Source organism: Anomalospiza imberbis, chromosome 6 (assembly GCF_031753505.1).
Source record: "Anomalospiza imberbis isolate Cuckoo-Finch-1a 21T00152 chromosome 6, ASM3175350v1, whole genome shotgun sequence".
NCBI classification, from domain to species: Eukaryota; Metazoa; Chordata; class Aves; order Passeriformes; family Viduidae; genus Anomalospiza; species Anomalospiza imberbis.
Window position 1 is genome coordinate 17,205,498 of NC_089686.1, and position 72,089 is coordinate 17,277,586.

General features: G+C 42.1%; 2 long non-coding RNA genes across 5 annotated transcripts; both read left to right on the top strand.

The window, feature by feature from the left end:
• Positions 1-121: 121 nt before the first annotated feature.
• On the top strand, positions 122-17,620 carry LOC137475392 (uncharacterized). 3 transcript variants are annotated; one of them, XR_010999861.1, is made up of 7 exons: positions 122-1,951; positions 3,001-3,117; positions 7,984-8,120; positions 10,528-10,881; positions 12,082-12,224; positions 14,719-14,817; positions 16,101-17,620. It is a non-coding gene; the product is annotated as an uncharacterized lncRNA (long non-coding RNA). The 3 variants fall into 3 exon arrangements; XR_010999860.1 differs by lacking the exon at positions 122-1,951 and having other exon boundaries at positions 2,113-3,117; XR_010999862.1 differs by lacking the exons at positions 122-1,951; positions 14,719-14,817 and having other exon boundaries at positions 2,113-3,117.
• Positions 17,621-23,079: 5,459 nt separating this feature from the next.
• Positions 23,080-44,796, top strand: LOC137475393 (uncharacterized). Of its 2 annotated transcripts, XR_010999864.1 has the most exons (3): positions 23,080-23,251; positions 40,411-40,515; positions 42,833-44,796. It is a non-coding gene; the product is annotated as an uncharacterized lncRNA (long non-coding RNA). The 2 variants fall into 2 exon arrangements; XR_010999863.1 differs by lacking the exon at positions 42,833-44,796 and having other exon boundaries at positions 40,411-41,038.
• Positions 44,797-72,089: the final 27,293 nt, after the last annotated feature.

Genomic DNA, 72,089 nt, shown 5'->3' on the forward strand with positions numbered 1-72,089 from the left:
CTGGTTAGCAGGTTACGTTATTATCGGCAACATTTCCAAGAGTGTAAGGACATCAATGATGAAAGTGATATGGGCCGAGATAATATTTTTTTTTGTTTGATCACTGCCATCTTTGCCCCTGGGAGCCATAACTGTCTGAACCTCCAGAAGTGAAAAAAAATTGAGTTGCAGTATCTAAAGAGCCATTGCTCCCTAACAAATAGTTATTCATGTACCTTATGCAACAAGGGATGTTCAGGATTTACTTACCAGAATAATACTGTCTTTTCAAAGTTGGGTGCATTTGCTTTCTTACTACATAAACTTTTTCTTGTTTTCTGACACCTCATTTACTTAACAAACAGGATTTCCTTGTTAAAAGTATTCATTTAAAAATATTTACTTTCCAAGTAATCATCTGTGATCATCTGTTTAAATTATTTTCAAATGTATCCTTTATATGCTTAGCCAATTTCCATCATTTTATAGCAAATAGATTCTATAACCATAAAATGTTATCAAAGTATATTTGTTTTGTTCCCCTGGGGCTTCTGCAATTTCATATAGCTGTTGAAATCTAGTAATCTGTAATTTCCTTTTAAAGGATTTGGATGGTTTAGACTTTTTACCATGGTCTGTACAGACAGCAAAAAGGGAGACCTGTTTTAAACTGAAAGAGTGTAGGTTTAGTTTGGACAAATTGTTCGGAAAAGCTGTGAATTCTCCATCACTGGAAGCATTCAAGGTCAGGCTGGAGGGGACCTGATCTTGTGAAAGATGTCCCCGCTTATGACAGGGGGATGGACTAGATGACCTTTAAATGTTCTTCCCAACCAATCCCATTCTATGTTTCTATTATTTTATTTATTGAATGAACAATTCTAAAACTAGGGTCTTTGGGCAACATGATATTCCTGATGGCCTGGCAGTGTAATATACTGAAATATGGGAGGGTTTTCACTGAAAAAGAATTCAGACAAGTCAAATATCAAGATTGGCCACATATAAATATTTTTTTTTTTACTTTTTACTTTTTTCCCCCTGTCAAATAATATTTCATCCATTTATTCATTAATCAGAAGAATAAAAATAAATTAATATGTGCAGTACATCATAGAATAGGCAGTATTTCCCTATAAGGCTCCCAAAATAAAACTTTGTGTAAAGATAGTACATTAAGTTTGTGGCAGTGTTACTGTGTCTTCTATCTTTAATCAGCTGTGTGGGTGGTGGCTGACGAGTCAGAGTAACTAGCTGACACACGAAATGTCACAGTTCAAAGAAAAGCTTTGGCATGACTCTCATTTACTATAATATATCAGCTTTACACTTCTCTGGCAATGAAATGCCATCTTAAAATCAGGATGAATTACAACTGCATTCTCCATTCCTGCTTTGACTCCTTAACACTATTCTTTGGGAAGGCTGCCCAAACATAAAAAAAAGAGTCAGGCCTGTTTGTTTAACTTTTTGCATAGAGATTCCCAGTAACAATCTGAGAAGATACATTGTATCATTGTCTAAAAGAAATAGTAGTAACAACTGTGGGTTTTAATCATAGTTATTTAAGTATCCATATTTGAGCCTCTTATTTGCAAGAGGTAAAAAATTAGTGATGAATTTTAAAGAGCACAGCGGTTGCACACGCATTAACATTTTGTCTCAAAGCAGTGCAGTTCTGAAGAGAATCTCCTGATTTTCCCCACTTTCTGTGTTTTGGTTTGGTTTGCAGAGTCATTCTGGTGCATGCAAATCAAGATTAATTCTGGAGAAAAATCAACTAGAAGACCATTCTGGGCTGACATGAAACATGCAGAAATACCCAATGAAGACGTGAGTCTGAATAATGACTACTTTGCACCACCAGGAAGTTCTCCAAGCCTTCCTGCATATGTCAAGCAGTCCAGCTGACCATCAGCAGTAAGGCATCCCATTCTCCATGTCTGGTTTTACAACTGAGAGAAAAGCCAGTGTCACTGCCTTCAGTGTTCTCTTGGATTTGTTCATGTGGCTCAAGGCCTTTGGCAATCTGTTCCAGTGTCTCACCACTCTCACAGTAAAGAATTTCTTCCTAATATCTAATCTAAATCTACTTTCTTTCGATTTGAGACCATTTCCCCTTGTCCTTCACTACATTCTCTCATAAAAAATCCCTTTCCAGCTTTCTTGTAGGATCCCCTCAGGTTCTGGAAGGCAGCAATTAGGGGCCCCCAAAGCTTTCTCTTTTCCAGACTGAACAAACCTAATTCTCTCAGCCTTTCCTACTAAATTACTAGTTTAGCACTGAAGTATTTGCAAATGTAGAGGTACTCAGGGAGTCTGATGTTTAAAATTGCTTTGATATCCATGCTGTGGAGAACAACTTGGTCATAGTCAAATGATGTGTCTCACTGACACCAGGGAGGAGTATTTCTTTGTGTGCTCCAGTGAAGTTTGCATTTATTTATAAAATTCTTTTCAAGGCTCATTCTAATTTATATAATTTTAATTTACCATTGGCTTCACTATATGCTACAAGAAGTTGAATAATGTGGACAAAGATGGCTTACAAACTAGCTATGAAAATTAAGACACCTACCATGGTGCATCTTAGAATGAGTGGCTCTGTTAAAAGATCTGAGATATGTCTCCTGAGAAAAGCCTAGTAGCTGCAGAACATTCATGCTAGAAATGGAAAAAACTTTTAAATACTTAATCTTTCTTGGAGAAGAAAGCTGTGATAGATGTTAAATAATTGTGAAATATTCAGTGGCATATTGAAATGTAACAGATGCTATGGAATAATGTTATAGTCAAATATTGTACTACTTTTGTAAGTGTCATATATTTGTTAGCATTCCTATTTCTGGCTAAGGGCAATCTTGAGAGTTAGTAATATGAAATCTAGTGATAAAAGAGTACAAATAACAAGTCATTGGAAGTTTTGCTCACCCACTCTGTTGGGAAAGCAACATACAGACATATGTATCTATCTCAAAAGGCCTCAGAAGCTGAATTACATGACATTCTGACTTTTGACAGTACTGTCCTAGAAGAGGAAAGCCCAATTCCAATACTTACATCTTGTGCCAAAAGAAAGCAGCCCTGAGATAGGACCACAAGTATCCTAGATTTTTCAAGTCCTCATTTGGAAGACAGGTAAACCTGACCTAATAAACTAGCATATATATTAGGAACATCTTTTAAGATTTCTTTTTATTTCTGAGAAGGTCTTGGCCTGAGTCAATACATTTAATTAAATGTTTTGGGAGGGAAGGTGTTACTTGTTTTTTTCATAGTTAGCTTTGTGAAATGGACACTTTTTATTGGATATTTTAATAATACCCTGAAGTCAGACCTGCAAGGAAAATGACAGAACTGTACAAATGATGGAGACCAAAAAACCTTTCTGGACAGAGACAAAATTTCATCACGTGAAAGATCAAAAGCAGAGTCCTGAAATTTAAGATAAATGCAAGAAAATTGTAATTGTACAGACAGATCTAGGATCCACCTCTTCCAAAGTGCAGTCTAACAGCTGGTAGCAGTGGTGATGTAGCAATAGGGGTGTAGAAGAGTGATGCCTCCCTAAAATGCTCTGTGTGTCCAGCAGCCAGAGGTTCACATCTCCCCTCCATCATGTACTGTACTAAGGACATGATTGTGTTCTCAATCACACTTGCTCCTCTCTGTGTGGCTTTTTTTCAGTCTTTTTGAGATGATCAGACCTATGCTCACTACTGAGATTGTGGAAATAACTGTGGCTATATATAGCAGCATAATAATGTTTCCCATTTTATATTCTATAGCTTTCATATTAAGAATTTAAGATTCATTTGTGAAATGGATGTAGAGTTAATTCAGAAATGTTAGGAAACAGATTTCTCTTTATTTTATCCATGATCTTCATTCATAGATGATATATAATTGTGCTATCATAAAACAATACATACATATATATTATATGTATCATAAATAAGAAAAAAAATAGAAGTCAGACTATTTATAATATTTAAGCACCTAAGCAAATAGGAAGGGAGCTCTTTTAATCTGCAAAATGATTGAGGCATCTAAGTGCTAGCTTGTATTGAAATCTAATTGTACATCACTTTGAAAACCCTGCGGGAATTAGCCTGCAGTTTTAGGGCTATTTTAAAAAATAGATACCTTATATGAATAAATAGGAAAAGGAAGAATTTTGAAAGTCAGACACCTATCATAGAAAGCCTCAGTCATGCAGTTTCCCGAGAACATGAGGTAGATCCTCAGACTGGTATTTGACCACTGGTGGATTTATAGTTTATAGAGCACTATAATGCAGAATGCTGCCTAGAAACAAGGTTTGAGGTCTATGCTCTGCTGTGGTGATACAGCTGTGCTGCTCTGAATGGGAGGAGTCCTCCCAGCATCTGCTGAGAACCCTCTGCACTGCTATCCCCTGCTCCATCTGCCCTGTTAGGCAAGGGGTGCTCAGATCTCTATGCCTTGCCACAACCTGTGTGTGTTATGATCAGACAGAGTCAGCTTCATAGAGAGATTTGCTCTGTTCACAATGATCCATGAGAACAGCTGCAGATTTCTAAACTTAGCAAATCACCTAAATTTACTGGGCCTTAAGAAAAGTGAGTCATACAGATTTATTAAAAAATCATTTAATACTGAAACTCATTAGGCGCTTTGACAAAGACTAGTCAGAAATTAACATTGTTGCTATAATCATAATGTTTTGCTCCTAATTGTGAAAACTGTCATGATGTACAAGTTGGGATAATGTGTTTAAATTTAGATCAGGAAAAGACCAGTTTTTAGACATACAGAGTGGAAAGCTGTAAGTCAAGAGTGAGAAATCATGTTGGATCTCTACCTGAGAGCTCATCATGGCAAAAAGAACAGTAGAATCGCGAGAAAAAATACATTTGTAACTCTCTGATTTGTATGAGTTCTCCACTGCAGTGATTCATCATTGCAGTTCTTTGTTCTCTGTGGCAGCTCGCTACCTATAACATGGAACAAAAAAAATTTAGAAATGATGTACACAGGGCAAGAGACATAAAGAAATTGAGGCACCTTTGTCCTCCTGAAATAATATGAACTTCAGAAATGCCCTATGGGTCAGGTCTGTAGTCCATTAAGTTCAATAGCCTGCCTCCAACAGTGCTCAGGGGAAACACTATTTGGAAAGGGCACAGAAGCCATGGTGTTGTCTGCAGTTCAGTCCCCTCACACTTCTTCAGCACCCACAGACACCAGACTAAGAAAGCTGGAGGGCACTCTGCTAGTCTTAAAGACTTATAAGCCAAAACCCCCAAACATTTACTTTTACCAGAACTGCTAAACATAGGCTAAGCTAAACTTGAAATGGCTGGGACCCTTCCAATCATAGTTGAAAAAAGAAAAGATAGACTCTGTCATCAGAAAATGTAGAGTCAGAGACTTTCAAAGTATATTTATGATCTTTTATATAGATATATTGTTCAGTATTCTTTTACAGAATGCTTCTTTCTCCTAGGAAGCATATAAATGAGATTATATTTTAGCTGCTAATTAATAGTGTTCCACAGCCTTCTGACAACAGAGGAAATTCTTCAGTGTCAGCTTTGCTCTCTCTTGCACCTATTTTCTTTGAAATTACTTTTATCATGCTTTCAGCAAGACAATAGCTCTTAACAGGGGCCTTGGTATCAAAGATGGAAAGATTCAAAGATGGACTTGCACAGAGAAATCCTTCAGTTATATTTTACTTCAAAACTTCTATCTATTTGGGCTAAAAATGAGAAAATTATTTCTCTAAAAGATGTTCCCAATGTTGTTTGTGTATTGCATTAAATGTGTTCAAATGTGGTAAAAAATATTGAGCTGTCAATTATTTGCAGGTCTTCAATAATCTGCAAACTAACACAATCATTAAAAAGTAACATAATAATAATAAAAAAATCAAACAAAACAAAAATATACATCTATAAAACTGTTCAGGAAAGATTCTTCATAAATTTCTAAACGAAGGTATCCTGCATAGCTTTTATACTGTAATTTCAAAATCTGATGCCACTTAATGTGGGATCAAATCCCTCACAGAGGCAGTCATATCAGACCAACATTAATAGTTGAACTTGGTGATCTTAAAGGTCTTTTCCAAAGTAAATGCTCCTATGATTCTATTATTTATACAGCAGACTCATAATTCCAAGTTTGTTTAACAGGGTCTGATTTTTAAAAATGTGTTGATTGACATAAGGATAGTACCATCCTGTGATTTCTGACTGGGTATAGTAATCTCTCATGCATTATCTTCATTTCTTATTTATATTTGGTCCTTTTTATGTCATTCTTGCACTGTAAAGGGATGTTAGAATGAGTGTAAATGTGCTTTATACTCCATTTATATTCCTAAAGTGGTATAAAATGAAAAAATGAAGAACATAAGCAAGGTTATTTTAGGTAACTTTGTATGTGCTAAAGTTGTGGCCTTCTCTGTGAGAATGTACAGAGTATCTCAGATTCCAGGAACTATTACATCTTCCCAAGTGAATGGCAATAATTGAAGTACCTATCTTCCATCTCTCACTTTAGAGGCTTTCTTCACTCCCTCTGTTACACAGTCGTTATGGATGTGACATCCAGTTATTACATGAAAAAGTAGAGATTTCCAGGAGATAAAATCTCAATTAATATAAGGACCCTTTGAGCGTACATTGCTGGGAAGTCTAGGTAAAAATTCTTCTGAAGGAGAATCTGAAGCCAAGACAAATGTTCAACAGATTGCATTTCAGTGTTTTCCAGAGGTAGCCTGAGTCTTCATACTCTTACAATAATTACTTCTAAATAATTTCCACTTTCTTTTCTATTTACTTTTCAATTGCATGAATTTAATTTACATTATTTTAAATAAGATTTAGACATCTGTTGATAAAGTTGTTATATAAAAAGAGGAGGTTTAAACATGTCTTTAACAGTCCTGCGGATTGTATAGCAGAAATGCTGATAGAGACTTACTAAAGACAGAAATGCTGATAGAGACTTACTATTCTTCTGCTTTGAAGAATAGAACTGAAAAGGACCCAGAAACAAAAGTAGACCAAGCCTGTCAGTGTCACATCAGGCTGACCAGAGCATCTCAGGACAATTGAGAAACCTTGGAATATGACACTAGAAATGTATTTCAAGTATTGAGAGAGATATACAAACAAATTAATTTGTGGGTTTCATACAAAAGAAGTTATAGTAACATAAAACTATTTTGGGTTTTGACATGATTGTAACAATAATATTATTTGTGTCTGCTGATTTGTATTCCATTTCACCCAATGTAAATCCACCACTGGCAGGATTACATAGGCACCAGTGAAGGTAAATGTGAAATTCTTAAAATTATAAAACTTAGAGCCATGTCTCACTGAAGTTACATATAACATGTTTCTGAAGAACTTAGGGCTTGACTTGGGACAAAAAGATACACATGAGCTAATTTATATCAGTGAAAAGTAGCTGAAACTAAGAAGCTTTCAAATATCTGAGCTAATTATTCTCTTGCTTACTGTAGATGTCTCTATATTGTACTCCACAGCAGAGAAATACCCCTGCACATTTTTCAATATCCTATCCATAGCCAATGGAATCAGATGTGTCAGAGAAGATTTTATTTTATCAGCATAATCTTGAATGCTGATGATATGTATGAAAACAGTAATCTAGTTACATGTCAACTGTTGGAAGTTTTGTTGGAAGATTTACAACTACACAAAACGTCTTTTTACTTACAACTTACATTTCATTCAAAAATCATTTCTGCCCAATAAACAAGAAATACCATGATGCCATTTTGTAGTCACTTTTCAGAGCATAGCAGTTAATCTAACTCAACAGTTACATTCTTACTGTATATTAGAAAATACATGTGATGTTCAGTTACCTGCAATATAGGGCTAGGGTTATCTGTAACTTGGCATTTTTATGCCTTTTAAAGCTGTCATGCTGTAAACTGCATGCAATTCAGTAAAAAATCTGTTTTCTTTCCTTTAAATACAGTTGATCACTATTTCAGGAATATTTACCACATCAGCATCTGTCCTTGCACAGGATCCTAGTAGGCAAAGTACTCTGCAACCATGTCTAAGAGGGTCTCTGCCTCTCAGAATAGGGTACATAGTTCATCTTTCCTGCTGGTGAGATAAAATACTTACTCCACTGTTTTATGACTGATTTTACTTATCTCCAGCTATGCAAATGCCACATTTTTGCATGTTTTGCAAAACCTGTTAACGCCCCTTCCTGAATCAATCAACAGCAAACTTGAATATTTCACCTCTGTGAAATAGTCTCTGTTATTATCATAAAAATCACATGGGCAACAGTAGGCTGGCAATCTATGTTTGATGTTTCTCCTCCCTGCAGCAGATAATATATGTGCATAATTGCTCAAGTGCCATCTGGTTGCAACTTAAGATGTGTTGCTCATTGATAATGAAAGCACTGATTTGGTCCCCACACATAAAATGGAAGTCTGTTTAACCCAAGTATGCATGATTTTGTAGGACCCTGATATAAAAAAAGAGCAATGCCTTGTCAAAACCTTTTAAGAAGTGTGTATTTAATAATAGTTTTTCTAAATAGACTGAAAAATATGGCTGAAAGAGACCTGGTTGTTTTGGAATTGAAAAGTTTAATTGATGCTATGAGCATGGAGTAGAGTATGAAGCTCTCAGCCCATTTAATCACACTATAGGGCACCTACAGGCCTTCTCTAGCACAGAGGAAAGGAGAGGAAAGAGTGAGATTAAAAGGTGGTTGAGGCTCAGGCCAGAGTGCACTGCAGTAAATGGCAAAACTCTCTTTGACACCTGTGTGTATGGCACTGCCCTCATCTGCTTAAAACATGGGGTGGTGTCAGACCAAGTGGGGAAAAAACCCAGGAAGAAGTGACAACTGAGCAAAAATATTATTCAAATGCACGAAAGACTTGCAGATATGAGAAAAAACACATAATAATCCTTTTTTTCATGTCCATTGATAATGCAAAAAGTAATGGGATTAAACTGTGGCAAGTGAGATTTACTTTAAAGCAGGGGAAACTCTTTAATGAACAGGGAGTGACTGGCAGGGATCTCTTGCCTGAAGCAGTTGTCAAGTGCCCATTAACAGGGAGGCTCTAGAAGAGGCTGAACACATACCTGCCAAGATAAGCTTAGCCCATTCTGCCATGGGGCAGGGAGATGAAAGAATGACCTCTGAGATCCTTCCAACCCCTGCTGTGGTCCTCTGTATTCTGCATGGAGACTTCTCATCTCTCACGCCTTTGTAGCAACATTTGTGCATAACTTGTCATTTCAAGGAGCAATGCCCTTAAGTTCTTCCCTTTGACCAGTGTTTGAGATGAGAAAAAGGATTATGTATTTGGTTTTTTAAAATTTGCTTGTCTCTCTGATAATGTTCATTTTAAATGCAGATTGTTGCCATTTCAAATGTATGCACAAGTAATAAGGGAGGTGACTAGCAGGTTATTATTAATTTGCTGCTTTTATTTTTGGGAAATTAACATTCTGGCAAGAAATTTAATTGGACTTTTGTTAATTCTCACTGTGATGCTTTGGTTTTTCCTTTTGGGACTGGAGAGAAAAGCCAGCAGCTGGTGTTTGAGGATGCTAGGGACTTACACCATATTATGTCTAATATCTTTACTGTAAATAAACAAAATGAATAATTAAGTGAATAATGAGGTGTCCCAAATGAAGACTTCTCTGACGGTGTCTGTGAATGTTTGTACTCCTGTCATTTGTTCTCTGTTGGGCATCTTGGGCAGCACATTGCCCATGTGGATATTCACTATGTATTTTTTTCAAGCAGAACCCAGAAATAATATTAACAAAGGTTGTCAGATATGCAGAGATGCTTTTGCTCTTCAGAGCTCTATCTGTCTGTATGAAAGGGGCAAACATAAGAATAGGAGAAATTGTGTCATGGCCCCAAGGACACTGACAGGCCTGACTGCCCCTGCCTGGCTTCCCTCAGGGCCACCTCCACTCTGCTCACGGCTCGGGGCCCCATGGCAGCCCCCCAGGGCCATCAGCCCCTGCCCAGCAATGCCACAGCAGGGCTGGTCTCCAGCTGCTCACAGCCCTGCCAGCCGTGGGCACACCTCTGGACTCACATTCCCAGCTGGTGCCCAGCCTGAGCCCAGCCTTATCCCCAGGGACCTGCCCCATGCCCAGGGCTAGTGCAGTCCCTCGTGCCACCAGCCTGCCCTGCCATCCTGGGGCTGTCCCAGTGTCCCCAGCCTGCCCTGCCATCCTGGGGCTGTCCCAGTGTCCCCAGCCTGCCCTGCCATCCTGGGGCTGTCCCAGTGTCCCCAGCCTGCCCTGCCATCCTGGGGCTGTCCCCAGGGCCTCCAGCCTGCCCTGCAGTGAGCTCCCATGGCCCATAGGGAGCCACCAGAGCCTGATGTCTCACAGCTTCTGAGGTGGTTTTAGCTCAGACAAAATGCACACAAGCTACATTAGAGATATTGTATAGTCTGTCCTGATTAAAAAAAAAAAATCAATGAATTGTTGAGATATTTTACTGTTCTTGCTGCAGGGACAGACCTGGGATTTTGTTCACCTCCTGGATGCAGATGGTCTCCCCCACTGTGTCCCCCTGTCCTGCTTGGCCACCTGAGACAACAGCAGGCCTCCTCAGGGTTTGAAAGAGGCAAGTCCCCTCTTTGTATTTTCAGCACTCCTTGAGAGAACGCTGCCATGCTCTCATCAGCTCCTCCCAAAACTCCAAGGCTTGGCAGTTTGTTGAACTTGGATGTAATACTAGATGGAACTAAGAGACCACAGTCTTGTGAGGAGCAGCAAAGAGAGCTGGCATTGTTCAGCCTGGAGAAAAGAAGGCTCAGGGGAGACCTTATTCTGCTCTGTGACTATCTGAAAGGAGTTTATCCAGGTGGCTGTTGGGTTTTTCTCCCTGGTAACAAACAGCAGGATAATAAGAAATGCCCTCAACTTTTGCCAGGGGAGGTTAGATTGGATATTAGGAAAGCTTTCTTTATGGAAAGGGTGGTCAGGCACTGGAACATGATGTTCCAGGGAACATCCATGGAAGTGTTCAAAGGATGTGTACATGTGCTTTAATGGTGAAGATGCTCATAGGAGGGCAGTGCTGGACTCGGGGATCTTAGACGTCTTTTTCAGCCTTAATGATTCTGTGTTTCATGAGTCTATACTTGTTGGATGCAGATGGTATCTTCCATACATAACAATTTTGCAATGGATGGAAATGTTCAAATCACTGGTACATCAGTGGCACAAAGGACAACTTTTCTCATGGTCCAAGCAGCAGCTAAGGACAGAACAAGGGGTAGGAGCTACTGGCTTCATCCACAGACCTGCTTCAGCCATTGCTGAACAATTGCTTATTTTGTCTGTTCATTGCATTTATAAAATATAAATTGGAAGTAATCTGGTTTGGTGATTTCATTTGCTTTTACAAAAAAAAAAAAAAAGTGACAACACAAGTCTGTAAATGTGTGGTATCAGGCAAAATGAAGGTATGTTTGGGTTTTTTCCCCCTTGAATATTTTATTAACATTCCTGTGATTAGCTCTGAGCAAGCTGAGACCTGAATTTCTGCTGTTGTGCTGAGGCAACAGGAGACACCTCCCTCAGCCAAATTTCTAGTGAACTTTCTGAAGACAATGGGGCAAGAGCCACAGGATGCCACAGGGGGACACCAGCATCTCCTGACCATCCTTTAGACAAATTACTGGGGAAGCTTGACACTGAGGCAGCTGGATTCTGTGGAATTAGTATTATCTCAACATCAGCTTTCCACCTTGAATGCAGCTGTGTATAAATAGAATGCAAAGTGATTTTTTTAATATATGTGATATGATAATTAAAGTTAGCATTTTCTCCACACTTGCTATTCTGAACTGTAAAGGAAAGCTAAATGAATTGTCAAGGACACATAGTGGAAATTAATGATGGGGATAGAATTCAGAAGGGCTCTGGACATCTGGGCTCAGTGCTCTGCTGAACACAAGTAATTGGTTAAAATCTGTTAATATCACCTTAGGTGAGTGTCCTAAGCTTTCCCTGAAAGCTCTGCTGGCTGCTAGCTATGCTTTTGTGCCTTCATTTCCAGCCCAGGGCCAGACATGCTCTTTTCCATCTCCTTGGGAAGAAAGCTGAGTGGAATTGGCAGATGACTGCTGCAACTGTATCACCTCTTTGCTCTGTCCCTTGTAGCCTGTGCTCACTGCCAGTGGTCAAGTTAGCTGGTCACAGGTATGTAGTCCCTCAGCTTCCTATCATCTGCTTAGGGAGGAAACTTTAACACCTGTGCTAGAAAACATGTAAAATTGTAAGAAATATTGCCCCTGTAAGTGATGGAAAACTACAAAAATCTCACTCTGAACCACAAATGTAGAAAAACAAGTTAAAAGACACCAATGCTCTGCCACAACATCACTAAGATTTGATTAAATGACAGTTCTAAAAAAAAAAGGCAAAAAGGATTTTTATGTCTGTCTTCAAACACAATCTTGAATAACGACTCATATTCCCAGTATCATAGCATGAAACCCTAGACATTGCAACTACACAAAGTATAGCTTATCCAATGTTAAACCACCAGCAAGGACAAACTATTTTTAGAGTTGTCAGAAATTATTGCACCTGATCTTTATTGGTCTTCAGATTAAAAGAGGTTTTTCTTTAGAGAAGTTCACTTGAATTTTATGCTCATTTACTAAGCCTTATGTTACTATTCAATTTATTTTAAAGCAGATTCTTTGGGGAAAATTAGAAAGCTAATTTTAGTTGATTCTTTGGAGATTCAGGCTTAAATGAAGTGCCATAAAATTGACAGTCAGAGTGAAAAAATAGAATTGAATTCTATACTTGTACTACTCAATGGACACGGGCACCTTGCTCTTTGCTGCTGCTTCTGAGGGTTTCGATGCAGTATATTTTAGATAATTTAGACACACCTAAGCATGACACTTCACTGAAGTTTTGGTCGCTAAGGAACCGCAGAGTATTCCTTGTTCAAATGGTTTTTATCAGACAAATTTATGGCTGGCAAGTTCATAAAATTCATCATTCTCTCCAGGTTTTCAAAACTAATTTTATAAATTCCTAGTGGCATTAATCCTAATATTGAGGAAGTAATGGTACTTTAGCATTTAGTTGTGGACTTATCAGAGCAATGTTCCTTACCAACTACCTCCCCTTTTTCCATTTCGAAGTGCACCAGCTCACATTTGGCTAAGAATATTTTGAGTGTCCAACAGTTTTAACGCCTAATTTAAAGCATTCTGTGACAGATTTGAGGTTTCATTAGCAGATGTATGTTTTGAGTATTTTCAAAAACAACATAACTTTTTAGATTTCACTATCCCATATTACAGGGAATCTAAATTTGTTAACGCTTTCAGACAATTTAGGCCACCATGGTAATTTGTTATGAAATGAGTAAATATTGTTACAGGTTTTTGGTCAACAGGTCAAGCCTGTAGACAGAAACATTTTAAACATCTAGAGACATTTCTCTTTAGAAAAAAGAGACCATCTGCTTAACAGAATTTATGATTTTCTCTAACTGTTTGATGCATTTACAGCTTGGGAAATTCACAGAAATAATGGCTGAGGAGATGGTTGTTCAATTTCCTGTCACATAAATTACTGAGTAGATGTTCATTACTCCATCCCAGTGCTGTGCTTCCAACCTAATCAGAAGAAGAAGTGAGGATTTAAAAACACACGCTGTAGAAAACTCCAGTACACGCTATTATTTGCTCTGCACATATGGTCCCATATTAGAAATTACTGTTATTTTGTATGAGTAAATATGTGAATAAATATTTATACTGGAAAAAATATATATATTTTTTTCTTATAAACTTTATGTGAAAACAATTTCACTGAAAGAAGCCTTCATTCTCAGGATTATTTTCTGATATGCCACACTTTCCAAACAATATTAGTCAGCAGCAGACATGCTTATTTGCTTTAGTTCCCATTGTAAGTGGACACCTGAAGTCAGACACCGAAGTTGATATTTAAATGTGAAACTAAAACCCTCCAGTCTTTCACACATGCTAAGTTTTGCTAAAACCCTCAGCAATCTCAGTGGGAGCTGTGGCTGCTCAACATTTTGAAAATTTGGCAGTTTTAAGTGAGGTGCTTTGTGGAGGAGAGAAGTGTCTGTCTGCCTTGATCCAACTCAAATGCTCCTTGGAACCAGCTGGAAATGAGGGGGTTGTGATGCTTCCCTTGTTTGCTGCACTGCTGGGCTGATGGCAACCTACAGAGTGCTCTCCTCTGTGCCCCTGGCTTTCTGAAAGCAGAACTTGCTGTTCAGAAACTTTCAGGCACATGCTATTCAGAAACTTTCTTCTGCCCCTTTTTGCTTAAGACATTAAGCAGAATTTGCCAACATGCTGGCAGCCACAAGCATGTCAAGCTGTTTGGCTCTGGGAAGTGGCATGTGGTACGTTTTCTCATTTGTAGGACAGAATTTGACAGAGCTGATCTCTGGATCCCTGGAAATCCTTTAGCATCTGTCATGCTTACATAAAGAATAACATTTGCTCAAAGCCAGAGACCTGTCCTCAGTGTATCTCAATGGCTAAGAATCTGAAATTTCCCTCTATTGAAAATGGAATTGTTTCTGAATGCTGCATGCAATAATATAACAACATGACAGATAAAGAAAAAATAAGAAAAGTAAGTTTCCTCCAGTTGTCTCTGCTTTGTATTTCTGTTCTTACTCCATCAGAAGCCTGAGTCTTTCCTCTCTGTGTAGAGCAGCACTCTGGGAGCAAGCACTTACCCATGATGCAGCTCTGAGCCAGGCATGTCCCTCCCTTTCTTCCAAGTGAGTGTGTGAAAAGACATTGGCACTGACCAGGCCTTAAGTCTCTGTCTTATTTATATGTTATAATATTAAAATAAGCCAGGATAACCTTTTTTCCATAGATAAACATAACTTTCTGACACCAATTGAAGCACAAGGTTTGGAAACCTGCCTCCTTCCTGCTCCCATCTCCCTGCAGGGTACCTCCTTCCCTCAAGCCTGGCTTTTCCATCCTGTGGTTTTCAGTGGCTTCTTGGGCTGAGTAGCTCCATGAAACTCTTGCCCTTCCTTGAAGAAACCTGCTGCTCCCTGGGTCCCCACAACTTCAGGTCTGCTCCCACCTGCCAGCCTCCTGGTGTTTCCCAAGGCCTTCCCCATGGCCCCATCCAGTGATCCCAAGTGGAGGAGGCTCCCAGCAAGCTCTTCTACCAACTTGGATAAGGAAAGCAATGATCTGTTAAGAGTCCTGTTTTGATCCTGTAACTACAAGCTTTGTGTTTTCCCCATTGATCTCATTGGGGATTTTTTTCTTGGAGAAGGAGGTTGGCTGGCAGTTTTGGTTGTTACTAATGAAGTTTTGGTTGTTAATAATGATGTAAAATGTTCATTTTATGATATGTGTTAATTTGCTGAAGGTTAAAAAAGGCCTTTTAAGAACCCAGCAGATTTTGGGGGGGTTATTAAATCATATGGTGAAAGGATGAATCCATACCTGATTCTAAATAGCAAGTTGATTCCAGGTAAGGACTAGAGAAAGTATGCAAAGAAAAAGAAAGACAATTCTTACTTTTTAAGGAAAAAAAAACTGCATGAGAACAGGAAATCATTGCAAGCTATTTAAATAATTTAATTTTTTTTTTTCTAATTAGACTTTGATAATTGCAGTTAATTGTCTCTTTTTCATAACTCTGTCTGAGTCCCTTTGCTGAGCTGAGAGCTGTCCCTCAGACAGGGGGTCTTGTGTCTCATTTGTATTAAGATAAAAACTCATTGTTTTCTCAGGTTTATATCAGAGTTTAGTAATAATGATGACTCTCTTCTAATGATAGTTTTAAACAAACCTGATTTTATTTAAGTATTTATTAGGTCTTGTCACTAGAAATAACATAGTAAAACCAGATTTGATTTTTAGCTAAACCTTTGACAACATAAATCAAACAATAGATAAGTTTTCTCTTTGAGTTAAGCAACAGAAGATGCAATTTCCCTTCTTTTAGCAAGCACAATAATTTTCATTCAAAAACCTTTTGGAAATTCTTGTTCTTTTACAAGATTCTGACCTTTTTTAGTCTCATATCTTTTAGGGGCAATGTGAAAGAAGTAAAGGAGGACATTCAAGTGCAGGAAGCGAAAAAAGGATGAAACTCAGGGTTTTCTTTTTAGAAAAATTAAAATGGAAAACATCTAATGAATCTTTTTATGGGAAGCTGAGTAAGTAGACATTGTTTATTTCAAAAGTACCTATAAAAATAATATAAATGAAAATATTTGCCATCATTACCAGCTGCCCATAGGCAGTCTTACTGTAATTATTTTACTCTGTGTCTAATGCTGAAGTGTCACACCATGGAGATAAGTGCTTCAGAGGTGCCAATAGACAGGCTTTTGATATTAAATCACATAGTATTATCACACACTAATCAAAGTGAGAAATAGTAGAATGGCAAGGGAATTACCTTTATTTGAGAGCTGGGAGCACATGTCCATGGCAGAGCTGAGGGCAAAGCAGAGCATGTGCTGCACAGTCCATGTGTCCTTTCGACCTGTGCTGTCCATGAGCAAAGCAGAGAGCCTGGCTGAGGTGCTGCTGGCACCCAGGGTGCTACCCTGCAGCTGCAGTGCCCCACACCTCTGTGGGTGTATCAATAGCTCACATCCTGTGCAGACAGGGCACTTTTGCTCTCTGATGCTTTCCAGGTATAATTTCAATGGGACATCAATATCCAGTTCCAGTCACAGCTGCCTTTGCTCTGCTTTAATTATCTGATGATCATGGTAACTCCATTTATTTAATAATTTTTTCAAGCTATCGGAAAAGTAAAATCTAAAAGATATGTCCAAGAAATCAGAAAATGTACAACATAGACATTTTTATATAGCTGTATTTGTAAAACAACTCCAGAAAATTACCTATCACAACATTTACAAACAAATCTTAAACCAAATTAATTAATAACAAAAGACTTTACAAGCCTCACAGTAAATCTTGTTTTTCATTATACATAGGAAACATAAAAGCATTGTTATGCCAAGTAAACAAATTCCCATTTCCTCATCACATAACACCTCTGACTGGACCTGTCCCCCAGAATAGTCTGAAGTTATCTTTGTTTGTTGATCACATTAAATCCAGTACATCATTTTTTGACTTTTAAAATTAGCTTGATATTTTATTATTAGTGTTAGTAAGCAGAAAATATTATCAGTAGAGTTTACCTTAACAGTTACTTACATTGTCCCACATGATAATGAAGACATAAATTTTAAAATATCTATGCATAAGTGTATTCCAAGGAACAGAACATTTGTAGTTCTAGAATTCTGTTCCCTTTCTTAATGAAATATGTAGATGAACAAACTGATCTCCAAATAAGCCAAATCACTTCAATGATTTTACAGTAAAGGTAAGTTTCAGCTTCTTCTGATCTGATACAACCTCTAAAAGGCTGAGATGAAAGTCCACTCACTAGACTGAGGTAAGTGCTCTGAGGAATGCAAAACTCCAAAAACCGTACACATTTCTGTGACAAAATGCTACATACTTTGTATTTGCTACATTAATAATAATAACAATTATTAGATTGATTTTATTAGATATACAACTATTTTTAATCACCATTTTTAATATGCTTCATTCCAGAAGCACACAGAACTAAATGTAAGCTGTGCTTAGGCATGTTTGAAAACTTACCCTATAATTATAATACATGGAGGATGCAGGTGCCATCCCCCTTAAATTGCCTGGCCACTGCACCACATAATTGAGGGCAGAAATGGACCAGGATCCCTCTGCTTGTGTATGTCATCAAGGAATTATCTATGATGATTCTTTGCCCATTTATCATTTGGTAGAAGATTTTGCAATAATTTCTTCAGCTCTCATGCATGCCCACTCTACAGCCACATTTGCACTGTGTTTCTGTGGCATGTGTTGAAAACAATTATTAGCACATGCTGAAGACTATCAAATGAGATGTTTGCAGCTGTCATTTCCCAGGATTATCTTTTGCCTTCCATTTGGGCTGATTATGTCTGTTGTCAACACGCTGTTGGAGGATCATGTAACAAACAGGGGCCAAATGCAAGACTCTTCTCATCAGACAGCACTTAGGTGTAAGAAACCCAAGGGAGATAAATGCAGGGGACATAAAAAGAGAAAATAAGCACAGAGAAGGAATAACAGAGTTTTGTTCATAGCCGAGTGATGTTTCATAACTTTAGCATAATTTGGCTTTTTGATGAAGCTAATGCTTCATTCAATGCAATTTTATACTTAAATTACATACAAATTCAAAATTATCTTCTGACTACATCATCTGGTCTGACTCAGACATGACAAATACAATACAAGCAACTTCATGTCACTAAGGCACTTCATGTCACTAAGGAGCCTGCAGCTGGGGAAGCCTGAGGCATTGCCTCAAATTCCCATTGAAGTTGCTAGAAGGTTTTCCTAAATAAAGTGAAGTGCCTGTGATCAGACTACATTCCTCACAGGATGGGGACATGCTGGGAAAAATTCCCTGTATCTAAAGGCTTGTCAAAAATAAAACCCCCCGCACACTCAGCATTTCACAGCTGAGAGCCAGATGGATGGTGGATACTCTTCACCCAGTCCCCTTTCTCCACCTTTTCTTTTTTCATATGTTTAAGGCAGAGAGAAATGTAGGGTGATTACACTGTAAGAGCTAAAATGCTCACAGGTGCTTGATGCCTTGCTGCACTGAGAACTACTCACAAGTTGCTGCTCCCAAAGTCCAGCCATATATGTTAGAAAAACTAATGTGAAGTTTTCATGTACAAGTAGATAGTTAGACAGGCACATTAATGTTTCATGGAGAATTGTTAGACTCAGATAAATATGCAAGAGGCTTTTATTCAGATCCAAATTTGCCTTTACTCAGGCATTGAATTCAGTAGAGAAGGAGTTCAATATTTGACACTTGAGTGTAGGCATCCATATAAATTGATACTTCTCAGTTGGACAGTGGGTGTTTCCCCACTGTCAAATAAAGGCTGAATGAAGTCACTGGCACACAGGATGTGCTGCAGGTAGGAGAGCAATACAACAGGTATGGCTCTGCATAACATGCTTTTTCTACATTTTACTCTTCACATTGTGTCTGCAAGAGGAGTTTGATGCAATCAGTCACGCTCTTACAAGAAAACAGAAATTCATTTACACTAATTATCTGCCTTAAGACAGAGCTTTGTCCCACTTCTCCATCATCTCCCCCTCCTTGTCTAGCAAAATGAGAGTGAACATCAGTGCAGGTTCCTGTGGGGAGTTGTTTTGGCTGGAACCTGGCAGGCACAGATGGACAACAAGCTGCAGTCCCTGGTCCTACTTGGCTGAACAACCACACTGGGTCATCTAATGGACACTCAGAGCCATGAGAGCACTTGTTTGCTCTGAACTGCAGCTCCCCCGGTTTCCTTGGGTTGACAACTGGCACACTGTAGTCCCTCTCAAAACAAATTCTCTCTCATGCCCATTTTAGGTCTGTGACAAGCCTTGTGGCCTACTTGTTCTCTTCCTTCTCCCACACAGAGCCATGAGAAAGCCTCTACCCTTTGTACCCACCACTCAGCTTCAGGCACTGGTGCTCTATACAGAACATGGTGATTAGGCTGGTTCCTGAGCCTCTGGCTGATGATAGAGCCTGGTCCTAAGAGGCCCAAACTGGCCGCACAATTGGCACGTGATGTGGTCAGTGTGGGTGCCCCAGGCACTGCTGATGCTTCCAGCCCACCTGATCTCCCTGTTAACACCTCGTTGTGTGAGGCTGGCTAGAAAGGAAAAGCCAAGGGATAAGGGCAACATAGAGAAACACAGGGCTCCTGTAGAATTAGCAGGATCAGGGGAATGTTGGCACTGTGGTGAGGCCTTGAGTATGGGCAGCTGATGACAAGAAGAGGAACAGCTGGAGAGAAGGGCATCAAGGCCATCTGGAGCATGGGACATCTGAGCACAGGGTAGGCCTGTGCTGCAGTGGCTGTATCTGCTCGTGGTGCCCTCTGCTGCTGTCCCAACAGCCACACAAGCCTGCTGGTGTCCTGCAGCTCCAGCTGGGCCCCTTTTCTACCCTTCCTCCTGGTGCTACATGCCTGCTTTGTCCCTTCCTGTAGACAGTCCTTGAACCCTGCTAGGCCAAGCTCTTTTTCTTTTATTCATTCCTGCAATCCCACTCGTCGTATGAACTTCTGTTTCCCTGCTAGCCTACATGAAACCAGCAAGGCTGCATCCATCTTTCTCTTCCTTGCAATCTCTAGTCCTCTCCAGATTGAGAATGGCTTCTGCTTCTCTGAATTCCTTCTGTGTACTCTGACACCAGGGTGTTAGATGAGTTTCTGGGAAGACAGGCTTCCCATTCCCAATGCCCCAAAGAAAGCTGGTCCAAGGGTACATCTTTCTGAGAGTACATGTTTCAAGTATGCAGTGTGGCTCCTCTAAAACCCATGATAGCCATGGGTAGTCAAAGCAATCACATCTAGACAGTGGCTAATATTGCAGATGCTTGGGCTCTTTCTTGGTATTCCTTTTTTTCCTTAAATTTTTTTTCTCCCTCCCTCTGTTTTATACTTATCTCCCCACCATATCTGGCCCTTCAGTCTCCTTGCCCATACTAGAAAAATGAGGAATCTTTTACAATAGTACAAGAGTGTCTTGTGACTATGACACAGTGGTAGATGGCTCTGACAGCACAATTATGTTGAAGCCAGTGGAATTGAGCCTTTTTTATCTCACAGCCAAGAATCTGACTCCTATTTTCAAAATATTTTTTTTTAGATTTACAGAAGTCATCCAATGTCTAGTTTTTGCTGCTCCTTCTTCTTGTCAAAGCATTTTACTCTTCTGTTCTCACAACATTCTATTTCTTGAAAACAATGAATGAATTTTATAAGAATAATGGTCTTGTGTGTGAAGCTCAATCAATACAATTTTCAAGTCTTTTCAAAGTTGTCCAAGCTCTACAGCTTAAAAGTCCACACTTCAGCTTCTCACAACAAGTGTGAGATGTTTCTTAAATTTCTGGGCAGTTGGAGCATTTGCTGTCCTCAGGCAACATCAATTTGTACATTACCACAATGAGCCCAAATTGCTCTCCATGGTTTGATTCAGTTCCAGAGGCAAATTATAAGATTTAGGCACAATTGGGAAAATATAGATGAGAATTTCAAAAGTTCCTTCCAGCACATACAAGCTCAGCTTCGTTAAAACTGCTAGCACTTGTTCTGCAGGTCAGTCAGTATTCAACATCTGCTCACATAACACTTTATTATAGCTCTGTTAAGGTGTGTTAGGAGAGCCCAGCAGGCATACTTCTTATTTCTGAATTGACTGCCAGCTAGTGAACAGATGTGATTCCCTCCTTCCCCCCCTGAAGAGCCATGCGGGTAATTTCACCTGCAGACATGCAGATTTACTCAGTGCAGGCAAACTACTTGCATCTGCTACACTGTTTCTTTTGGTTATTTTTCTGACATTGTCAGGAAGGCCTTCACATTTCTTGGCTGAAGCACCCCAAACAATAACTCTGTGAATAAGCTGAGAATGGACAATGAACTCACGTGAGTGATTTGTGACCATGGCCTCAGTCAGACTAATGACAATGCACATTTCTGCCATGTGGCCATTGCTCATGTATGTGTATATTCTTCAGAGGTACTCAAAACTTGGGTTTTGCAATAAAAACAAACCCAAACCTTTTGGCATAAAACACATTAAAAGGAACATTTCCTTAAGGTTTATGCAATGAAAATAATAACTAGAAAACCAAAAGGTACTAAACAAAAAATAAGAGTATGTATGAAAAAAAGATAAAAAATAAGTTGCTTCTGTTAAGCAGAGGGATGAAACACTGAGTTTTAAACTAATAAATTCTAAAATAGAGATTTCTCTGTATTTCTCTGCTATGAGAAATAATCATATCAGACAACACATTTTAGAGTTGCTATTCTCTTTTTCTTGTCACACTGCACCTTAGAAAACTGAGATCAGGTGTTTTGCTTAACCCTTTTTTCAGTTTTTACATTTTTGCATTTAGTAATATTGCACCTCTGTTTTATCTGTTCCTTGTCAACGTTACTTCTAGGCTTTGACGTTTCAATTAAATGATGTTTTCATGTTCAATTAGAAAATACTATCAGGACATACTTGTGTTTAAACACATTTCAGTGGAAGGAATTATAAAAGAAAGCCCGTAAAACCATGCCTGTTGATCTCTGATTATGTGAAGCATCTTTTATCTCAATTATTTGCTAGATTTGTCTCTTTAGCATTACTTTTACAGGAACAGGAAAGAATACTATTCAAAACACATTAAAGCATAGAAAAAGAGCTGATGTTTTCTCTTATTGTTCAAATGACATCTCAAGCATAAAACAAAACGTGAGGAGTGAGTCAATATCTTGAAAGCACAAAAACACAGAATTGATCTTTTTATTTGAAGTGGTTCCATGTGTTGAGCTGAAGTGGGAGTACCAGATACTTCCCATGTACAAAAATCAGGCCACATCAGTTTAACCTAAATACCCAGAAGTGGATTTAGTAGCTTGACATCTTTGAAAGCTCAGCCATCTCCCCAGAAAGTTCTATGGAGGAGCAGCAGTAATTAAGTTCTTCTTACCCTGTGCTTTTGCTATTCCTTGTTCTTGTGCATGTCTTTGCCTTAGGAACAAGGCTAAGATTTGGTGCATTGAGCACATTTCATCCCTTGGCCAGAAGCAGCGTGGGTCCCTGCTTGGTGTGGGGAGGAAGCAAAGCAAAGCCATGTAGAGAGTGAATTGCAGGACATGCTGCATGGCCTGGGAACCCCATAGAAGCACCCCAAGTACCCCAGAACCCAGGAGAGGTCTTTCTCCTTGCCAAGAAAGGCTTGCCATGAGCTCCTCTTTCTAATCTGACTTGTAGGTGTCCACTGTAGGGAAGGGTGCAGGAAAGAGATATCCCAAGACACACATAACACTGATGGCAGTGATGCTGAGCATGTGAAGCACCACCTGGATGCCCTGCAGAAGCTGTGCCCATGCTTTTAGGGCTGAACAGACTGAAGTAGCTGCCTTGTGAAGCCAGAAGCACCAAGCTGGCTTCATCCAACTATCCACATCTTCCAAACGCCTTCTAGTGCCTTCAGAGGCAACTAGAAACACCTGCCCTGTTTGTGAGGTGTTGAGTGTTCTTACTAATGTGCTGCCTCTTTAGCAGGGGACTCAGGATTGAGCTCCAGTTAAGGTAACTGTGAGCACCTCGTGCACTTTAATTATTAATGCTATTGCTGTTCCTTTTCTTATTTCATTGCTGTTTTAAGTAAATTGTTCTTATCTCAACATGTGATCTTTGCCTTTTGTGATTCCGGTTCTCCTCTCCAGCCCAAATAGGAGAGGGAGAGGGGAAGGAGGGAGAGTGGTGCATGGATTGGAGTTTTGATAGGAACTCTAAATGGGAGAATACCATTCCTAAACCATGAGAACCTAGCACTGGATTCCTCTGGGCAGAATATAACAAGCCACTGATGAGTGCATGCTGCTAACAGAGTTTGCAAAGCTGTAATCAGTGTAAACATTTTGTGTCTGGCAATTTCTTACTCTGGGTGGAATGGTGTGTCCCAGACTTTCAAAAGCATCTTTTGCAATTGTGATGGGGCTCTTCTCTCCATGCTGGGCATTGCCAAGTTGAGTGTAGCTGTGTTGTCTAGGGCAATAGAGGAGTCCTATCTAGAGGAGACACAGGGATGGCTTGTATGCTGAACCTTGTTCAGGAAAATTGGGCACCTTTGTGTAACAGGGTACCTGTTTGTACAGAAAGGGCCATCTGTGTAATGACAGCCCAATATGAACATGATGCTTGTCAGAGGCTATGCTGGAGATTTGGGGAATTACACATGCTGGCTGCATGTCTTCAAAGGCTCCTGCATGCAGAAACAAGAGGTATGGGAGATGGGAGCCAGCCTGTCAGAACGCTGAATGCACCAGCTGCCAGAATGGGTGGCTGCCATGAGCTTGGGCCCTGTGATCTGGTGATCCTGAGTCTGAACTTTTATAGCCAGAAGAGCTGTAACCTGTGGTGTTTCTAGGCAGAGCTATTTGCTGATTAACCTTGATGACCTTGGATTCTAATAATACAGTAATTTTAAGGCTAATGTAACAAATTTAAGCAGTGAAGACCTTTCAGGTGACACTTGTGTAAAGATTCCACTTTAAAAATAAAGTAGGATTAGAAAGAACATATTAGCTAAAACATTTACTGGCTATTTTGGACTTGACATCATAATTCTTGTGAATTAATGGGAGTTATCTGTAATAGTCTGGCAAACCTTTCCTTCTCTGTTCCTTGTTTTTCAGCTCTATTATCCCTTGTCATGTTTTTAGTCTAAGCTAAGAGACTAATCAGAAGCCAGATAAAATAGCCTGAAAGATCTCTGCTGATTTCAGACATCTCTGGAGCAGTCTCTAACGCTAGTAAGCTCTTAGAATATGAACCCAATTTTGAAGGCGTTTATACTGATGGAATAACTTCTTGCTCCAGAAAGTTACTCTGCATTTCCATCATTTAAACTCTTCTCTTTTTATTCACCTGTGCACCACCAGACAATGCTACTGTGCTTTATAAGTAACAGTGAGTAACAGACAGTGATTGTATCCTCATGCCTTCTTTCTATTAAGTTCTTAGCAGATTTGGATGGGTAAAAGCTTTATGCTTCAGATTCTCCTTTTATTTGTGCCACTTAAATTTTCATCTATATAAAGTAATTTCCTCCTTCAGTCCTTCCCTGTCCTCTCCTGCCTCTGGCTGCTCCTCAGCATTTTAGTCAATAGGAACTTCAATTGGTGCAAGCACATTAGGAATTAGCCCAAGAGCAAGTGTGTTATGAGAAAGTTTCCTATTATTTCCTAAGAGAGATGAAAGCAAAGGAAAGAACCAAGTATACTGAGCAAAACAAGGACAACAGGCAAGTACAGGATCAAGGAGGAAAGATCTATTAAACTTGCATTCAACTCGGTGAAAAGAGAAGGGGCCAAGGCATGTAGTGTGACTGCAATTATCATACAGTGCTTTGGGACAGTGATTTCCAGTATGCTCTTTCCCATTTTGTTTAATTTTTAATTCAAATTGTGTACTAAAAATAGGGAGCATTTTAAAGCTGAAAATATTTGAATGGCATAGGAATAAAAACCAGAAACTGCAAGAGGAATGCTGCTGTAGCTGAAACAGCCCTGCTGGGATTTTTAGCTTTGTGTCTCAGTCAGTTAGAGTTACAAAATGCAGATTTGCCTTATCTGGGTCACTTTGGCTGAGAGAACACATGGTAGTCCCTTTGTGAAATAAACAATTAGCCAGAGCAAGTGGTCATCTGTCTAATTCTCTTTCTGTAGCTACTGCTATTCCCTTCTCTTGTGTGAATTTGTTTGTACAGATGATTATTAATAGCAGGAAGCTTTTAATTTTTGCAAGTTTTATAAAAAATGTTGCAGCCTCTAGTTTTCAATTTGTATCAGTGCAACATGGCTTGTTTGTCCACAACCAGAAGGTCAAAAGACTTTTATCTAGATAAAATTATGAAACCTTATGCTTATGTATTAGCCTCCTCTCCAGAGAAGACTGGAGAATTTTTTGCCTGAAGCCCCAATTCAGCAACTGCTCTGAAGAGATCCCTTAAAAAAAAAGAGCTATTCCTTTTCTAGGCTAAGCATAAAAAAAAGAAAAAAAAGAAGCTGAAAAATCAGAAAGCAGTTTAATCTAATTCTTAGGCAGCTGTGCTTTACAAGCCTCACCAATCCTCTGCCATGACTGTATGCATGTCGTGTTGGCACCACTCTTCAGCAGCCACTGGAGGTGGTGCTGCCACCTCTGCCTTTGGGTCTCCATTCCATTGAGACTGGCATTGGTGACTTTTCATGAAACAGCTGATTTGGTGTGGTAAAGATACAAACCAGGAAACTCCCCCAACTTCAGCTTTGTTTTTTGTCCAAGTTACATGTTTTGTGAATTATAATATTGGTAACATAATCTCATATCTTTCTCTAGATTTCTGTGGACTTCTGTTTGAAGGATTAAATGCATTTGCCTAATTCACATATTAAATTCTATACCCAGGGAGGCTAAGAAAGAATAATTACCCTGAATTTTACAAAAATCACATCCTTCTTTCCAGAGCTTTTCTAAGGTTCTCCAACCATGTCCAACTGGAAGGATTGTTACACCCTAATGAACTAGCTTCTCCTTTAGAAGATACTGGTTCATCCAACTACAGCAGAGGGTATTTTAGAAAAGAAAAAAAAGATCCGTATGTTTCATTTTCTGCCATTTTACAATCTAATAATCAATTACGGTTCAGAGTAACCAAGGCCAGTTAAAGGGCTTTAAGTGCTTAAGTCAAGGTGAGACTGGAGTTTTCTTTTTGGACTTAAAATGGTATTGGTAGAAATTGGCTACCAAGAGATACCACCAAATACATCACCTGATGCCTGCTTCCAGATCCTGTTTAGCTGTGTAGAATCTGAGCCCCTGAATGTTAAGAATTAGGGGAATACTTGAAAACCCTCCATTGCACTGTCAGTCAATGAATTTGCTTGCTTCTCACAGAAAGCTTAGAAAAGTGTTGGGTTTTATTTTGATTTGATTTTTCCCCCTCATTTTCTTTCATCAAATGTAGTTCCCAGTTTCTAATAAGCTTTGGAGCTGACAGTTGTTCTAGAGTTACAACCAATGTTAAGCATACAGGGGTGAATGAGGATTAGTTTAAATTTTAAGAGGAGAATTTCAGCTCAGAAGTGAGCCAGGTCATATTCCAAAAGCAGTGAATTGTATCCAGCCCCAGTGTGGTGGACGACTGGCACCTGAGCTGCAGCTTACATGTTACAAATAGTTTGTGGTTATGTCTGTCTAGGAAGGGATACTGCAGATAGGTACCCTTATCATTCTCTGAAGTTTTTATATGTTTTTATAGATGAATTGTTTGCCAAACCTGAAGATCTCTCATTTTCTGTTGCTGTTGGAGAAAAGATACTAGAGACAATTGAAAGAAAATTACTGTTGTGTGGCATATGGCTGGACCTGAGCAGTAAACCACAAACCAACCTCATCCCCCAGAAGCTGCTTCACAGAGGTGTCTGTTTGGACTAATACAACATGTGGTTGCTGTGGAAAAAGAAGGTAAGGCTAGATGTCCTGCATCTGCTTTTCTTGACAGCCCAGCAGTGTGATTTCTCCTGCAGTAAAGTCTGTTGGAAAGCTTAGATAAATCTTTTAGGAGCATTGGTCATGACACAGGCTTGGGGCAGTGGGGGCATGGCCCTTGTAAGTGAGGGGAGCCTGGGCTGAGAAAGAAGACTCTTGCATCTTTCACTGAGTTAATTCCCCAAACAAGTTTCAAGTTTAGAACAAGTGGGAAAAATAACTTGTATGGGTTCACGTGAGTGACAGTGCCTTGCAGAGCAGGATATCCTTGATTTCCTGATGACACATCAGGACAACAGTTCTTTAACACTAAGAGAGTATATTTTATCTTCAAAGCTTCACTTACATTAGCTAATTAATCCTCATAAAGCCTGAGGGAGTCACATACGTATTGTTACAAGCCATGGACTAACAAAGGACTTCACAGTTATCACCGTGTCTCAAGCTGTGGCTACTGCTGGCATCATCCAGGGCAGGAATTAAGATGATCTTACTAAAAAGCATTTCCTTTCCCACCCCCAACAAGTGGCAGTTCAATGAAACTGTCAACAGTGATTTAGAAGTTGTGATTCAAAATGAAGCTGGACTACTTCTATCTACCACAAGGTAATATAGCCATTCACAGCTAATAAATGCCTTTCACCAAGCAGGCTGTGGGGTGCGGCCTGGGGAACTGGGGCAGAGGGCATCCAGGGGTGTACTCAGTCAAAATCCCAGCAAGCCAGTGCCAGCTCTTGCTCTGCTGGAGCCATGCTATAGCCCTGAATGTTCATCTTCACACCTCAGGGAAATGAAGAAGTAGATCCATCTCTGTGCATCCATGCACAGAGAAAGTGAGCAGCACTGTAACTCTGCACAAACTGTCTGTAGCTGTATAGATATGTGTGTGTGTGTGTATACATATATATATTTTGTCCTGCTTCTCTTGCTGCTTCTTCTAAAGCCATGATGCCAGGGGTGAAGCAACTGTCTTGAAGCATCTTGCTGCTTGGATTAAAAAAACACCTGTTCCTCCTTAGCATAGATAAGGCCATCTGTGCACAGCTGAAGTGAGATAATATTTAGGAGCCTTCCAGGGTGCTAAAGACTGCCCTTTCTTTGACATCTTATGCTATTCAAGCTCATGGCAGTGCTTCCTTTGAACTTGCTTACTTGTTATGTAGTTCTCCCCACTTGCATAAATTGAAGTAGAGTGCAATTAATTTAAATGATATGGCCCAGGGAGGGCACATGTGACAGATTCCATGCTGGTAGGAGCCAGCTGATGGTTGGACATCACAGGTCTCTGCACTATGTACCAGTAGGTTTGACATCCATCAGTCAATAAAGCCCACACTGCCCACCTTTAGAGGGTGAGTTACATGTGAAAAACTGTTTTCTCTGTAGTTACTAGAAGAGACCACTGGGATTGTGGGGACCTGCATGAAAACTGCAGTGGTAGATATGCCTTACAGAACAGAGATAGATGTGGCTGCAAGGCAGCAGTTTTCTGCTTGACTGAAAGTCAGACCATGCACCCTGAAGGATGTTTGCTTTTGGCCTGTTGTTAAAGGCCTACTTTAAAGACAATTCCACTGCCATCTCAGTGAATCTCTTCTAAAGAGTCTATATCCTCTTTATGTTTTCCTAATATTTAACCTAAATCTTTCAAATTGTCACTATTGCAATTACATTCTCATCTGTTACTTCTCCATAATTACTTCCTGTCCAGTCCATTGTGGACATGGAAATTATTTACTTTTTTTGTGTGACAGCTTGGTTGTATGCATGACAGCCTAAAGGATGCTGTTGTGTCCCAGCTGGGACTTTTTTTTTGATTTAAACAACCCTGTGCATTCGGCCTATACTTGCAGACTGTGGTTTCTAGAGAGGTGATCTATTTTGATCCTTCCATCTGGTATGTCCCTGGTTGTTCCAGGTCCTCCACAGATCATACTGGAATGTGACCTCACCAGTGCTGAACCAACAAGCAAGAATTACTTCATATGTTTTTAATGTTACCCAGTGAGAGAACTCTGCTTTTTGGTTGTGTCAGTGTTTACTGGGGGCCCAAGGTAGGCACAGACCCAGGTGTCAAGGACGGACAGCATTTCCCAGTGGTCCAGAAAACAACTAAATTATATATTTACCTTCTGATTTTCGCTTCTTCCCTTTTTCATTGTACCAAGAGTAGCAGTAAAGGAAACTTACCTCTGTTAAGAAATTTATTCTCTTGTAACTTCCTAATTTAGGATTGCTAAAATGTAGCAGCACTACTGACATCACAGCTGTACTAGAAAATTCATTCCAAAATTAACATACCCAAGACTTGACCAAGTGAAGCAAACTAATTGTAATGGGTGAGTCATGATAAACTGTAGAAAAGAAAAAGTTCAGAATATTTAGCAGACATACCAAAGGTCACATGAGAAAAATACAAAGGTCAGTATGAGAATTATTATGTTATTAACATTTTAAGTTTTGCTCCTTCAAAAACTAAGTCATATAATCCCAATTGAAAGTGAACTAGAACTATTCTTGTGGAGAAAGATGAAACAAGCCAACTAGAAGGACATAGGAATACATAATTTTTACCAAAATACTGAATGTGGCCTAGGAGTGTTGCACAGGCAAGAGGCTGCAACTTGACCAATGTTGATTTCCATGTGAAGGAAGCCCATTTTGACTGGAAAATGTAAAAAGAAAATAAACATCACTGTAAGAGAGAGGGGATTGTGTTTCATCTAAAGTGAACTGGTGTTTTGGTGACCAGAAAATTTTCTACTTTGGAAACAGTAAAGGGGGCTCCTAACTGTAGGTGAATGACCTTCATGCTTTAGCTACTTCTTCCACTTCCCCAGTCTTGACAAGGAGGCTGATGAACAGAGGCTTCTCCCTACATTTGTCATTATGTGTTGCAGGAAATGAACATAACAAAATTTGGTGTAGGACCTTGTGAAAAGGAAAGGTGATTTATTTTATACAAATCTATTTCCAGTCCTTCAAGTTCATTCTTGCAGATTGTTCATGTATGCACACACACACACACATTTCTCACGTGTGTTCACACTCACTCAAGAACCTTGTGCTGTCTGTGCTCAGGGAGGCAGGGACAAAAGACACTGTGCCTTGACCACTTACTACGTCTCAGCTTTTTCTTTTCTGGCAGTGACAAACTCCTCTTTGGCTAATCCTTTCATAGGATCTGAGAAATTGAGGATGATTTAAGAAATTTCTAGGAATTGAGAAATTACTGTAGTGTAATAGATTGACCTCAAATCTTGCTCAGTCCTTGCTCCAAGAATGTAAAGCAGGGTTACTCCCCTTCATATTTGTATGTGTTCTAAGATTATAATCCTATTTCCTGTTGAGACAAAAGGAGGACAGTGGCAAAACAGCTGAGGTACATGCTTGCTCCCATCTTGCTGTTACCAAAGTGCAAGATTTGTGCAGATGAACCATCTCCGATGGGCTTTATTGCAGAGTAGACAGCTGGTCTTCATAGCAATGCACTCCCCAGCATCTACAGCTCAATTTTTGCCATTCATAGGGTTGGTAATCAGCATGGGTTATTCTTTTAAACCTTGCTCTCATTTCTAATAGTGCTCTGACACACAGGAATTTCTATTGGTAAGTCAGCTAGGTTGATCTTAATATGTCACAAATGTCCACACAGATGATAGTCTGCAGCCAGGACCTTGTAACTTGAGAAGTATTCCTCCAGACTCCCCGAAGCTCCTAACTCAGCAGAGGCTGCCAGAGAGAGCAGGCTGATGCAGCCCAAACATACCTCTCATCCCAGTGAGGAAGGAGATAATTGCTGCCATAGTGGTCACTGTTAGCCTCTGTGTAAGATTGGATAAGAAGGGCATATGTTTCTTCTATTTAGATAAAACAAGGGCCAAAGTGTAGGCTGGCAAAAGTGAAAGCTCTTACTAAAGAAAGGAGCTATAGGAGAAACCAGAATTCTGCATTATCATTGAAGACCTTAAATTGTTTCATCATTTCCTGGCACAGAAGATTTGCCCCTGCAGCAGCCCAACTGCCCAAGGACAGGTGTATCCTGGGGCTTTCTCAGGGCCACAGCTTTCCCCTCCACTGCTGAGGATACCTCACCCCAGGCAGGCAGGGGAAGAGGTGTCCCTCTCTTCTCTTCCCCTCCTGCAAGTCAGGCTATTTTGTCTTTTCTCTAGACTTCCAGGCTTCTTGTGTTAAGGATACACTGGCAAAACTTTATAAATTGCAGCTCTCGAAAGAAAAGACATTTTATAATCACTTTATTAGAGTTACACTATCCATCCTACACTGAGCCTTTCTTAAAGATCAAATATGATGTGGCTGTTGGAAAAAGCATCCATCTCTGTATACCTATATAGTAGGTTTTAGGGTGACACCCTTAGGTTCGTGAGGAGGAAAAGGATAATACTCTAATAAAGTTACAATTATTGCACTAGGTCCAAAATATAAATCCATCTGCCAGTTGTTACAACCTAGCTAAAGAGGGGGTAGGAATCCATCAAATTATTTTCCTGGAGTTTTATATAGCTACTTATAAGAGTTAAATGAAAATGTGTGTGTGTGTGTGTGTACTAGCTAGATTTATAGACTCTCCTTAAAATGTAAGTATTTCAGGTTTTGCGGACAGAGCACAGAAACAGAGGCCAGAATTGTTTTACCCACATAGCTGGTTTCAACTCTCATTTATTTGGATGAATTTGGCAGTACTAGAGGGACTTATGCATGTTTCACACAGCCATTTCTCAGGACACTTGTGAAAATTTGGGAATTTGAGCCTTGAAGCACCATGAAGCAGGAAGGAAGTTAATGCTGCAAAAAGCATTTCCTTTGGCAAGTACTACCCTTTCCTATGCCAGGACCCCTCAGTGAACCAGAGCCTTCTGGCCACCTCCTAGCTACCACACAAAGCTCTGGTTAATATCTGTGCATTTTTCATGTATTTTCTTTCCTCTGTTAGATATTTTTTGCTAGATCTCTAGCCAGGCCAAGCTAATGTAGCTTTGCTGGTTTGGGGTACTTGAAGATGTAACCTTCAGTCAACAGAAATGAAATCCCTTATTCAGCTGCCAGTACATTCTTCAAGCAGCAGGACAGTCTATACCTGTAAGTATGCACAACAAGCAAAATAAATTACAAATGCACTGAACTTCATTATCCGGGGTGGCAGAGAGGGAAAGGAGAGATTTTGGCCGGTATCCAGTCTGACCAGGGTCCACAGCGGGGTAGGCATTGCAGAAGCATTTCTGTCTCTTTGCAGGGATCCATGATAGGCTCTGCAGGGCTTGCAGCTCTGCCTCAGGTACCACAGCCTCTGTGCCAGGTGCCACCTCTCTGTGCCAGGTGCCACCTCCCAGGCTGCACAGACACCCTGTCTGGGAGCTGTTGCCTGCGATTGTCCTTGCACCCTCCCTGTGGGACATGAAGTCTGCTTGGGCTCAGCGAGACCGGTGGCAGTGAGCCCCATCCTGAAGGGCTTTTCCTGCCTCCTAGTCATGCAGCCCTGCTGGGTCTGGGTGTCATTACCTCCAGCTCTGACCCATGCAGGACCGATTTACTTTAATATAATGAGTTCTTTTTGCGCCTTCATATTTCACTTCCTTGCCACGTTCATTCCTCCCAGCCTTGCCTTTCTCTGAGCAAAGCCCTTCCTTCTCCGCTGGACTCCCCGTGCAGGGCAGGCAGTCCTTGGGGCCTGGCAGAAATCCTTTCCCATCTGTTCAGGTTTGAATTCCTCTCGTGTGACACCCCCTACCTGAATGGTACAGAGCTCCACGGGGGGCCCTTCTCAGTGGCTGCGATGGTATGGATGTTTCTTCGAGGATGAGAAAAATCATTTCTGAATTCATTTACCACAGTCTAGGAGAGTGTATGATCATCTTTTAGAAGTACTCACCCTGCAGCTGAGTACCCTGTGATTTTATCTTCTTTAATTAATTTTCAGCTCTCCATCTAACTGCAACAGCTTTGTTACCAGCCTTTGCTTTTCCAGATAAATTCAGCCTCTTTCTGTTTTTCAAAGTAATCTAGGTCTTCCTGAATGACATTCCAATCCTTTGCTGTGCTAGCCTACTTCCTAAATTTGTGACATCAAAACATTTATTGATATAAATATATATTTTAAAAACATATTGATTTAACTTTCTTTTTCATAAATTGCTCTGATGAAGTTATTGTAAAAGAACAGTCCATGTGTATTACTCTCAGCACTTGCCTCAGCAGAAACCTCTTTCAGCAGAGAATTCTTTTTCATTCAGAAGAATACAAATGCACTGTTATCCAGTAAGATCAGGTTATATTTTATCTCATTTACTTGCATGTCCTCAATTTTTGTTTTATTTAGAAATTGTCCTAACAAATTGCACAGCACTGATCTCAGAAAAAGATCTTTTTTCCTTTTCATTTCCTTTCTAGAGGTGCTACCAGTGCTGTTATCCAGGGAGACAGTGCCCCTAACAGTGTCATTTGGTGTCATGGTTACTCAGAACTGAGGAGGGACATCACCTCCTCTTGTTCCCTCCCTCTGCACTGAACACACCTTCAGGTTTGGAACCACCCTTGAATTACCTTTAATTTTCACATCATTCCCATTTCAGAACAGTTCTCCTTTTTCATTGTTTTCTTTTTATTTATATAGCTGACAATCTATTTGTTATTTTAATTTTCTTTTCAATTGTTTTTCTAAACTCTGACATTCAAGTCAGTTTTCTTTGCTGATCTCTTTTTCCATTTCACCTAAGTGCTTTGATTACTTAGACTTCAGGTGATTAACTTTGCTTTGTTTTAAAAGGGACATGAGGTCTTGTGGCAAGACTCATGTCCCTTGCCTTGGGATGTGTGACCTGGCAAGAGTGAAGCTGTCCCAGTCTTTCTGTTGCAATGGTATTGTCTCTCTTGCTGCCTGGAGTGGGGAGCTTCAGAGCTCCATAGTGTCTCAGGGATTTCTGGCAGGATATATATAGGATGATCTGTATATTTTAGGATGGCTGTGGTAATCTGGGATGTCTGATCTCCCTATGAGAGACAGCCATTTTGAAGTTATTATTCATCCTGTTAGATCTGAAGCATTTCATTAGAAGTTGTTTTGTTCCCCATCTTACTAAATTTCAAACCCTCTCCAAAGTCAAATCCCTTAGTTATTTGGTAAGCTTATTTTCACTAGTTTTCTCCTGGTACTTAGTTCAAGAAATAGTAACAGGTCTATTTTTGTTCATTATTTGATTTAATTTTAACTGAGCCAGCCCATGCCCACTCACTGCAAAATTTTGTCTATGATTAGCTCTTGTGTGATGCATTCCCCTGCTCACCACTGCTTCTTGACTTAGTGTCACTTTGAAGAAATCTAGGTCTCCTGATCCACAAGTATTTAGGCTGTAATAACGATAGTGGTGTTTGTTCTGCAGTTGAGGCATGGGATGTGACATTTCTGTGAGAGCATTATTGGGGTTTAGAACTTTTCCTGATTCTGTTCCTGGGGGCTGTCAGAGATTCAGAAGAACCAATCTTTACTGTCTTTCCTTAGATTTCCTTTAGTCCCAGCAGATTGCCTCTCATCCATTCTGCCCATTCTCTTTCCTTTATGAACTACCACATCATGTTAATCTTCCATGATAATCTTTATTTCCCTGTTTCCTGAACATCGTGTACCTTCCAAGGACTTCTGAAATTTAAGTGATTAAATCAAGTCGTTTTTAGGATAGCTTTTACTTAGGCTTTTCAAGTCCTTTAATCTGCACTAGTAAAGACTAAGTAGCCCTTTCACTAACTTTTCTTAGCCTTATCTTCTGCCTTAGGCTGACAGAGAATAGAGGCACATACTTTCATCTGTGAATCATGCAGTGTTTCAGTTACACCCTTTCTTTTTCTTCTTGTACCGAAGTTTACTGGGAGATCTCAACAAAAACAACATTAATCATTCCTCCCACCCCCACCTCTCTTTAAAGCTTGTTTTACAGATTAAAAAAAAAAAAAAAAAAAATCCTCTCTTGGAAACCTGTTTGCCTTGCGTGAGGAACAGGTATTTCGGGGTCTTCACTGGGAATATCTGAGCTGTACAAGTACTATGCTAATGATCACCACCCCTTTGGAAGAAAGGAGTGCTCTCAGCACCTTTTCCACATATCATCCCTGCCTGAGGCATGCCAGAGACACCAGCCTCCTTGGTTTTTCCTTGTCCTTTATTATGTACTCCACTATCCATCTAGTATGAGTCACTCATAAACCTAACCTAATCGTGACAAATGTGAAAAACTAATCTTCAGTTCATAAGATGAACTGAAGTGGATTAAATAATGAAGGCATTGATGCCACTTACTTGTTTGATCTGTATGTGTTTAGATATATTTTGAAGTCAACAGGGAAGTATACACAACTTGTTGAATTAAAATATTTCCTGGTTATTATCTTTTCTAATAAACAAATTCATTTGCAAGTAACCACAATCAAGCAATCCAAGAAGAAAATATTTATACCGTGTTGGCAGTTGAAAGAGTTATTTAATTTGCGATGGGTGTCTGTTGTCAGGTAGATCCTCAACAGTGTTTCTCATTTTCAGATCTACTAATTTATGTAATCTTTATGATTTACTGTGTCATAGAGAAGAATCCATTACAGTTTCTGCAAGTAAGTGAGATGCTACATTAGATAACCAAATAATTCAGATAAATTGTTTTTCTTGTGTTGTGAAGTCAAAATACACCTGCTAAAGCAATAGCAGTATTTGTCAATATTCTAAATTTCCTATTAAGTTCTCTTTTCTTGTAGCTTCTCCAGCTGGGGGGAGACTGGGTTGAATGGCTCAAGAAAGTAACATTTCTAGCACCCATAGGTGCCATATTGTGAAAACAAAGCTCATGTGTCATGAAGAAAGTTTTATTGAATCAAGAACTTGATGTCAATTGTGCTTTTTAGTTGTGGAAGCCCGTTGTTTATTGCAGCACCACATTTTGTATAAGTTCCTTCCTGATTTGCAATAAATCACATTTCTAGACTGACACTGCCCCCACAAACAATAATTTACAACAGCTTCAGCTCTGATCTTTCAGTGCTGGTTTTCAAGGACTAGAGCCAAGATCTATTCACCACAAGTAAATCTGGGAGGAAGTTTACGTACTATGAATATTAATGAATGTTTATCTACCATGAGTTAATTTGTTAAGCAAAATTTTGGGCTTTTGATAACAGGCAGTCTACATGACACCAAGCCTGCTGGCAACAGAGGGAGTACACCTGTCTCAAAGGGACAAAAGTACAAGAAAGATTTTGAGTTGCTGGAGTGCATCCAGAGAAGGGCAACAGAGCTAGTGAAGGTTCTGGAGTACATGAGGAGTGGCTGAGGGAACTGGGATTATTTAGCCTAGAGAAAAGGAGACTCAGGGGAGACCTTATCATTCTCTACAACTACCTGAAAGGAGTTTGTAGCCAGGTGGGGCTTGGTCTCTTTTCCCACGTAACAAGTGATAGGACAAGAGAAAATGGCCTCAAATTGTGCCAGGGTATGTTTAGATTGGATATTAGGAAGCATTTCTTCACAGAAAGGATGGGCAAGCATTGGAACACGTTTTCCAAGGAAGTGTGGAGTCACCATCCCTGGAAGTGTTCCAAAAAATGTGTAAATGCGGCATTTGGGGTTTTTGTGGTGAACATAGTAGTGTTCAGTTAATGATTGTACTTGAAAATCTTAGAGGTCTTTTCCAATCTTAAGGATTCTGTGATTCTATGATTTAATTCAGAATATTGAAAATGATGCTATATGGATGAAAAGAAATGGCAGTCGTGCTCAGTTAATTTCAGACATAAACTTGGTTCTTTATGGTGAAACCTGAAAACAAGGAAACATGGCAGAATGGAGAGTGCATAAGCCAATGACAAGTGGTGCTTCTCTGTTCTCTCTAATAATGCAGTAAGGAGAAGATGTTCAGCTTCACCTTGAGGTCCTTCTCCTGCATTGCTCTTCCTATGCAATGGAGTGAGCCTCTTCAATTTGCTATTTTCTTTTTATTCAGACTAATATGGAGATACTAGTGGAAGTGATTGAGACTTTGGGATGTAGCAGCCTCTTGTCACTGAAGAGCATTCATGGAAGCTGAGTGCATGACTCCTCAGCAGAATGAGAGAATACACAGCAGAATCATATTTTTCTTTGAGTGTAAGAAAAACAGGAATAGCCAAGGCATTACAGATTGCTAACATCTTCCAAGTTATAGCATATAAACTTACTCTTCAGTTTTCTATTTTGTTAATACAAAGCCTGCACTACTCTTGCTTGTGATCCCTGAAAAATATGTGGTTTATGAGTTTGTCTCTCAAAAGCAGTCACATAAATTCATGATATGAGCAGCAATACCATTGGTGTAGTGGTAACCTCAACAAGTCTCTTTTCTGGCACTAGCTCTTCCCTCCCTGAAAGTATAACCTTAAAGGCCAGTACTCCTTGAAGAGGGCTGAGTGTGAGTGGGTGATGCTGCTACCCCCCTGCACCAGCTGCCTGTGCTGCCTTTGCAGCTGGGTTGCACTCCCCAAGCAGCATAGCTGGTGCTTCCCTAATATTCATTATGGAGAGGTGTGGCAATGCTGCTGGAGAGCCTCCCTCTCTCATGTAACGCCAGGTGTGGCTGGCTCTCCCTTTCCTCAGGCTGCTCCACAGAGTCACGTCCTTGCTGGACCAGCACAAAAATTCTGTGCTCACACAATGCAAACAGGCTTTCAGTCTAGCCCCTGTCCTCCTTCACAAGCCAGCCCAAGGCCAGAGTCTGTACCAGACAGGTCCCAAGGCAGGCCAGTCAATAGAGCCTGTTGGGCTCAGGCCTTCTGCACAAGAGGGTGAAGTAGCTGCCATCCCCAGTAGGTGAGGATTGTTGTGCTGGGATGCCTCTCTTCCCACCAGCCCATGTGCAGAGCACAGCCCCTCCTCAGCCAGCCCTTTACAACTGGTTTTTCAAAGGGCCTCTTGCTTGCTGCTGCTCTCGTGTTGTGGCTGCTCTCACCCAGCAGGCACAGGAGCCTAGTGAGACCCTTCCTTGCAGTTTCTATGCAATGGTATATGTTAGAAAAGCCTTAAATAGACTGCACCTACTTCAGTAAGTAGCCCAAAAGTGTAGCATACCACAGAAAAGAAAACACTTTTTCCCATTAAATTAGATGTTAGGCATAATGCAAGCAGCTTTCTCCTTCATCTACACCCAGATTTCATCCCGGAAGTCAATTGGAGCTGCACCTTAACAATTAAGAAAATAATTTGACCTAGTTAGGTTTTACAGAACAGACTTCAGTGGATTGCACAGACTGAAGAGAGAGCAGAATGTTACCCACTGAATTTACTATCATGTTTGTTTTGGGAGCTAAATTATTCTTCCTAATTCTGCTAGCAGTGTAATATGCTGTCTTAGTAATGAAAGCATATGAAAGCAAACAGATGGTGAAAGCAGAAAAAAATCCCAGCATGTCCTGATAATGTAGTAAGCAAGTTCATTTTTTTGGCATTAGGCTTTCATAACCAAGGCATGGTGATAACAAGTACAGACACATTTTTAGAGCACAGTTCATCAAAAAATACAGCCAGTTTCATTGCAGGGCAATGGAAGATTACTTTTTGAGACTCCTATATAGATAAAACCTAGATGTGAATGTTGTTGAATTAGACCCATTATCTATTATTGCTAGAAGATGAGTGACAGAACAGATACTGGTCAGAGCGATTCCATCACAGCTCCTGTGTTCTCTCATATCATTGCAAATGTAGAGTCTTTTGCCCATTGATTTGCAAATATGCAGCCATCCTGCACTACAGAAATACCACAGACCCTTCAATATAGGCTGTGATCACTGAAGGACAATTGGAAATTAAAAATACTTTATTTTCCTTTAAAATTTCAACGTTTCTATGTTGAAATTTTGAAGTATGAGGATGTTGCTTCTTGGATATTTGTGTATATCTGCAGTACATGGAGCCCCCAGTCTGACTCCAGCAGCCTCTTGCTTCTCCAACCCACATGTCCCATTCTTTCAGAACAGAAGGCAGAACAGCCTCAATGGGAAAAACACCCATTTGTTTAGCAAGTCTGAGAAAACTGAGACAACCTTGACTCACTGGCTGAGCAAAAGGCCCTGAATGTGCTTTCTGGGAAGGACACTATCCAGCCTGATGACCTTCAGACTACATTTTTAAGTCTCAGGACAAAACATGGACAGAAACAACACCAGATTCACCACTTATCATTTTAAGATTTGTCAAAGAAGGGATAAATTAATCTTTGTTATGATTTTTGTTTGAAGAAATGAGGCCACATCTTCATATAGCTGCAACCTGGACCAACCTTCAGCTTCCAGGAATTTGTTTCAGACAGAACAAACGAGGAGGAGACATGAAAACTGCTGCAGTGCCAAGTTCAAATGCCAGTGTACAGTTGTGGGGATAAATCCAGATCTGACCTCACTGATCTCTTCTGTTGGGAAAAGGGGTGAAGAGAGAGAGCCACATTTCTCATTAAAGTATCTAATTGGTTACAATCCTTTCCCCCCCCTCCACCTTGCACTTGTACAGCACATTGAGTAAAGTGAAGATTTCATTTTTAAAAAATATTTCATATGCACTGCTTCATTCTTGAGTTGAAGAAAAAAAGGCAAGAGTGTGGTTTTGATTGTTTCATCCATCTGAGGACCTTGTGTTTTCTGCTTCCTGAGGAACATTTTCTCCCATTATAATTTTAGTAATGGCTTGCTGATTTAACCTCCCAGGAGGTTTCTTCCAGATTGCTTTTAGTATCTTTGGGACATGGTGGTCACAAAATTCAGATTTCTTTGATGTCCCTATGCCTCCTTCATTTCATTACTTGGGCAGGACATGGATCAGGGAAGAAATGGAATTGACAATCTTGTCCTCAGGTCACAGCTGTTTTCCTGCTCCTTTGCCTGTGGCACCATTTTTCCTGATGTCACCTCCCCTTTCCGCGTCTTGGAGGCATGGTAGAGCAGGGAGGTGACCTTTGCTGCCAGGGTCAAGTGGCTTTGACAGCCTGAGTTGGGGCAAAGCCTGAGTATTTCTCCTGGCAGAGCCTTGGACAGGGACTGACTTGGGGATGGGCCCAAAACACCTGCTCAGACCCCCATGCCAGGGCAGGGATGGGCTGGGCAGAGTCCCTGGCTGAAATGGCAGCAGGTCATGTCAGAGTATTGCCTTCCTCTGCTGTGCTGCCATTCTGTAATCCCTGCGTCTCTTACAGGACAAGAGCCTGAGGTCCCTCCTGCAGAGAATTGAGACCTTGATCCCAAATTGCTTAGGCTGAGCTCAGCAAGCCTGTTTTCAAAGCAAAGCCTGCTTTCCTTGAGTAAATTTCCCTTTCAATTTTTCCTTGAAAATCCTGCAGCAAATGGCTTTAAATGCAGTGTCTGTGTGTAACTGCTCTTTTTGGTGTGTTTCCCGTAATGAGCCATAACATATGTGTGTGTCTTTACACACCTCGGAACAATGCTATGCAAGCATTAGGGGATTTTTCTAACAACTAGTGAATGTGCTGCTTTTCACAGCTCACCCAAACACTCCTGCCTGATAAGCCTGCCTGCAGAGGGACGTTATCTGTATTTCTAGGATCAGCAGAAAAGAGAAAAAAAAAAAAAGTGGGAGGCATATCTGAATATTTTAAACTGCTAATTCTGATGCAAGGAAGTCACATAGAGGACAGTTCTTGGATGGGGAAGCCTGAGGAGATGTGTTTGTGGAGCTGTAACACTGTCCAGAGAAGGAAGTTCAGTGAGAAGTACAGAACCTTGAGCTCTCTGCTGTTTCCTTTCTCTGTGCATCCTTGAGTGAACTGTTCTGTTTCTTCCTCTGGCAAGCACAATGCCAGTATATCCTCCAGTATAGCCATCCTCAGACATTCTAATGCAAGTAAGTGAATTAAAACCACAGCAGCACCAGATGTACCTTGCACATGAGTATAACAGTGCAGGAGCAGTATTTGCCCCAGTGATGTCCTGTCTTCATTAGCACAGGGAAGTGCAGCATGCAGATGGTCAAGAGCCGTCCCCCACCATGGCACGAGCAGCACCTCCAGAGCTGTGCAGGTGGGGTGCTTTCCCTGAGCCTGACTTCCTTGAGCCCCTGAATCCTGAACTACTCTAGTCAGAAATGTTCTAGCCCCATGGCTCAGAAAACATCTTTCTGAAGAGTAAGAATTTTGCTGTGTTTCTGATTTTAACCTGAAGCAACCCAGCCTGCACTAGCTAACAGGCATTTTTCAGATGGATCTTTAGGCCAAGTCCTTCACATTTCAGTATAGAGCTGCACTGTTATTCAACACATTGCATTTTCCAGGAAAAGACATTTCCAGGAAAATGCAGCTGGATGTTTTTGCCCTGTGGTGGTTTTTCCATCTTTGATTACTGTCAAAAGCAAAAGATCTTGCTGTAATCCACCTTCCCAGTGAGGATGAGCCTCTGAGACAACAGTGTTCCTGCAGAAGTGAGGCAGGAAGCAACACTTGAGAACAGAGGATTGCATGGCTGGAAGGCATTCTTGCTGGGCGAAATATCACGTGCATCTTTTTTTTTTTTTTTGAAAAATCATCTAAACCCAATTCTAGCTTCAGCAGGCACACAGCACCAACCTCCTGTCCATGCCCAATGCTAGTACAAACCCCACAGCCCTGCCCCACTCTCACCCAGACCATGTTACTCTGTGCAGAGATTTTTGTCTGCACTGAAGTCAGGAAATTCAGTTATAGTTCCCACAACAACCATAAATCCAGGTATTCTGAACAAATACTGCAAAACAAGTAGTTAGTTGCACAAGTGTTTCTCAGTAAATGCATGAGAGATCCAATGGTACAGCAGGCTTGGATCTCTACTGCAACTCCCACACCTGCCCCTGTAAAACCTGAGCATAGCTGAAAGAGGGGCTTGGGGGTAAAACCTTTTGACAGCTGATGCCAGGCACCAGATATTCTGGGGTAGCTGTGAAATTTCTGGTGACTTGAGGCTATAATCCTGGTATTGGAGAAGGTGGCAACCACACTGTATGTCAGAGCCAGTGAGCAGCAGGTGTCTGCTGAACTCCACAGCAGTGCAGGCTAACAAGCATCCTCACATAACACAGTGTATTCTGCTCTATTTACTGGCCTTAAGTGGACTTCATCATTTTGGTAGCTGAGGGCTTCACACTTGTTAACATTTATCTCTGCAGAGGCTCTGTGAAGTAAGGAAGAACTGTTATCCCCATTTCACAGGAGAAGGCTGAACCAGCAGGAGGCCATACATCCACCCCAGGGTCTCAGCGAGTCTGCAGCAGAGTCTGTGCCTCCCAAGTTTGAGGGTCATAACCTCATTTTCCAGTAGTGACAGAAAAGATACAGAACCAAAATTTCACAAGTTAATAAGTGCCAGGACCTGCTGGCTGGAATCCACAGGCTGTGGCCTCCTGTCTCCAGCAGCATTCATATTCTCCTCTGTTATTTCAAATATTTTATTGTAGCATTATCTTGTCTAGTCTAAACAATGGTCCCACTTGCTCTTGAGAGTCAGGACCCTACCATCCCTTTGCTACCCCAGCCTCCACTCTCTCTCTGCACTTGCACAGTGCAAGAACCACCACCAGCCCCCCAGTCCCTCCCCACCTGTTCCAAAGCTATGCTCCTTTCCCAAGCACAGGGACAACTCATGTCTCTCGAGTGACGAGGACGTGTGTGGCGTCAGTGGCATCAGTCCAGATATATATTAATGGCAGAAGAGAGAAAAAACTGTGTCCCACATTCTGAGATGACCCACCATAGAGAAAGATCCGAGCTGTGATGTTCCTGCCTCTGGACATGCTGTCTCTTAAAGCAGGCAGGAGTTCAAATCTCCAGCTCTGTTTCAGTCCTATCCACTAATAAAAACCCCAGGTGTTTCTGGAAGTACTATTGATGTCTGCTTTGGCATGTGAAGTGTGCATCACTTGCCTCATTGCCTTAAAAGCAGTAAATCTCTGTTTATCTTGATGGTTACTTAGTAATGGAAAGCAGTGGCCAAATCAGTTATCTGAAAGAGGCTAAATAACATCTTGCTCCACACGCTATATAAGTGAGGCAGGGAGCTTCAAAGCCCTTCTTGGTTCCACGTGACTGGGTCTATCCAGAGTGGTTGAAACAGGCCAGCATACAGCACTCTGTCATCCTGGCATGTCCAAGCAATCCTGCTGCTGACCAGCCAAGGACACATGGGCATTTCCTAAGTTTCCACTGTGATTAGACATAGCATCCCGTGACAGTTTATGAACAAACAGCAACTGTATTTAGTCATGCCTTTAAATTTGGTAAATGTCCTACCCGGCTATTTCAAAGCATTTCACAAACCTGCTCGCTCTCTTGATTCAGGAATTCATTGTAGTGGGTAAGATGTCTTCATAGGGATTTGTTTGTGTTTTCCATTTTCCACCTGCAAACTGGGAAGAAGGCTATTCAGCCATTTTTGTGAAGGGATTTGGGAACTCTACAAGGAGAGTGCTTTTTAGGTATCAGATATCAGTAGCAGTCTGTCACATTGAATTCAGCAAGGGAATGGCTGGCTCTGCTGTTGCAGCACTCATGGAGGACTCAACTCCCAGATGAATTAAGACCCTCTGTGTGACTGAATCTTTTTGCATATTCCTGCCTCACCTGTAAAATGGAGACAATAATGTTTCCCTGATTGCATGAATTTTGAGAGACAGTACATTAATGGTACTGAGACCCTCACCATGCAACACCATGCAACAAATAATTCTGCAATAGCCACACATACAGCATTCATCTGCATTTGTATTCAGCAGACTATGGAAGGAACTGGACGATTAACACCTCTACTCTAGGGCAAAATGCTTGGAGACCACATCCAGACATCCAGGTGTCTGCTGAACTTCATGGGGTTTGGTTTCCAAGTTTGGCTTGAATGTAGATTGCACAGCTAATTCCTACTTAATTTATAATAGCCTGAACCTCAACATGAACACCAACTTATTAGGAACCTGGATCAGCTGCCCATTTTGTGCCTTGGGTCTATGTCTTGAAATTACTCTATTGTCTGCTGCAATCTACTCTGAAACTGGAGATTTGTTTCTACAGGAGGCAGGGAAACATTATGTTGCCAAACTACTTCCAGTCTTTTCCAGGATTACAAGTCAGGGAATGGTGGATAGATCTTGTGATTTCCATCCTACAATTTAAACCAGATGGGCTAGCCTTGCACCATAAACATTCAAGCAAGTAAAACAAAAAATTGGCAGAAGAAGTTCTGTTTCCTGAATAACTGTGTTATTATGACTTATATTTTTTAACAAGATGCATATAAAGCTAATTTACAAGATAACTTGATCAATGTCTTTCATTCATCCCAATAAAATGTGGAGGTTTTGTTTTTGCTCTACAATTCTCCAGCCCTACTACTTTTAACAGGTACAGGGGCTAGTATCTTTGAGCTTTCCCTCTTGAGAAAAAAACAAGGTGAAGACACAAAATGCAGCAGCTGTTGCATAGCCAGAGCCATTGGGATGCGAGTAGGACAGGAATTATTGCAGGCAATGAGAGGGAGGATTTAACCTGAATCAAACCTCAAGACAAAAATGATGAACCCACAAGTCCACACTGTATTTCATTGTTTTTTTTCACCATGTTGTTTACTTGCAGTTCCTTCATTTTGATACAGGTATCAATACCTGAAAAGTATTGACTGTGTGGCTGGCATACTGAACTACTAGAATAGTGGTAAAAAGCTCTTTCCTATTCATTTACTCTTTACATACATGAAAGGCAAGACAGTATCAGAAGCAGAGGCAAAAAAAGAGACCCAGATAGTTAGATGCCACTCATCTCAGAACTTGAAAGCCAGTAAAATAACTAAGGTGCTGTGAAAAAATATCTGCTATAATTAAAATGGCTGATTGGTGAGAGCTGCAGTGAAGGCCGGTGTATGGGGCCATGCTAAAAACATTGCTGGAAGGAGCCAGATCTACATACCTGGGGAAACTCAAAGCCAGATGAAGCCAGATGAAGTCACGTGGGCATTTCAAACCACAGGCTTGCAGGATGAATGCTTAGCTTCAGTGGCACACAGCAAATTAGCACAACATCAGAGCAGACTTGAAGCTCCTCCTCCACAGGCCTGGGCACCAGCAGAGCTAAAATTTACATCATTTGCCCAAGCCATCTCTTGGGAAGCTGTCAGAAACAGCCATCATGGCAGGTAAAGCCTCAGGTTTTGACAAATCCCAAAGTAATACAGATGAAGAGATTAATGGTCTGATTTTCACTCTTTTGACTTTAATGCATGTGCTGTTCTACCCAGGTCTGAAGCACTCTGGTGGCCCAAAGCCTCTGAAGCAGCCTCTGAATTTGCTGAGCTGGTGAAGAGCTCTGGGAGATCTGTCAGGACAGTTGCAGAAGCTACTTGGAGCAACATCATAGCACTTTCTGACTGTTCCTCAGCCACAGCCAACTGGGATGCTCTGTATTTTTAATCCATCTCTATGTTAAGTATTTGCTTGAACCACCTGAGGAAGTGGTCTGTGCTGAGCGGGGTTACCTTTTGCCAAAGGAGACTGGTGCTGTCTCACAGGGCACGATGGTGATTCAGCAGCGTCGCTTCAGAGGCAGAGCAGAGCTACACCAGGGAGCAAAATCCTTAACCCTGCCCAAGTCAGACATAGGAAGGTGCAACTGACTGTGCTCAGCAACATGGTGGGAGGGCAGCACGGAGGGTGCCACACTGAGAAGGATGAGAAGTGGGAGAACCACAGAGACGGGAAAAGGCCTAGGAAGCAGATGCTGATGTGAATGAGGAGGTATAATGAGCATCCCTATGTCTCAGGCTAGATTTAGAACAGCCAGAAAAAATGACTGAATTTTTGTGGTTGCAACCAAAGTAGCAACCTGTAACTGCTGAGTAAATTCCAGGATGACTGATCAAAGAATTGAAAAGAAAAACTAATTTTACAAAACATTGAAGACTACCATTCTTCTTAATGATTCCTTCAGAGAGACAGCTAGGACTAACTTTGGAAGTAGCAGAAGAACTTCATAAATGTTTTCTGGTGGTTTTATATTATTCTAAATTCTGCTTCTCAATACTTATCAGGTTTTGGTTTTTTTTTTTCCCACTAACCATAAAGCATATGCTTTCTTGTATCCTGGTTACATGAGATAAACAGATAACCTTATTTTTCACAGTCAGTTTTTTAGCATTTCTGCCATTGAAGATCCTCTTCTACAGCTTCAAGTTGAAAAAATCTTTGTGGCAGATTTGGCATTGCCTGTAATAATTTATGAATGTGATGTGTTGACATGTTTATTGTGTGCATACATTGAGCTACTTCAATAGCTGGATTGTCAAGATGTGTACCCAGGAGAGAGAAGATGGATCCAGGCATACATTTTTGAGGAAACACTTGGGAAACAAAGCAAGCACTCCTCACTGTGATGTTTTGGCTGGGCCCCTGTTAGGTTCACTGGAGAGATTTCCCCAGGAGAAATGTGGGTGCCTGCAAAGCAAGACATGAAAGACTCCAGGGAATTTACAGGGGACCATTTAAACAGACATTTCTGTGAGCAAGATTCCAAAAGGGGTTGAAAGTGCTCAGATCTGTAGATGTTTAATTTAGTAGACATTGGCAAGACTACAAGAAAAAGTGCATGTGAAGTATTTTTTAACCAACATGCTTTATTTCATTGGTTAAGTGGCTCCTCTGTTTTAAAAATATTTCAGTCATGCAGGAGGCTGAAGGTCTCTCTCCTCATGTATGTGTGTGAGTTTGGAAAATGCATGGGGTATGTAGGCTGGAGCTTGTGTTTAGTATAGTATGGGGGAATCAGATTATCCCATGCATGGAAAAGTAAAAGCTCAAGGCCTGCTATAAGCAGAAGGCAAGCCAGAAAGATCACCGGCAACTGGGGATAGAGCAGTAACCATAAGAAGAGCATCACCTTTCATAAAAGTCCTTACATATAGTTCTACTAATGGCTTTTATTAAACATTTAAGCCTTAGCATTCAAGAGATTCTTATTTGTTACAAAAAAGCTGTCCTATTAACACAAAGTACAAGGTGAAACAAAGTTAATGAGCCTTAATACTTGCAGGATAATTCAAAGTTTAAGGGTGGTATTGACAAAAATAAAATAAGGAAGAGTGGAAAACTCCAGTTTCATTGTCCACTAGAGAACCTGAGTTTTTTCCTTTTGGATCATAAAACTAAATCTATTGCTCAACTCTTACACTGTTACTAAAGTAGTGCAAAACCACATATATGTGCATAATTAAGTACCCCTATGTGACCATAAAAAGTCTCACTGGCTGTTCAAGGGGAAGGCAAGTGGGACTTGATTCAGCAGCATGAAAGAGGGAATGGCATTACTGTAATCTCCCTGTATTTCTTTACTTTGATGGGCTCACCCTTATGTGGTAGAGTGATGGGGTGTTCAGTAGTGTTCCAGTGCAGAGTCTGGGCTGTGTGCCCTGTGCATCTGAGACACAATAGCAAATTGTCCTGGAACTGCACAGGTATTTATCCTATGGAAATTATACCTCAAATCAGACACACAAAAAACCTAAGGCACTGGGTATATTAGATATACCTGAAAAGTTAGGTGAATTTTTTATTTATTTGCCTTCTGGTTTTGCAATGTCAGATATGAATGGTAAATGGGTAAGTGGAAAAAAGTCACTGAGTCCTGCCCTTGAAAACATAATCTAGCTTAAAGCACTGCACTTCAATCTTTGTGTTCAAATGAAGAGACCAAACAAGTTCAAGAAACAAACAGGGTAAAGAGCACAGCTATAAAATGACATTTTGGAAGTGACAAGTGAGCAGTTGTATGGTGACCAATCTCCTACCACATTAATGCTCAATTTCATGTGGCCTCCATTAGCCACACCACCTCTCCTGGGAGCTCCCCATATGTCCCAGTCTTGATTAAAATTTTTGGAAATATAAAAAGGGAATGAGTATCAACATAACACAATGGAGTTGTGGGGCGGGGCACACACAGGAGCACTGTTTACATCTCATGCAACACCTAGCTCCACTCCTTGATAAATAATCACATCTTGCTACAGCAAGACCTTGAAGAGGCACAAGGGGTTTTATAGGTGGACTTAGAGCTACTCAGTAGATGCAGTCAAGCTCCTTTTGAGCTGCCTCCCCTGTGAGACTGGAGCCTTTCCCAGGAGGGATCCCTGTGGCAAAAGGCCTCTCATCTGTTTGACCGTGGAGCAAGCACCACATTGTGCTGGCAGCAGAGAGGAGGAAGCAGAGAGATTTTTTTTCCTGAGGTAGGAGAAGAGTCACCTGTGCCCTGGGGCTGCTCTGGGGGCTGCAAACTCGGGCCAAGAGACAGAAATAACCCAGGAGTTGTTAGCTGAAGAGCTTGGATTTGCAGACTCTCCAGGAGAACAAGGCTTAATGAAAATCTCCAAGGAAAATTAGATAAAGTGGACTAAAGTGGACATCAGAAAACTTCTACAGCATAAATCATAAATTCTCCCCAGTTTGGAGAGAGGTAAGAATTTCATCTCCATTAATTTAATCCGGCAGATAGAGATAACAAAGCAGCCTCTACATGGGAGACTTAACATGGCTTGGATTGATTCAGAGAGACAAGATGCACTTGCAGGCATAGGAAAAATGCTTCTCTGAGAAAATTTCCACTATTAATATTTTTCCCTTGCAAATGTGGGTCTTCTAAAACACTTTTTTCTTTTGGAAGGATCTAAATGAGGAGGAGGTGGGAAGTAGAGCTACAAAGCATGTAAGAAAGCCTCAAATACATGAGTGGGAGGAAGGAAGAAGAAATTAAAGAATAATGAAGCTTGCATCACTGAGAGCAAACAACAGAAGAAGGGAAATGCACGCACTTGTGGCTAAATTTTGAAGGAACCTAGGCTGAGGCTTCAAACGGCTGTGGTTAGCATAGATGCAGGCACAGAGTAATTCAGATGATCTGATCACAGAACAAAGAAATGTTAAAACTGATTTCATTAGGAAAAATACCTGCCTTAGAGTTAATGGGTAAGCACAGGACAAGATGCCTTGTTTGTATTGTTGATATGAAGTGGCCCTGAGAGGATTATCAGCACCTGTAGTATCCAGGTTCATTACAAGACTTGGGCATTGCTTCAGTGGGGCCAGGACTTTACCCTTCATGGAGTCTCTGTTGGCATCTGTGAGATTTCCTTATGTGATGACAGTGCAAACAGGTGCCTATATTTTTAAAAACTATTATTAGAAATCTTGTTATTAACATGGTGCCCAGGATCCCCAGCTCTAGCTGCATCAATAGTTGAGCCCAAATGCTCAGCTACTCTTGGAGTGTTGTCACTCAAACCAAATCAGGCATTTCTACTTTGAGAGCTTCTCCAGTGACCATCACTCCAATAGCTACCCATCTGAACCAGGAAACAAGCCTGGAAGAGGAGCCTGGGGTTGGGTTCATTCCACACCTTTTGATTTTTGTCAGTGCATTGCTGTAAGGGCGTTCAGCAAGCCAGGCTGATCTATCCCAACACAGTCTTCAAAAATTTTGCACAGCTTTTGCAGAGCGATCAGTAGAAAACTTTCAGCTGAACTGAAGAGGAACCTGCGTGTCTTACACGGGAATCCTGTGGGATGGGATTGTCTCTGTCTCTGTGTCACCAAAACCACCTACAAAATGAAAAGTGTAACTTTTCTCAGGAAACCCCAAGGTTTTATATTCACTTTGGAATAAACTGAGCCCATCCATCCATTGAAGAGGCGAGCATCAGGGAATCAACAGGAGGTTTTGCCATCTGCAGACGAGCAATGCTCAGGGACATAACTAGGACCAAGATGGGGGCAGGGAGAAGTTTCATGCCAGCAAGTTTTACAAATGGCAAGGCTACACTGCTACTCCAGCCTATACTGGTGATAGAGTAAGGGTCAAATTTAGTAGTTTAGAATTGAAATTATAGGAATGATTTCTAAACTGTATCGGGGGGGTTGGTGGTGGCCAGAGCAGGCAGGTAGAAGGAACAGGCCTGGACCTGCAGGACAGCCAGGCCTTGGGAGGGAATGATAGCCCCGTTACAGTGATTGTCCTAACCAAATCAAGCATGGTCTTCACCAAATCAAGCATAGTCTTCAGTAGGTCAAGCGAAACTGCACCTGTGTGGGAATGGGAACTAGAATGGAACAATATAAGTTTAATAATTAATGTGGGGCGGGGGGAGAGTAGAAGGGGTTATAAGCTACCGATTCGGGTGTATCGTTGAAGCCCAGATCTTGGGTCTCACCCCTGGGCTTCCGTGCGCTTCAGTAAAACACCTTCATATACAATCAATTCTGATTGTGTGTGGATCCTGATGCTAACACTGGCTTTTCAAAATCAACTTGGAGACAGCAAGAAAAAAGGTCAGAGGAACAAGTTTCCATTTGCTAGTAGAGCTATATTTGATACAGATAGAAAACTCCATTCCTTTTCTTTTTTCAAATCTTGTCATTAATAATCAGAATTGATACTTTTTGTTCATTGTTGTGCAATATGCTGGTGCAAAATCTGGGTCTCTTTGGTCATGCCCACAGCAAAGCATGTTGATCTAAGGTTGGCAGTCCCATAGAGTAGTGGAGTTTGGGTAGGCAGGAAAAAGAACTGGGGGGTTACAGCTGTCATTCTGTCCCATTGTCCAGGAAAGAATGTATCCCTTAGGGGAAAAGAAAAAATCTCATCCCATCCCGAACCAGCCATTGCTAGTCGTTATGATAAAATAAATCTAAAAGGATAAACTAGGCTTTTCCTGAAGTCAGTACAGTAATCACATATGCCTCAAGTTGTCATTCTACAGGGTTGGTGAAAGAAAGCTAACTTTAAATTAATAATTAAATGCCCATTACAGGCTTGACAGTCTCCAGGTGTGTGGCAGTGCTGATGGCACCAGCTCCCTCTGAGATCCTGCCAGCCTTTGCACTTGGAGACTGGCCTCTGCTCAGCCCAAAGCTTCCCCTCACCTGCTTTCATGGCAACAAGGCAGGACAAGCAGCAGGAGGAGGCTGGAGGGGAGGGCTGCAAAGGGGCAGAGGAGTGGGCAGGAGGAGGCAAGTGCACCCTTGGCATTGCAGGCTCGCATGGCAAGGGGAGGTTTCTCTGTTTTCAGCCGTAAATACGATGCAAGGAGGTGTCAGGCCTCACTGAGGCTCCCGTCTGGTAAGACGGTAAAAAATACCAGTTTCGGTTCTGCATGTCTCGTTTTAAAACGTGTAAAAGACCGGCTCCGGTGGCACGAAGGCCGTTCCCAGTCGCAACGAGACGGCCAAGGAAGGCAGCCGAAGCGTGTCGGCACTCGCCGCGGTTGTGCCGCGACGGGCGGACGGGCCGGGCAGGCTCGGCCCCGGTGGGACAGCGGGCCCGAGAGGGCTCCCCTGAATGAAAAGGGACAGAACGCGTGGGACCTGCATCCTCCGCTCAAGCCTGCTGCATCCCCGGACACCGTCGGGAAAACACCCCCGAGGGAGCAGCACCTCTCAACCCGCTCCCGAAGTTTTTCCTCCAGGGAAGCCCGGCGCGGGCACCAGCCGCCAGCTCCGGGGGACGGCTCGGCGGGGCGGGGCGGGCGGGCGGCGCTAGGGCCCGGCGGGGCACGGCGCCGCCGCCGGGGGCGGGGTGGGGGCGGCAGCGGCGGCGCGGGCTGCGGCTGCCTCCGGCTGCCTCCCGCCGCGGGGCGCGGAGCGGGGCGGCCGCGGGGAGCGCCCAACACCCCGCGGCGGCGCGGGAGCCCAGGACGCGGACAGAGGTAACGGCGGGGGCGTTTCGCGGTGTCATCGGGAGTGGGTGCCCGCCCGCCCGGCCTCGCCGCTATCGCCGCGCCCCGTCCCTCCCGGGCCGGGGAGCCGCGGCCAAACTTTTGGGGCCTCTGGGCCGGCGGCTGCCGCGGGCGGGCGGCGGCGCCGCCCCGGGGCGTTTGTGGGGGCTGCCCCGCGCGGCTGCCGCCGTCCCGCCGCCGAGCAGCCCCGCCGGCGAAGGGCGGTAGGGAAGGGAAGAGAAAGGAAGGGAAGGGCGCCCCGGGGCGAGCCGGAGCCGCGCGCGGGGCGGGTGCCGGGTCGCATCCCGGGCGGGCTGTGCCCCCGACAGCGCGGCCCGTGGGCTCCGGCCCCGGCTCGGCGGGCTGTGGTGGGGCAGCGGCGCAGCCGGCGGCGGGCAGCCCCCCCACCGCTCCCTTTTGTTCCTGCGTGCCGCCGGCGCTTGGATTCTCGCCCGGGAAGAAGCCGCTCGGTACTTCCCGGGCTCGGTCTGTGCCTGCACACCCTCCTGAAGGGCATCCTCCTCCGGTAGTGTTGGCCTGTCAGAGCCGCCGGGAAAGGGATTTTCCCCTTTTCACAACAGTTCCCATTTGCTTGTCGGTCTTCAGTGCCGGCTCTTCACTTAACTGGACTTACCGTGTGTTAATTCCTTCACAATGTATGCGGGTGTCCCTGCGCCCTGGAGAAGGATTTCCTTATTGACTTGCCGACTGTGATGCGGCCAGGTATTATTTACATCATCAAAAATATGCCTGTGTAAATCTGCTCGCACGGTTACAGTGCGGCTGCTCTTAGAGCCCAGTTTGCCGAAACTTTAATTGCAGCAGGCGATGTTGTGCCGTGATTCCATTTCCGTCAGGGCGGACCGATACTCCGGTGGGATAACGGCCTCGCCGAGGCAATCGCCTGTCACGCAGGGACAGATCCTGCTGTTTCATGGGATGAATCAGAAACAAAAATCAGCCAACAGTGAAAATGAGTTTGTGTGGTTTTTAAAACAATGGTAACGTCTGTTAAGGGTACAGTAAATCGGGCAGCAACCCCCCAGTTTTCTCTGGCACGGCCCATGAATCAGCCGGTAAACAGCATAAACTGTGATCACTTTGCAGCCGAAAATATAAGGCCTTGCAGCCCTGGCTGCCGGAGGGTTACGTGTCATTAAAGTAGCTCTCTTGGAGGAGAGGGACTGTCCCAGGAGCTACAAAATCTATAAACACTTTTCTGATTGGTTTAAAAATTTAGACACAGGAAGCGGATGGTATCTAATAACAGACAAGTGGAGACACTGTTGTCATGGAAACTGAGAAGACTCCCCCCGCCCCCCCCCCCCCCCTTGTATTAAAAAAAAAAAATAGGCAGAAGAAAAAAGTCTGCATATCATCAGAAATGCCTGCAGACTGCCTTGGCTGCTGTTGCCTTTCCCACAGCATCTGTTGAAACCTGAGAACATGCCTGTCAAATCAAGGTCATTTTACAATAAAACCCTCACTGCCGCCTCCCTCTCTCCTCCCTGGACGTTGTCCCACACTTTCCATCCAAGGAGGAGTTGAGGAGATGCAGCCACCTGTCCCATGCCCACTGGTGTCCTGCCCCAGCCTGGCGTGCTGCTGGGGAACCTGAGAAAAGGCTCAAAGCAGAAGGATCATGGGGCTGAAAAGGCAAAAGTGACAAGGGTTGACTTTTTTATAATTGGATGATCAGGCCATGTTTCTTTCCATGGGCATCTATGGACCTGGGAAATAAAGTTGGGATTGATTTCGCTCTGTTCCTTTGTATTATGAAGTTGTATTAAAATGTAATGATTTGGACTTGCATAGTAAGGCCATTTCACAGATCTGTATCACCTACTAAAAAAAAAAAAGGTGGTGAATGACTCTGGGAAGCCCTTTGCAATGCTTTTAAGAAAAAAAGAAAACAGTTCTGTTATAGCATGCTATGAGGAGAAAAGCAGAGATATGAGAATAAAATATACTTCATTGCTGCTGAATGCAACATGAGAAAATCAGTCTATTATTGTAGTAAATTGAAGTTTTACTTTGCTGGACTATTGAAAGTTTATTGTGTGTGAAAGGAGAGGCTATTTTGCTTTTGAAGCAGGAGAGAGCTATTTCACAGCAAACTCATAAAAAAGGTGTTAATGTTTTTGCTTATTTTCTTGGGCAGCACCCGTTGATTTCAGATGTTTGTGATAGAGAGATGTCTTTGAGTATTCACTGCATTTTTTCCAAAACATTTCCTTTCGTTCCTCTCTTTAATCTTCATTTTGTAGTGACCAAGCTGAGAAACAGCACTTTAGTGCTTCACCCACTATATAAATCATCATTGCTTTGAAACCTTAAATGACTGGTTTGCTTGCCTATTACACTTTTTGTTTTATTATTTCTTAAGAGAACTAGAGACTGGTGATCAGGTCTTGCAGATCAGGAGGTAAATCTTGCAGGGGACTGAGGTGAAGATGATCAGCAACCTCTTTTCCCACACCCTTGGATCTTGCTGCCCAAAAAACCCAAGGTCTGACTTTAAAACTTGGTTGCAGGCAGAGCAGGCTGAAGGGATGGTAGAGCCAGAGGGAGCAATGCTTGCTTTTGATTGAGGAGTCCCTGTTGGCAGCTGGGCTGGCACCAGCGTGCAAGAGGTGGGACCCCCCTCCCTGTGGTGGGCAGAGGCTTAGGGAGTCAGGCAGTTGTTTAATCCAGCTCACTTCTGATGAGACAAGTGCTGCTTTTAATTTCTGTGGAGTTCAGATGGAGAAAGTTTGGCTTGGTAGCAAAAGTGTGCTTTTGCTTCTAGAGGCGAATTTCCTGTTGTTGGGAGCACCCTTATCAGCAGGAAGGTTCATGGGCAGGAAACGTGTCGGTTACTTGTTTTTACACATTGAAGGAAATGAGCTGGATTAGGTATCTTCTAGGTTGACCCTTCATCACCCTCCATGTCTGTGCTATTTTATTTATGTCTAGTGATTTTAGTTTGTGAAAGTTTTATGATGTCAGGCATTCCCAAGGGAAATGCAAGAAGTTAAATGCTTGTGTTGTCCTGTCATTTTTTTTTTTTTTGCTGTTATAAAAAAACACCCTACTAGCCTCTCTGGGCTATGTTTTCAGATGTGTCCAATTTGCAATTTTTACCTTTTGAGCCTCATTGCTGATACTCAGCTAGGCTTTTCCTTTTCTTCCCCCATTAAAATGAAAGATCAAAAAATGCACCAGTTATTTTACTAATAGGAGTAGTTCTTACAGTTCTGAACTGCCTTTCATCATGGATCATAAATCACTTTACAGAAATTAATGTTCTAATATCCACAGAAGTTGTGGGAGCATAGGAAGCTGAAACTTAGCATTTCACATGGACTGCACAAAGTTGCAAGGCAAATTAGGAGCAGAGCTGGGAGTCAAATTAATTGCCCCTTAATTAGCAATTGCTAATGGATTAAAACTTTGAAAATATGTTCTCATTTCCCAAGTGTACTCATGCTAATGCACCAGCATGGTGTGTATGTGTTTGGGATGTGGGGCTGGGGGTGAGAATATAAGCAGTGGTTCCAGAAAATGCCAGTTGTTTTCTGGTCTCTGCCCAGCATGGCTGGGATGCCAGGTTGGAGGCTTGTAAGATTAGACATGGCTTTGGATGAAGGTCCAGAGCAAAGGTGAGGGCTACGGTTTAGGTCTATGTGTTCTCATAAGCAGGGAGGCTCAGGGAAATAAACATTTCTCTGATGTCAGCTCACGACAGGGTTTTTATGGTGTTAAGCTTTGCAGAGGATTTTGAGGGGGAGACATGGAAAAGTTATATAAACTTGTGAGAAGCTGCCTGGCATGCTGAATAGATTCAAGTGGTGGGTTTTTGTTGTAGGAGATGTCTTGGTGTTAGGAGCTGTTCCTGGCAGGAGAAGCTGCCAGGGCTGTCTGGAAGTCTCAGCTGGACTGGAATGGGACTGTCGTGGTTGATGCTGGAATTTGCCAGTTCATGACTTCAGATGTAACACAATGCAGTGTGACTTTGGCCACAATTTTGACATATTTATGATGAAACTGCATTTGCCTTGTTGCCTTCTGTCATGACCAAGCCAAAGTAAAATTGTAACAAAATAATAATAAAAAAAAAAAAAGGACTCCAACAGAGCAGTGTTTCAGTTAAGTATAAAATTACAGCTGTATATTTTCAGAAGTGATCCGCTGATTCTGGGAAACCAGCCTGAAGCTCTGCAAGGCAGGGCACTTTTTGGGAAGTGATTCTGTCCTAGAGTTTTGGAAATTCTGTTCCATTTAAAATCCCTCAAGCTGAGCTGCTAAGCATGAGAGCAACTCAAGCCCTCCCTAAGCTCACTATAAGACTTTAGGTGCCTTTGGCATCCTTGGGACTTATAACTGTTCTGAACTGAAGCTGGTTGTCTAGCCAAGAGTCTGTACCTTGGGTGTCAGCGTAGCCCACGAAGAAGTGAGGCTCTCTGTGTCCTGTTTGTTCCCCTTGAGGATGGGTGCAGAGCAGTGGGATGGCCCTGCTCTGCAGGGGGCTGGTGAAGGGGGACTGGGGAATGGCTGAAGCTCACCATGGCTGGACACACAACTTTCAGGTGGGTTGTGTAGGACCACCGTCATATTAGCCCAGGCTGTGGTGGCTACTTGCTGGCTGGGGATCAGTTTTTCCCCACCACTCTTAGGGAGGTACATCGGGGACACATTATGCTTTTACAAAACTCGCCATAAGGTGCATCTATTCCATAATGTCTGCGAAAATTGGACAGGCTAAGTCTACTGGAGGCAAAGCTTCTACTTACTGTGTTGGAAAGTATTTTGTTGCTCTTTTATTTCTCTTGTCTGTAGTCTAAGAGTCTCTGCTGGAGATGGTTTTCTCTGTGTCCACACTGACTGCAGGACAGACAGATGGCAAGGCTGTCACCTCTGATCAGGCTTGCTAGGTGCCACTGAATGGAAAGATCTGCCTAGATGTTTGATACTGGGATTTTTTTCACAACATTAGCAGGAATTTATATCAATGTTAGCTGATACTATGAAATTTCCTACACTGAATGTTTTACATTTTACTGAAAATAGATTAAAGCCAAATAAAGACAGATATTCCAGGAGTGGGATGCATTTGCCCTATACCAGTTTCTTCCTTTGCCCGCCTCCTGTGTTCTGAGTTGTGGCGAGACCGTGCACTGAACTGTTTGCTCAGGCAAAGTGTGAGATTCCCTAGTGGGATCCTAATGGCAAACTGCTTACCTGCCACCAGCTTGCTGATCGAGCCCACTCACCATGTCTGGGCATATTTACTTTTGTTGCAAGGCGAACACTCCAGATGTTGTAACGGACAGGAATTTATGTACAAGGCAATCCAAGCTAGACCCTGGAAAGCATTTTACAGAATGGAAGCTTTGTTGGAAGTTGCTTCTTAATACTATGTGGCAAAGCCCTTGTTCTTTTTAGTGTTGTTCTCTGCCAGGCCTTTGCCTACCCCACTGACAGCAGTGGCCTCGTGTCTCCTGTGGCCCTGCCTCTGATCCCAGGCTCACCAAGGCTCCCCTCTTCACCCCCTGGCACCTCTGCAGGACCCCACTACAGACCTGCTTTCTGGTTTAGCTCTTGGGCTTCATAGTGAGGCTGAACTTTTCCCTGGAAAAAACCTCTGGCATAGCACACAGCTATGAACATGAACTCCCCAGCCCAACCCATCTGTAGAGAGCCCTGCTCAGTTACTTCCCTCAGTGAGATCTTCCTGTGGACAATTTAATTGCTGGCTGGGCTTGCTGTGGACAGAAGCAGAGGCATTAGAGGGTTTATGAGAGGTTATTAGAGATGGGAGAAAGCTGTAGGTCTGACCCATCTGGATTTAACTGATTTATGTCTCATTTTATCCCCAACTCCAACTTGGGTTTGTAAAACTGGGTTTTACAGTAGATCATTTGTAGAAGCTACTCAATTAATATGTTAATTTTACCACCAGATTTTATAAAGCTTTTATGTTGGAGGTGGTGAAGGGATTCAAATGTTTTGATCCTATTTCTATCATTATCTTCACTGTTTTTCTTACTCTGTGCTTTGCAGAGAGGAGTGAAATTTTAATAATTCACTAATATACTTTCACTTCATTAACATTTTATCATTTTGGCATGGTGCATATGGTGAAGTCCTTAGTACTCTCATTAAAGACCTGATCTTGCTTCCACGTTCTTGCAGCCTTCCAGGTGTGGAAAGCCCTAAAGGCAGATGCTATTCTACCTTTTCAGAAAGTGCTTTGCTTTTTTTTTTTTTTTTTTCGATAGATACTAATCTGAAAAAAACATGTAAGATGGTTTTTGGTATTTTTTTTCTTTTCTTTTTTTATTTTTTTTAATAAGCCGGAAACATTTATACAAAGGTAGCTACAGTGGCTTACAGATCTACTATGTGCCAAGTCTCCAGTCATTACAAAACTTCACCGTGTGATCTAGAGAGTGTGAAGATGCAGTGTGTTATTGTGGTATCCATTGCATCATTTTATACTGTGGTGTGTTTGACTTAAGCAGAGATTTATATTGATATTAAAATGGTTATGAAACTTTCAGCTCACCTGGGATAGCACAGTGCTTGGTGTTAGGGGGCACAAATAACATGTAACACTTCATGTAATCTTGGTGATTCAGTACATGCATTTGCAGATGTTCCCACCTTGTACTAAACTTGTGCTTTTTAATTGTGTCTGAATTTAATATTAGTGTTCAGCTTTCATGGTGGCTCTCCTTCCTTTTTAAAATTATTTTTTAAAATTCTTTTTCCCTCTATTTTATCATAACATAAATCTGTGAATTAGTGAATGATTTGTTAGTGCTAATTAAATATTACTAGCATACCAGATTATTTCAGGTATATTCAGAAGGCTTAAGAAGCCAAGCACTGGCTTAGGAGGGGGCAGTGAGTAGATACACAAGGCTGGAGAGTGGAAGGGAATGTTCTGGGTTGGGAGCAGTGGAGAGCTAAGGGACGTGTAAGAATTTCAGGAGAAGTCATGTTTTGAAAAGAATGTGGCTGTTGAGAGTCCAGAGGGCAAGAGATCACAGTAATAAATACGGGAGATGTTTAGGGAACTGGCTGAAGGTTTTTACTTGTCAAAAAGAATATATTTGCTTTTAGAGGCACCAGGACTGAAGCTCATCTCTTGTAAATTGGTATAATGCCATTTGAGTTAGTGGAATTACACTGACTTACACCACCTGATGGTGTGTCAGGTGATATTACAAGAAGAGTGAGGCTGTGGAGAATGAGGAAACTGGAAGAGGTTATAGGCCTGGGCAACAGGGAGGGTGGAAGTTTGTTTAGAAGGGATAGAGAGACTGGGCAAGCAAAGGAAGTTCACAAGGTCCATTACAGCTATATTGGGTTTGCTGATGAGATGTCAGCAAGGCAGGCTGAGAGATGGGCTTGGCTGGAGAGGAGAGTCAGTGACAGAAAGTACATTTCACATTGGCACAGTAGGAACTGGTGTCAGAGTGAATAAGATCATGCCCAGGGTGTGGAGGGTATACAGAACGGACCAAGACTAAGGTCACAGCAGGAGCTGGGGGAGAGGATGTGGAGGTACAGAGCAATCACCAGACAAGGATGAAGAGGGCCAGAAGACAACATCTCACAAAGCCAAGACTGGACAAATGTCTTTCTGTCTGAAAGGATGAATAGCAGAACCATAAAATATTACTTAGGATTAAGAATAGAAAGGGAAGGACACTGACTTTTTTAAAGACACGAGCCATGAATAATCTGTACTAGTTAGTAAACTTTGAAAAGCTGAACCATAAATAAACTACATCTTCCCTGGTATGTCTAATTTTTCCCCTCCTCGCTTCTTTTACTGCAAAGTAGTCTCATGTAATGGTGCAGCAGACCTTAATGTCCTGGGGGTGGTCACAGCAGCATCACTAATGGGCGCTGCGCTGTGGTGCTGCCGCAGCTGCGCTGTGCCGAGCTCTGCGCCAAGCTCTTCTGGGGTGACATGACCCTGTCAGCCCCAGCTTACCCTGGGAACCCCAGCTGGGTGCTGTGCCTGCTGCCCCTGGGATCCCAGGACAGGCTGCAGTCATGTTGCTCAGGAAATTCAGAGAGGTGCTGGCAAGTCACAGTGTCCCGATTAAATACACTGGCATTGTAGATGCAGTTGCTGCACCCCAGATATTAGACCCCAGGTCAGGGAGTGGTGCTGAACCACCTGTGGCTATAGGGAAGAAGGGGAGGCAGAGATGGGTTCCTGCTGATCTGCCGTGTCTGGCAAGAGCAGGGCTGGGTTGTGATGAGGAAGGTCTGAAAGAAACATTGCAGCTTCAGTTTGTGTTGTGGCTGAACAGGAGATCTCACTCAGGATGTAGTAGCTTCGTGCAAGGAGGAAGAAAACACAGACTGGAAGGAATGAGGTAAAATGTGGGGAAAATGAGATTAAAATATGTGAAAATGTAGAAATTAGGCATATGTATTAGTATGGTCGCCCTTGTTCATGAGCCCGCCTCATTACTGGAGCAACTGTTGGCCAGTCACAGTCCTGGGACCCAGTGCAACGACTGCAACCAGCCTGACTGGAAATGAGACCGACTTAATTGTACCAAAACAAGAAAAAAAGACCCTGAACAATCCAGCGCGAATTGTGAAAAGTTAAGTGTGTTTTAAAAACCCTTTGTTTTCGCTAAGCCAGGGTACCATTTCTGACAGGTGAGGAAATCCCCATTTCCTGTTGGTGACTCTGGTGATTTCCCAGACCAGAAGAGCACCTCAGAAGCAGCCAGCCTGGGTGGAAAAGTCAGTGTCTTTATAAACAGAAAGCATTTCAACTTTCCATATGGAATGATTTGTTTCCTAGTTGTATGGAAAGCTGCCATTACAGCAGTTTGAGAAAATAGGCTGAGCATCTTGAAGCCAAAATGGTTGAGAGGTGACTCCTGGGGAAAGCAAGGAAATATGTGGTGGGCTTGGAGGCACAGTCACAGATGTGAAGCCTTGCACTGTGGCTCACTCGTGGGTTCTCCCCAGAAAGCAGTAGCTCCCCTGTTGCAGGGCCTGTCTGAGGCTGGGAATCCCAGGTCCTGCTCCCGTTCCAGCGCAGTTGCCAGGAGGTGGAAGACTGGTGTGTGCTCCTGCAGCAGCCTTGTTCCGGTTCCTAGAGGGCTGACAAGGAGGTCATGCACCCTCAGCTGTCACCCAGGCTGATTAGAGACTGTGGCTGTAGGATCAGGTTGTCTGGTGGTTTGTGCCTGTTCCATTGAAGAAATGGAGCGGTGAGAGGACCAGGAACAAATATATAGCCCCCAAGACCCTTTTTAAGGGTATAATTTTACAGTGTTCGTGGCAAAGGCTTTTTTTTACCAGAAGAGCACTGTTATCTTTCCTCAAAGAGCTGCACAAATCAGCCTTTGCTATGCTGATGTTGAGAATAGTGTTAGTCTTGCCCACTTGCCCTTTCTCCCTTTGAGGGTTATGTCCCAAACAGGTGGACTCTACCCACTTCCCATATGGTCTGCACTTGGTTTATTTGATCCAGGCTTCCTCTCATTTTGCCTTTTTTGCTCTCTGCTCAAATGAGGATGCCCCATCATGGTGTGATGTGGACAGTTCAGGAAATGCTTTGAAATCTGGTGCAGAATTTTTGCTAATAATTTTTATTCTGAGTTTGTGTTCAATCTTGCTTGCTGCTGTTAGCTACTGCTAGTTCTGTGGGGATACAAGCTGGGACCACAGAGCAGCTGGGATTCCAGGCACCCTGATCCCTCAGAGACATAGTATGGAAGAACAATTTTCTTTCTGACCCCAAAAACTTACAGTCCATATAAGGTATTTGGAGCAAAAAATCTCTCCAGTACAGAAGTCTCTATACCAATATAATTATTTGTTCTGCTGTCATGTTTCACATGCTTTATTTAAGCTCCTGTCACCCGCTAATAACTTAGGGACATTGGGGAAATTTGGAAGGTATGCACAGTACTATTGGCATTTCTCAAGCAGCTGCTACTGGCCTGCTTATATTCAGTGGATTTCCTACTGTCAAAAACACTTTTAGCACATGAATGAATGGGCAGGGAACCACCTAAACATTGATTAATGTTGACAGAAACTTCCCTCCCACCTTTCACTCATTCAAAACAATGATGATGAAGGCAGCAGAATTCAGCTCTTGGGCTATTGGAAAGAGATGGGTTTATTTAAAAAACAGAGCTCTGCTTTGGTGGGGTCTCTTGAGTGCTAGTACTGGGAGTCATAGAACATTCTGAGTCAGAAGTGACCAGCAAGGGTCTTTGGAGTCCAGATCCTGACACTGCACAAAATTAGCCTCAAGAGTCACACCATGTGCTTGAGTGTGTTGTCCAAACACTTTTTGTACTCTGTCAGGCTTGGGGTCGTGACCACTTCCCTGGGGAACCTGTTCCAGTTCTCAACCACCTCTGGGTGAAGAACCTTTTTTTTATCTAACCAAAACCTCCCCTGATACAACTTGGGGCCATTCCCTCAGTCCTGTCACTGTCATCACAGAGCAGAGATCAGTGCCAGCCCCTTCTCTTGCCTGCACAAGGAAGCTGTAATTGCAGTGGGGTCTCCCCTCAGTCTCCTCTTTGCCAGGCTGAACAGACCAAGTGACGTCAACTGCTCCTCGTATGACTTCCCCTCAAGGCCCTTCACCATTTTGTGGCCCTCCTTTGAATGCTCCATAACAGCTTGATGGCTCTTTTATATTTTCACGCAGGACTCAAGGTGAAGCTGCCCCATGCAGAGCAGAGGGGGACAATCCCCTCCCTTGCCTGGCTGCTGGTGCTGTGTCTGGTGTCCCCCAGGACACGCTTGGCCCTCCTTGCTCCAGGACACTGCAAACCCATGCTCAACTTGCCATTGACCAGGACCGCCAGGTCCCTTTTCACAGCACTGCTCTCCAGCCTCTCATTCCCCCATCTGTCCATACATCCAGGGTTGCCCCATCCCAGGTGCAGAATCTGACATGAATTGATTGTTTCCAAGTGCAAGGGGTAAGAGGTTCAGCCTAGATGGGACATCTGTAGGCGAGGAATTGCCTTGTATTCTACAAGTTTTGAAGTAAGCAGCATGGCACTTTGGAGAAGCATCCGTTCTGGTGCCAGGATGGACATGAACACTGGCAAAAATTGAAGCTTGTCCCTTTTCATGCCAAAATCTATTGTGATAGTCCTAGCTGATTTCAGTGAAGCTTTTGCCTCAGCAAATAGCATGGCATTTGATCATGTAAATAGTTTATATTTCAACTCCACCTTTGTGTATTCAGGGAGAGCTCCCTAGGGATTCAGTGGTAGTGGTTTTATGGATGCAGAATTTGATGCTCCATTGCTGTTGCTGCTATAGTGATGGTGATAATGGTTATCACTAACTTGTATCCCAGTGGTAGGTAAAGTGTTAGAATTTGGCTGTTTATCAGAAATTTTTGCTCTGTCAAGTGCATCTTCCATTGATACCAAAGGTGATTTATGTGACTGTTCCCATTCTGTGAGTGATGCACATATGGCTCTTTGGAGCCAGTGGATGAGAAGATCTTGGAATACACAGGTGTGCTGCAACACAGATTTTTGTTGTTGTAACTGTGATATCTTTATTTTGTTCTGAACAGCATGCAAACCATTACTTTTTTGCTCAAAATTCAGCATTTTTCCGGCTGATGAAGGGAGCAGCAGAGGGCCAGACTCGGGCTCCTGGGAGCATTGTATTCATCTTTATTGACTTGCAGTCTCTTAAGCCCATGGACTGATCTCAGAGTCTTGTGACACTACAGGAGCAAGTGAAGATGGGCTGTCAACACATTTGTCTTGGGGTGGGGAACTCTGATGTGTAATGACTGAACCCAGGTAGCAGCCTTTCCCCAAGTTACTGTCATTGAGTTTCTGTCTTGGCTACAATGCTGTACAGAACTGCAAGAACACAGCTGCCTTTATATTTGGTTGGCTAAACTTTTTAAGGAGGAAACGGACATACAGATGTGGACAGCAGGATCAGTGAAGACTTTTTTTAACAGCTAGTAAAGCTAACTCCCCTAAAATGCCTAGGTATCAGTCTAAAGAACTGCTTTGTCTATGAGCTTCAGAAGATGGAAACATGGTTAAGCTATAGAAATGCATATTATTACAATATGTTAATTACCACTGCATTTAGTTATCCATTATTAATAAAGTGATTTACTTCAAGATAATGAAATGTGAATTTTCATATATCTTTGTCAGTCAGAAGCACAAGAAGATATTCCTGTTCTACTTTTATCTTGTGTTATAAAATAATGCAATTCCATTGAAATCAGAGGTGGATAGCTGGGGAGAAAGCAGCTTCCTTTTTTGCTAGAGAGCTTTAATACAATATTGTTTTATTTCTGCACATTAAATTAATAACACAGCAAGTGTATTTTGAAGTTAAGTCTTTCTAGGATCTCTATATGTTAAATATCTGTGAACAAACTTTATAGTTGCTCTATAGGCCCTCACGATACATCATTTTGAACCGCCTTCTATCTATTACATTTTATCTGCCTGCAAAATCCATTTCTAATTCTGGCCGTATCTCCTTTGCGATCACTTGCCCGAAATCTATTCCCAGGATTCTCCTTATTTTAGTGAAATATCTCTGCTTCAGCACCTTTCCCAAGGTGGCTGATCTAATCAGGGCACTATCAGTTATCATTTCTCATTTCCTTTGCTAGCTCTGTCAAATGCAATGCACAGCCTAACAGAGTGACATTCAAATACTCTCAGTAACCAAGGCTATTTCCCTTTCTTCTACCCTGCAAAACTCGGTTTGTATTAGGCTTCTTAAGCATATGCCCTTTGCTCTCTGCATGTGACTTATAAAATGCACTCTGGGAAGAGTTAATGTTAAGCAGATGAAATAGCTACCTCTTTATTCATCACAGTTAAGTTCCATTGATGGCGACCATCTGGATTTAAAATCCCATATCCCACAACTTGGTCTTTTCAGGTATAGAAGAGCAGTGCTTCATTCCTCCTGTGTAAGAGAGCCCTGCTTTGTCATCAGAGAAATGAAATTTTTTACCTCCCTGTTTCAGAAATTTGTTACCTTCCTGTTGATGCCAGCCTCTGTTCTTAATCTTTTTCCATATGCACATTTCTCTTTTAAATAAGAGTTGACTGTATGCAAAGGTCAGCATACAGCAAACAGGGTGCTTGTGTTTCTCAAATAAAGAGTCACCTGTGTAGTTGGATCCTCTGCTAAGGTTAAATATGGTTTCTATGGACACAGGTCCAACAGTAGCATCTAGTTTTGGCCTCTACATTTTTTTTACCTTGGGTGACAAACCTCTTAGTGTTATCTTAGATTGCTGTTCCCAGACTAACACTTGTTTTAATTAGTGTGTGGCTGACTATTCCATCCTGGAATATGGAAGCTGGAGTTATCCATGTGTGTCCTCACAGCCCTTCCTTCTTTGCACCATTTAACGTTGCTGTCACAAGCCCTGCTTTGCTGCAGACTCATTTGTCCAATGGTTTTTGTGAGGCCCAAAGCCGAAATCCTGCTTTTCAGGAGAACAGGGAGCAGGCATTCACCAGACTGGCTGGGAGTGGGAAGGGAACTCTCCATGCATGTGTCCTGTCTGCAAACCACCATGCAGTGCAGCACTTACATGATGCTGGGAGCTTACCGTGAGCTCAGCTCTTGATTTCTTTTGAAACTCATGGAACCAGTTTTTTTGGGTCTTTTTTTCCCACACTGTGTAAATGAAACAAACCTGTCTTGAAGTCTGCATCAGACCAACACATGTATTTCCCCTGCAGCCTGTTGCAGGCTACAGAATTAAATTTATTAGTTTCAGATAAGGAGAGGAAAAATTAGGAAAATGGATTTTAAGCTGACAAAAAGAAACAGTGTGATTTGTTATTTATTGCCCAAGATACAACACCAACCAGGTGCTTTGTGTTCCAGCTCTTTGGCACATCTTTTCGTGAGTTTTAGCCCAGATTATTGAGCTTCTGGATTAGAGTATTTGCAGTCCCTCCAGCCTGTCCCTTGGACACTGTCACTCTGGTTGGCTTTGAAGCTGCAGACTGGGGAGCATCTGCCCTAGCAGGGGATGGCAGAGTGAGGATCTGGGTGTCCTTGAATGGTAATTTCCAGTGTGACTAAATAACGAGGATGGAGTCTAAGGGCTTAAAAAACTGCTCATAGCAGCATTTTTTCTAGCTATTTCTTCACTGTAGGAAGGTAGAGAAATCTGCTTTAAAATAATAATTAAATGCTGACAGTACTAAATTTCTACCCAGCGTGAGTTGGCAGCAGATGCAAACCAAAACATTAGGTCGTTAAAGAGAAAAGAAAAACCTGATTAAATACCTCTGAATGTTTTTCTGATTAGATATTCTTAAACAGAACATATGGCTGTAAGAGAAGGGTGTACTTGACAGCAGCAATTGCTTTTGAGGGGAAAGGTAAAATACTCAAGTTTTAATGTGTGTATATATATGTATTTCAAAGGATTTCTTGCTGATCTTAGCTATGAGCCACCACAAAATCTCCCTGCCAGTAAATAGTGAAATCGCTTCAATGTTATGTTCCTGGAAAGAGCAGTTAACAGTGACTAATGTGCTCAGGGTTTTGTTTTGGTCTCTTTTTCCTCTTCTCTGGCTAGACAGAGTTGATTTTGCACTTGAGAGTCCAACAGCCATGGTGGACCTTGCTGTAGCAATGGTAGTATTGAAGCACTGTGAGGCTGCAGTGTGCATCCTGCAGACACAGGGAGAAGGGTTTCTGCCCCAAGGAGCTTGCTGCTATGGCGGTGGCATGTGAAATCAGGTGAGGATTCAGAGGGGAGAAAGAGTGATATTGGGTACAGAAACCCCCCTTTACTTCATGGCCACCTTGTGGCCAAAGGTCCACTGCTCTTAGAGGTGAGCTGAAGGCTTTTTTTTGTCAAAAAATACTTTTATTTAAAGCACTGTTAGCTGAGGAGACTGCAAAGTAAAACTTGTCAAAAGGTGCATTTAAAGGCTGCCACTTTTTACCTCCTGTTTCTTCCTGTGATGCTCTCTATTATATATTTGCTCCCGTGTACACTGTAGTGATGTTTTAGGGGCTGATACTTAGAGCACATGTCTGGTGCTCCTTTCAGGTCCTCTTCAAGGAATGTTGATGGAGATAGCAAGGAGGGGAGTAATCAGAGTTTCTGGGGAGCTTTGGTCAGTGTAGCAGAGTTGTGGCTGCTGGCTCTGTGGAAAGCCCTGGAGCTTGAGAGGAGTGGGTGGGATGCTGAACATCCCCTCTCCAAGTGCCAGGAGCACCTCTGAAAGCTGTATGACCTCTGTGGCCAAAACACAGGCATGTACTAAGCATGAAGGATGTTCTGGCTCTTGTGGCTCCTGCTCCCATTGTATCAGAGCAACTCTTTGTCTGGTGTCTGTATTAAGGTGCCAGCCCTGAGACACCACAGGGTCATACTTCCCTCTCCCTGCCTTCTGGCCTTTCTCTGCATACTTATATTTGAGAAACTGAGGAACACAGGGTAAGAGAGAGGATTTACAGATTGTTTCACACTGTTCTGTTGTTCAGAGATTTAGCATAGGATAATGCAACTTTTTCCTGTATTTTTATACTCTTGCCTGCACCCAGAATATGCATATGAACAGTGGTGTTACAAACATAATTTCTGCTACCTCCAGGAGGTAGGGCAAAGGTTCCTCTGAAGGAGTTTGAAGAAGGCACATCAGTTATTTGGAGGTGAGCACAGGTGCTCCAGTGAGCCTGGTCTCTGCTCAGGAGTCAGGTCCTGAGCCCCCTGGAAATACCCTGGATTTGGAAAGCAGAGCAAAGGGCATATTTCTGCAAATATTAGAGCAGTGATTTTTTGCAATTAAATGCAGTGACCAAGGACAACAGAAGATTTTGGCTGTATTTCTCTCCTGTATGAAAATATGTCAAGCAAAGAACAGATGGGGTCAGGGGACTGCTTGGGATTGTCTGGGTCTTGGGCTGCCTCCATCCCAGCCCTGGTGGGAACAGAGAGACCTGCTCTCATGTCTGCTGCCTTTGCTGCCCTGAAGTTCCTGCCTCAGTCTGCAGAGTGGCACATGCCAGGATATCCATCTGCAATGTGTTGTGGGGGAATTAAACTCCCCCTGCATGAGGACTCTTCCTCATGAGATTCGGCCACCAATAGACCTTAGTGACAGAAGGTGTCTCTGAGAACTTGGCCCTTGTATCTCCAAGTGCATGGGTCTTTGTAGTACTAGCACTGAGTTGAGAGAAACTATTTCTCTACTGACATTAATGTACTTGACCCTATAGAGTGCAAGGTAGCCAGACAGTTACAGGCCATTCATCTCCAATTGTTCGTGTCAAGTATTGTATTCATTAATCTGGGGCCAAAGAGTGGTTTAGTTGTCGGCATGGACCATGATAAGATATTTTATCTCCTGGTTAGTGCCAAGTTAGTATCTTGTTAGCAGCTTTTGCAACCCTGTATACAGATGCCCTCAAATTTCACCAGTCACTGCACCAAAGCTAAAGCTCAGCATTGGTTCTTCTGCTAAATGTGCCTTCAGAACCAGCTCCTTTTCCTGTGCTTGGATGGCTGGCTCAGGGAAAGCCGGCTGATGCACAGGTACCTGTGGAGAGGGGCTGGCTGCTTTTAGTTCTCCATGGTGCATCACTTAGTTGGAGTCACCCAAGAGGCAGCTCCCAGATGGGCTGCTTTTTACTCTGTGACCTCTTTAGGCACAACTGGAAGGCAGGTGGGTTGTGTTGTTTCTATACACATTCACACACATTTTATTGCTTCACTTAGCAGAGGAGGAACACTCCAGGCATCCCGCAGCAGAAATTCCCCTTATTCTTGGACACTGCCCAAGGGTTACTTGTCAGAACAATAATTGCTTAAAAATAAGGATGTTGAGCAGTAAGACTTGTGGAGTGCTTTGATAAGCCAGGCTGTGATGATTGTGTATAGAGGGGTGTCCTTTTGTTGCTTGAATGGCTATAAAAGGCTTCAATAGCCTTTCTCTGGCAAACTGCTGCTGTGCGTAGTCGGGAGTTCATCTAACAAGTTTTGCAAGCTCAGTGCCACTATACACACACTGATCTGCACTGCTACTGAGGTGAAAACTGTTTATGTTTTAATGTATTAAGTTCTGCCTGCACCCTTCTGTATAGAAGTCTTGTTTTGAAAGTATAAGAAAAACAAGAAGGAAGAATGTGGAGATGTTTTAACATAGCAAAAAGCATTTTCTTCCTACACAGTGCCATTTTGGAGAGGGAACAGCTTCTCCTGCAGTTCTGTTTTGGTCTAGGTCTCTCTCTTCAGAGATTTAAACATATGCTTATATCAGTTCCTCAGCTGGTGTGTATCTGTTGATATACTGACATAAAGCATGGTCTGCATTCACACCTGATGTGTTTGCCCTGCATCTTCAAACTTAGCAGTCCTCAGGTTTTAAACATGGTCCTTTAACAAACCTGTAGCATGAGAGCTTTGGTTTTTTTTTTTTTTTTTTTTTGAGAAGAACATTGATATTATTCTCAGTAGTAAAGGAAAAATATTGGGAAGTTGCTTTTTATCTTGACATCAGTAGGATTGTTTTGGGTTTCACAAAACAATTGCCCTTATGCAGCCAATGGGGATCATTATGGTCCAGGTGGAACAGGCTGTGACGCACTTGGGGAAAATCCAGATGTGCTGGGTGTTTGTGAAGAGTTGTCACTGCAAGACTTGTCCTTCCCTCGGGAAGCTGCTTGCAGCTGGAGGCAGGTCCATGCTGGTGGGGCACATAACATGCTCTGGTTTTGCAGCTAGTGTGGCTTCAGGTCTGGGTCAGAGCAGGGATTTCCATAAATCCCCGAGTAAAGCTGGAGCACAAACCCATTGAAAATCCATGTTTGTCCAGGTAAGTGGCTGTGATCTCTCACAAGCCATCGCTCTACTCAGAAGAAATGGAATGGAGCACATTTGTGAACTGTTGGGACTGCTGTGCCTGGCCATCAGAGGTTTTGCTTTCAGGTTTTATTTGTCTGTGGATTTTTTTCTAGCTGAAGTACCATTTGAGGAGATAGGGTAAGAACTTTAACCTCTATTCAGGCCATCTGTAAAGAAGATGGTAATTATCGGAGACTGGGATAAAATCCTGGTTCTAATGAAGGACGTCAGTGACTTTTGAAGATGCTGAGATTGGCCTCATCAGCTCTGTTAGATAATCTGTAAAAGATGCTGTCAGGCCATGGGAATGCAGTTCTCTAATTTTTGTTTATTCCTAACACCCTCCCCCCCCCCCCCCCCCCCCCCAGGAAAAAAACAACAACAACAACAGAAAAACCTGATGCTCACCCACCTGAGTTCAGTTATTTATTTGGAGGAAAAAAGTTTCCTTAGACATGAGAAGGCTACTTAAAAATCTGTGTTGGACATTTTAATTGCAGCGAGTGATGAATCCTTTGAAGTTTTATTACCTATTATATACTTGATTCAAAAGTTACCTTTTGCAATAGCTTAAGGTTTTTTATTTGCCTGAGATTATTAACATTTCTGTTTCAAGCTTTCAAAGAGAAATTTTGTGAGCATGATTATGAACATTAGGTTAATGCATAATCCCCACTCAAAGGTTCTCCTAGATTTTCATGTGCTTGTTTAGAGGCCATTCAGAGGTGCTTAGCTTTAATTGCCATTATGTGAGCACACAGAAATAAGGACCCAAGAGTCTTATCAATTATTCTGTTCACAAATTCGTTTTTAGATTGTCTCACAGCTGTTCCAAGTTAAATTTGCATTGAAGTTACTGGGACTTTTAAAGATATTTATCCTATTGGGCTGAAGATTCTATTGTCTCCTTATTTAAATGCTCAGTGATTATACTTTTCTTGGTCTTCATGTAATTGCTGAGGATTTATTTTTTGTGACATTTTTTTTGAGGTATTTTACCTACATGCAAACTTTTAGCTGCTGACATAGACATAATACAAGCCTGTTTAGAAATGGCACAAGTGTTGGAGGTTTTGTGGCTTTCAATGAGCTGCAAGATCTTAAATACTTGAGTTGGAAAGGAAAAAGAAACCTTGTCTTTTAATAACCTTCTCAAATATTACTTAGAGGACTATAAATGGGAAATGAAACTAAAAGGTGGCTGGACCTACATCTTCCACCATCCAGGAGAAGCCACTTCTGTAGTAACAGCTCCTACTTTTACTGTCTTATCTAAAGATCTGTGAAGTTCACAGGGGAATTCAGAGTGAGTTATTGTCAAGTAAAAAACTGGAAATGCATTTTTTAGAATGCAGGAAAGGACTGGTGTGTGGGGAAGTCTCATTGGGGCAGCCTGCCCAATACCAGAAGGTCAAAATAAGGCTGAGAGAGAAAAAAAATCATTCATTACACTCCAAAACAGAGTAGAAAAAATATTTTATGTGCTTATACTGTAAAATCGAGAATAGGCTTGTAGAAATTATACAGAACTACCCTGTACTTCATGCAGTGTGCTGCCCAAATTATGAACAGCTTTCTAGCACTGAAGATGCTAACACCAATGTCAGTAGCAGTAAAACACAACAAACAGGCTGAATTCTGTCACATCAGAAGATTTCAAGCCATCCCTGACCTTGCTTGTCCCACCCACGTGCATCACTGAGCATGGGGCACTCCAGAATTTGGGCTCCGTGGGATTGTGGTCTCTCATATGTATATTGAAACCAACAACATGGGCTGGTGAGAAGTACAGAAATGCTGTTTTGATTTCTGTCTCAGCCAGATGTTAGGAGCACAAGAAATGTCCCAGTTAATTGGAATTAGTTAGTTGAGCTCAACACCCTGCTGTCGGGCAGGCAGTGGGAGATGCCACCCAGCAGCCTCCATCCCTGTGCCACTGGTGGTCCCAGCCTGGGTGGTTTGTGTCCCCCCAGCACAGTCACTGCAGTGCTGTCCCTGCTGCTGCCTGGGGGGAGCTTGCACTGCAAGTGATGCTGATCTTGAAGAAATAAATAATGCATGTGTGGAGTGGTATCTTCATCAGCTTCCTTCGTTGGCATTGCAGGTCTTAAAGCTACGATGTTGTGCCCAGCTCTTTATTTGTACCTACCCAAAACCTTGTGTGTCACTGTATCCTCTGCACGGCATTCACCCAATGGCATGGCCTGACACCTTAACCTCTGATTCCCATTCAGCTCATCAGTTGTTTTCCATTTTGCCTTTTCATATTTTTTA